The sequence below is a fragment of the Carcharhinus amblyrhynchos genome, chromosome 26 (assembly GCF_965287045.1).
Source record: "Carcharhinus amblyrhynchos chromosome 26, sCarAmb.v2.hapA, whole genome shotgun sequence".
NCBI lineage: Eukaryota > Metazoa > Chordata > Chondrichthyes > Carcharhiniformes > Carcharhinidae > Carcharhinus > Carcharhinus amblyrhynchos.
Window position 1 is genome coordinate 37080368 of NC_137349.1, and position 72089 is coordinate 37152456.

The following is a 72089-nucleotide window of genomic DNA, read 5'->3' on the forward strand; positions in this document are numbered from 1 at the left end:
AAAAAATCTGGAATTAAGAATCTACTGATGACCATGAAACCACTGTCAATTTCCAGACAACCCATCCATTTCACTAATGGGAAAGAAATCCACCATCCTTACCTGATCTGGTCAACATGTGACTCCAGATCCCAAGCAATGTGGTTGATTCTCAACTGCTCTCTGAAGTGGCCCAGCAAGGCACTCAGATCAAGGGCAGTTAAGGTTGGGCAAGAAATGCTGGCCAGCCAGCGATACCTACGTCCCACAAATGAATAAACTGCTGTCACCTATTTGCATTTTTCCTTTTTTTCATTAGTACCTTTTATTTCTTCTTTTCTAATCAAGAAAACCAATTCAAATTAAGTCCAATCATAGTCCCCACATTTGGGACAAACTAGATCCAGGTTGTCAAGACAAGGCATTGCATTCCATCTTGGGTTTGATCAAACAAGACCCAAGCTGACAAAATGAGGGATTGCAGCCTCTCTCGGGCTTGATCTCACATTTCACCTTAGCCAAACGCCGAGATAGCTTTGAAAAATTGTATCAGGTAAAAGCCTCAGTTTAAGCTCATTGGCTCCTGATCCTTTACTCTGCCCTAGCCTGGTAAACCATGATTGCAGGTGTCAGCAGCATCCCCAGTGCAATGGGCCAACCTGATCATGCACTCTCCCATTCAACAGATAAAATACTTCATGGTCATGGTGACTAGATTCCTGCTTTTTAATTAATGTTGTTCCATATTTAAGACGAATTATTAGAAACAGCAAAGAAAACATGTGAAGCTAATTTAAATTATACTGATCAGATAAATGATTCTCATTTTGTGACAGCATTCAGTGACTTCAGGAAGTGTAGTAGAGGACATGCCCCTGTCTACATTAATAGGAACAAAGTAGAAATAGCCGAGAGCTTCATGATTTTAGGTGTCCAGATCACCAACAACCTGCCCTGGTTCCTCCATGCTGATGCTGTAGCTAAGAAAACGCACCAACGCCTCTACATTCTCAGAATAATAAAGAAATTTGGCACGTCCACTTCGACTCTTACCAACTTTAACAGATGCACCATAGAAACCATTCTTTCTGGTTGTATCGCATCTTGGTATGGTTCCTACTGTGTCCAAGACTATAAAGTGTCATGAACAAAGCCCAGTCTATCACTCAAACCAACCTCCCACTCATTGACACTTCCTACACTTTCCACTGCCTTAGAAAAGCAACCAGCATAATTAAGAATCTCACACACCTCAGACATACTTTCAACTTTTTCCATCAGGACTCAAGAACAACTGTTTCCCTGCTGCCATCAGACTTTTGAATGGACCTACCTCCCATTAAATTGATGTTTCTCTACACCCTAGCCACGACTGTAACACAACATTCTGCACTCTCTCGTTTCCTTCTTTATGAATGGTGTGCTTTGTGTGTATCGTGCCCAAGAAACAATACTTTTGTTTTTATACTAATATTTGCGACAATAATAAATCAAATCAAATCAAAAAATTCCAGTCTCTGAGTCACTAACGTAATGGCTCAGGTAGTTCAGTGGATTAGGATTCATACTTTAAATACTTAAACTAACCATCCAGAAAATGTATGTCCAAATTCCAATATCTGCAGATAAAAGAAGCTGCTTTTAGTAAAATAATGGGCTGCAAATGTGATTGACAGGAGAATTAGCTGTTTATCTCCATTCTGGTCAATAACACTGGTGTCACTGTATGCAGCCATTAAAATGCCAAAAAGCCGTTGGATTGTCACAAAAAATCACATTGGTTCACTTGTTCCCCAAATGCTCTTTTCCCCGAAATGACCACCCTTGCTGAGTCTCGCCTCGGGACTCCAGTCCCACACACCCAATGGTTTATTCTTCATCACCCTCTGAACTGCCCCAGTCATGGAACACCAGCCTCTGATCAATGATATTTTATGGCAAATATATGACAATTAGACTACAATGATATAAATATATATAAACACACATACGTTGACCTGCACACGTTATGTAGAATGTAACTAATTACATACAAATATTTGGCACATTGCAGTGTTCCAATCAGTTTCTCCTGGATCTTCCCATCTTGCTTTTGCTAAACTCTCAATTCCCTGCACAATACACAGCTCCCTCCCCAGTCCCTTTGCCCTCATTGTCTGGTCAATGGGTAGAAAGCACTGTTTGCAACATTATTGTATAGATGGTTTTTATTATTTTTCATGGGATGTGGATATTTTGGCAAAGCCAGCATTTGTTGCCCATTTTAATTGCCTTTGAACTGTGCGGCTTGCAATCTTTTTGGCAAATCAAATAAACTAAATCAAACTGATTGACAAGCAAAGTAAAAAGGAGCAGTAATAAAGGGGTAGGGGGAAGGGTCACCAAAATAGAGGAAGGTTTTGCTGGGATATTACAGAGTGCAGTTAAGAGGCAACCAGATTGTTGTGTAGGCCAGAGCAGATAAGACAAATTTACTACCCTACTGGGCATCAGTGAATCAGATAATTGTCAGGGTCATTATTAATGAGAGTAGCTTTCTATTCCAGATTTAGGCCTCACTCAGGTGAGGCTCACAAAATCTCACCTGAGGTAAACGGAGAATTCTGCTCTGCGAGTCACACCATCAGTTTCAAGAGCAGGTGTGGCAGTAAAATTCCGGCCTTAGTATTTGAACTTCAATTCCACCAGGCATTACGGTGGCTTTTGAACCCATGCCCCCAGAACATTAGCCTGGGCCTGAGGATGACTAACCTCAGCATCACTGCACCACCATCTCTGTATTACGCATTTTCTCCACCCAATCCCTTCCTCTGCTGCTGTGTAATACTTGATGTCTTTGGGGGAGTTTGGAATTTACCTCGAGTTTATTTAACAATTCTGACTTGGAAATCAGAGATCCTTCAGGAAATAGCCATTTAAAAGGAGTACAGCAACAAACATCTGGGGGAATAAATATATAAACCTCTAAAAGTAGGAAAACAGGTTAACAACATCTTGAAAAAGCAAACAAAGCACTGGGCTCAGTTCTAGAAGGATAGGATTGAAAAATATAAACTTCTATTAAATTTTGATTGGAGCATACTTGGAGAATTGTGAATGGTTCTGGCCTCCATATCAGAAAAAGGATAGAGTGTTACTGGAGAAGGTGCAAAAGAACATTTTAGAATAATGCCAAAATTGAGAAGTTACTCTTATCAGGAAATAGCAAATAAGCTGGGGAATTTATACCCTGTTCCATCTGGATGTCCACACACACAGAATGTGAACTGAACCCATCCCATTCCACCCAATTAACCAATGAACACTAGAAGGAACAAGACAAACTCACCTTGTGACCATCTGAGCAGCTCCACTGAACGATGGATAGACTCCCACATTATATAGACACACAGTCTTCCAGGAGCCATCCCTTCAGATCTATGGCAACATCATTGATTGGGAAATGGAAGACAAACGGATTAAATGAGATGGTGTCATTTCTTTCAGAATCTTGCTTAAGAATCAAATTCCTCTTTCAAAATAGAGGATGGTAACAATACTTTGAAATTTAATATTTGCATGACCTCTTTTCAATTTCCTTTATTTTTGATTAATTTTCTATTTATCTCAACCACCAAGTGTCTTTCAATCTGCACGTCTCCATCTCTTCCTTCCTCTCCATCCCTTCCCCTCCATCCCTTCCCCCTCTCCCTATCTTTCCCCATTCACTCCCTCTCCCCTTCCCCTCCCATTCCCTTCTCTCTCCCCTCCCCTACTTTCTCCATCTCCCTCTTGCCTACCCCTCCCACTCTTTCCTTCTCTCTCTCTCCCCCTCCACTTCTCCATCATCAGCTCCCCTTTACTATTCCCCTCTCTTCATCCCACTACCCCTCTTCCCTCTCATTCCTCCCTCTCCCACTCTCCCTACAGGAGCTCATTTTGCAGGTACGGCTGGAGCTGGCTGTAACAGTGAGTTTGATCCTGCTGTGTTTGCAGCGAGCACAGAAGCAGCAATTGTGCCAGCAAGGAGGTGATCACAGAGGGGAGAGCGGAGGGATTGGCAGTGCAGTGAGGCCTGAGATTGGAAGGAGGGGCAAGAGTTTGGAGAGTGGAGGGAGAGAGACAGGAGGGACTGTGGAGACAGGATGGTGGGAGTATGAGAGTTTGGGGTTGGAGCGAAGGAGATGGAGTTAGAGTTTGGAGACTGCATTAAGGGTGGCCCAGACTTTTCAAGAACCTTGGATACCAAATAATGTGTCCATTGACCTTGCTGTGTTCCAAACACATTAACAGTGTGATTAACATGATAATATGTAAGTAAGTGAACTGACCCTGTGTTCCTGCTCTGCCCAGCTCACTGCACCACTGGTATGCAGTGTCCATCTTTACAGGAACATTGGCCTAAAGCGTAATTGTGACATTAGGTCCTCTCTCATTGGCCGGAATTTTACCAGCATGTCTGCCCCGATTCTGGGGGCTGGCGAGGCTCTATGAACAGCATTCTCTGTTGGCCTCAGGGTGGGATTGTACGAACCTCAGGCAGATGTGCTGGTTAAATTCCACCCTTTGTGGGTGTTTTTTGATGAATTTTAAATTATCAGTAGAAACAGTGCCAGCACTGGGAAGGGAAGGTATTGTGGACAGTTTTCACCCAAGTACCAGAATCGAACAGGTTAATTATGGCCAAGTGACGAGATATCTCCCTTTCTCAACCTCAGAGAAACACCACCACTAAGAAGATATCAACAGTATGGGACTATTCAGCCACTCGAGATTCCCTATCCAAACTGACAGATTTCATGTGACAACATCTGACTTCAGCAGTGTTCTTTTGCACTCAGTCGGCATCAGTTGTGTAAAACAACTATGTAGCAATCATTTGTCATCAGTTGCACTCAGAAGCAATCATGTAATTATCATTATTGTAAATAACATAACTGACAGCAATCTCATCAGTTGTCTCAAACTACAGTGTTCCAACATTTACCATTGACAATATCACTGAAGCATTTAGACATCAAAATCATGAAGTACCATATTTCTGAATTCCCATACAATCAAACATTCAAAAACTGAGCTAACTTTAGAAAAAGCAGTCTCTGTTTAAACATATGTTTAAATAAGCAAATTTTATGTTTTTCATCATAACCTGGAACTTGTGTATCATAACCCTGACTCGCACCTCCAAGCTCCCTCTGATTGCAACAGACTCACTCCATCTCCACCTATGGAGGAGTTTTCACAACAAACCCCCAAGCAATTTTCTTCTGTGACCCCCAAATCCCCAACACACACCCCATTCCAGTCTGCAGCCAGTCTCATCTCCATTTCTTCTCCCTCCCCCCACTTTCCCCATTCACCCCCTCTCCCATTTCTTTCTGTCTCCCCTCCCCCATTTTCTCCATCTCTCTCTTGCACATCCCTCCCCCTCTTTCCCCCGTTTCTCCCCCCTCCCCTTGTCACTTATCTTCTCTCCCTTACCATTCCTCTCTCTCCATCCCACCACCTCTCTTCCCTCTCATTCCTTCCTCCCCCACTCTCCCTACAGCAGCTTGTTTGCAGGTACAGCTGGAACTGGCTGTGACAGTGAGCTCGGTCCTGCTGTGGTTTGCAGCGAGCACGGAAGCAGCAATGGTGCCGGCAAGGAGGGGGGAGGGGTTTGCAGGGTTTGCAGTACAGTGGGGCCTGGGACTGGAGGGAGGGGGAGAGTGGAGGGAGAGAGAGAGACAGGAGGGACTGTGGAGACTGGATGGTGGGGATAGAGAGTTTGGATTTGGAGGGAAGATAGGGTTAGAGTTTGGAGACTGGAGGGAAACAGTGATGGGAAGAGTTTAGACCCTGATACTGGATGGGGAATATGAACTTAGACACTGAGACTGAGCAAGGGTTGAGGTTTTAGACCTTGAGGCTGGATAGCGGTAGATAGTTTAGACCCTGAGATAGGGTGCAGGGAGGTGGAGAGCCGTGAAGCCTAGATTCTCAGACTGAGGGTGGGTGGGTGAAAACTATAGATGCTGGAACTGAAATGAGTTTCCCTCCCTCTCCCATTCCCTTCTGTCTCCCCTCCCCCTTCCTCTCCATCTCTTCCTTCCTCTCCATCCCTTCCCCTCCATCCCTTCCCTCTCTCCCTATCTTTCCCCATTCACTCCCTCGCCCCTTCCCCCCCATTCCCTTCTCTCTCCCCTCCCCTACATTCTCCATCTCCCTCTTGCCCACCCCTCCCGCTCTTTCCTACTCTCTCTCTCTCCCCCTCCATTTCTCCATCATCAGCTCTCCTTTACTATTCCCCTCTCTTCATCCCACTACCCCTCTTCACTCTCATTCCTCCCTCTCCCACTCTCCCTACAGGAGCTCATTTTGCAGGTACGGCTGGAGCTGGCTGTAACAGTGAGTTTGATCCTGCTGTGGTTTGCAGCGAGCGCGGAAGCAGCAACTGTGCCGGCAAGGAGGTGATCACAGAGGTGAGAGCGGAGGGATTGGCAGTGCAGTGAGGCCTGAGATTGGAGGGAGGGGAAAGAGTTTGGAGAGTGGAGGGAGAGAGACAGGAGGGACTGTGGAGACGGGATGGTGGGAGTATGAGAGTTTGGGGTTGGAGCAAAGGAGATGGAGTTAGAGTTTGGAGACTGGAGGGAAATAGGGGTGGGAAGAGTTTAGATCCTGATACTGGATGGAGGATGTGAACTTAGACACTGAGATTGAGCAAGAGGAGAGGTTTTGGACCCTGAGATTGGATAGCTGTAGATAGCTTGGATTAGGTGGGGTGGTGGAGAACCTCGAAGCCTAGATTCTCAGACTGAGGGTGGGTGGGTGAAAACTATAGATACTGGATCTAAATTGAATTGAGAATTGATGGGATTTTGGAGGGTGCTTTCAAGCATGGATTGTATAATGGAAAGATGTTTTGTACAAAACTGAATCGATTCACATGTTATTTAAGTAATTATTTTTCTTGTATTTCTCAGTGATGTTTGCTGAGCACATTGGATAGCTTTGTTTATATTGGATAGCTTTATGTATATTGGATAACTTGAGCATTTTTGCCATTTGAGCACATTTGATGTCAAATATAACAAAGCACCGCTGATCTGCGATCAAACTCATTCCAAATTAGAACATTTGCTGTCAAATAATCATTGATGGTTATTGAGCAGATTGAAACCAAAAAATGGTGTCAATCATTTGGAGTAAGTTTGATCATGGGCCCTATTTTACCATTTTGATTCAAAGTGCTGGGCATTTCTGAATCTGGGAGTGTTTCAGATCCAACTTTTAGACCCATTCTCCAGTGCCCCCATATGCACTGTGCCTGAAAAAATACCCGCGCATCTGAATCGCGCTGCACAAGCCTGTGGATGGGGCTTAATGAGCACAAAACACCGCAGCTCCGATCAGCGCCTCCAACTGCTCATGCACAGAAAAAATAATAGAATGCTGCTTCCCCTGCCACGGGCCGGATAATGCCTCCCCCTGGCATCCACGTACATTATCCCACCCCCACAACATTACTGACACACTTATCCCCCCACCCGCCCACCACCCAGAAAGATGCCAGGCCCCTCTCCCCTTCCCCCCACCAATCTCAGGTGGAATGGCAGCAGATCTCCCTTCTCCCCATTGTTTTTAGGCAGAGTGGCAGCAGACCCCTCTTCCCCACACTGATCTCAGTCAGAGAGATACACCCTCCCCCTCCAGCCTCCGCCCTCCGCCCTCCACCCTATAGATATCAGGCAGGGTGATCTCCCTCAGCCCCACACTGGACATTCCTGCATAAAGCCCCCGTCTTCTCTGGATTCCAATGGCTGTGTGACACCTTCTCTCTCCCCTGTCCTCAATCATTGAGGCATTGATCCACCCCCCCTCCCCTCCCCATCAGCACACCTGCACGTGCTCACTTGCTTTCCCCTCAGTGCTAACAAGCAAACTGCATGGAACTTGTTGGAATGCTCTGACAAACTGCCTACAGCTGATCTGCCCTAACAAGGGGCAGCTCCATTAAAAACTCAAAAATGGACAGGCAGGCAGGCATTCCTACATAAAATGTGTGCATGACCAGCCCCTGATTTACTGAGGGCGACTTGGGGATGCTGCTGGATGCAGCAGAGACAAAGTGGGATACCCTCTTCTCCCCAGGAGGACACAGACCAAGGGGGGCTGATGGAAATGCGGCCTGAGAGGAAGTCGCTGCCTCAGTCAGTGCCAGGGCACTGGCCCCCCGAACCACAAAGGGGTGCTGGAGAAAAGTCAGTGACCTCATCCGTACAGCAGGGCTGAGTGCTGAACCCCATTTTGCATCTTCCCCCAGATCCTCTTTCTGTCTCTACATGAGAAGACCAAACGTTACACTCGTGAGAGGGCGAATTCAGGGGATGGTGAGCCAGACCCCTGGGGTCTCACCCCCTTTGAGGAGCGGGTGTTGGAGCTGTTAAGGGATGCGGAGATGCGAGCCGCCAGTGACAGCATGGTCAGGCTGCCATCCAGATGTGAGCACCTGTCACTCCTTCAATCACTTTGAGGCAACTTCTCGAGGGCACGAGTTTCAGGTGTGAGAGGCAAGATTTAAAGGAGATGGACGAGGCATGTTTATTTGCACAGAGAGGGTAGTGGGTGTCTGGAACTCACTGCCATGGGGATCTCTACAGCTATGTGAATGGGATGGGAATAGAGGCATATGGTCCCTGGGACAAATCAGATGGGCAGCCTGGTCACTGCAGGCTTGGAGGGCCGAAGGGCCTGTTCCTGTGATGTAATTTTTTTGGTACTCTGTTCTATGTTCAGTGGAGAAATGTGAATCATGCGCTTGGCATCCTGGATTCTTCTCCCTCCCTCGCACTTAACCTTGTGTCCTGTGTTGCAGGGACTGATCCGGCCTTTTGGTCTCCAGCCCGGACTGCAGCTCCAGCCCATCCTGGTCCAGGCAGGTTGGATGAGTCCTCGGAGGATGCGGATGAAGGGACCATCAGCACCATCCTGCCTGCCAAAATCTCACTAACACAGAGTACCCAGGCCCACCACTCTGCTGTGACAATATTGCAGGAGATAGAAGGAATTTTTGGGGGCGGAGGGGATGGAACCCACAGACACAGACCCCTAGCAAGTGAACTGCCTGGTGATCAGTGCCTCCCTTGCCACCCTTCCATGCCTCATTTGAGCTGCCAGCTCTCCAGTGTCTGGGTGATGTTCCTCGGTGTGCTCTTCCTCTTCTTCCTCCTCCTCCCCCTGCTAGTTATCTTCCCCTAAGACACCCAGTTGGTCATCATCCACATCCTCCTTCTCCACCAATAGGTCACCTCTCTGTACAGCCAGATTGTGCAAGGCACAGCACATGACCACCTTGCGAGAACAGATCACTGGGTTGTATTGGAGGGCCCCGCCAGATCGGTCCAGGCAGCGGAATCGCATTTTCAGGAGCCCAATGCACCTCTCCACTATCACGGGGGTGGCTAGATGGGGCTCATTATAGCTGGTCTCTGCCTCAGTCGCAGGCCTCCATACAGGCATCATCAGCCATGTCTGAAGCGGGTAACCCATATCACTCACGAGCCAGTCCTGCAGCCTGGGCTCCTCCTCAAATGCCTCTGGGATGTCTGAGCTCCTGACATTGAAGCCTTCGTGCACACTGCCTGGATGTCTTGAACAGACATGCATAATGTTCATGTTATGGTCACACACGACTTGAATATTCAGGGATTGGAACCTCTTTCCGTTGATGAATCTCCGCGGATTCTGTAAGGGGGACCTGAAGGCAACATGTGTGCGGTTGATGGCCCACTGTAAGTTAGGCATCCCCACAATGGCTGTGAGTCCTGCAGCCCAGGCTTCCTGATGGGCCGATTCCAGATTAAGTTTGATGTACTGCCCACCCTGGGCATACAGGACTTCTGTGCTCGACACAGGTGTGCACAGCTGACTGGGACATATACACTGCCACATACATCTCTGCGAGGAATCTGGATAAAAGAGCCCCCCCCCATTCTCTCAGCCACATGCTCCCCACAATCACAGCTCCTTGCAAATTTGAGAGGCTGCAGCAGTACAATTTGCAAAGGCTTTGTGCACATTCTTCAGCTGGAAGTGAACTGAGTGCATTAGGACCCAGCAGCACCGCTGAGACCTGAGATCAGTGCTGAGACCCGGGTCTGTGCTGCAAGTCAGACATTGGAGACCCTGCTGAGCAACAGCCCCTCACCCCCCACACACTCACAGAGCCGCCACCGACCTGAGAAAGAAAGTGGCCGCAACAACAGGACACCCGTGAGAGAGCCATCGGCCGCTATGCACTTACCTCTTCACTAACCCTCACTGATGGAACACCCACATCGGGCTTTTATGGATCGTGTCTATTTCGTGCTGATTTCAGACTGGCGAACGCAGTGGTAAAGGGGGACGTGCCAGTAAAGTTGGGTGAGCAGCCCATTAATTCAATTTAAATGCATTCAAATGGCCATCGTGCCTGTTTCGGTCCATTTCGGTCCTGATCGCGTCCATTTTCAGGCCTTGGTGAAGGGGGAACCGGCACAGAGACGGGTGCAGATCGTGCTACTCACCTCATGCCCAATTTTACCAAGTATTCACGCCTAAAAATGGGCTCACGTGATGGCAAAATAGGACCCTGTGTCTGATCTGCAGGTTAATGAGTCACTTGGTCTAAGTGGCTCACATCCCAGCTTACGAAGGGAAGTGGGAGTAAAGACAGTAGCTTACCATCATCTTCCAATCTGATCTAGTTACGGGGCAAATGCCAAAGGATGAAGTGGCAAATATGACACTTTCATTAAAAAAAGGGCATAAGAACATTTCTACTAAGTACAGGCCGGATAGTTTAACATGAGCAGTGGGTCAGGTCCTGGAATCCACAACAAAGGAAAAAAATCAACAGCCTCATTTCTGACCTTGTGATGGAGAGAAAGCCATTGATGAAGCAGCTGAAGATGGTTGGGCCTTGGACACTTCCTTGAAGGACTCCTGCAGAGATGTCTTGGAGCTGCCCTCCACAACCACCATCATCTTTCCATGTACCAGGTATGATTCTAAACAGCAGACAGTTTGCCCCCTAATAACCATTGATTCCAGTTTCGCTAGGGCTTCTTGGCACCACACTTGGTTGAATGCGGCTTTGATGTCAAGGGCTGTCACTCTCACCTCACCTCTGGAATTCAGCTATTTTGACCATGTTTGAACCAAGGCTGTAATGAATCAGGAGCTGAGTGACCCTGGTGTAACCCAAATTGGGCGTCACTGAGCAGGTTATTGCTGCTTGATAGCACTGTCGATGGCCCCTGCCATCAATTTACTGATGATCGAGAGTAGACTGATTGGGCAGCACTTGGCTAGGTTGGATTTGTCCTCCATTTTGTGTACTGGACATACCTGGGCAATTTTCCACATTGTTGGGTAGATGCCAGTGTTGTAACTGTACTGGAAGAGCTTGGCGAGAGGACTGGTAAGTTGTGGAGAACAAGTCTTCAGCCCTATTGCCAGAATGATATCAGGGCCCATTGCCTTTGTAGTATCCAGTGCCTCCAACTGTTTCTTGATAATAGAAAATCATAGAATCTCTACAGTGCAGAAGGAGGCCATTTGATCCATTGACTCTGCACTGACCACAATCCCATCCAGGCCCTATTCCCTCGCATTTATATTGCTTAACCCTCTGACACTAGGGTTAATTTAGCATGGTCAATCCACCTAACCCGCATTTCCTTGGACTGTGGAAGGAAACCAGAACACCCGGAGGAAACCCATGTAAACACGTGGAGGATGTGCAGACTCCACACAGACAGTGATCTGAGGCCGGAATTGAACCCAGGTCCCTGGCGCTGTGAGGCAGCAGTGCTAACCACTGTGCCATCCCCATGTCACATGGAGTGAATTCAAATGGCTGGAGACTGGCATCTGAGATGCTCGGGACAACTGGAAGAGGCTGAGATGAATCATCCACTCAGCACTTCTGGCTGAAGATTGCTGCAAATGCCTCAGCCTTAACTTTTTCACTGATGTGCTGGACTCCTCCATCATTGAGGATGAGGATATTTGTGGAGCCTCCTCCTCCTGTGAGTTGTTTACTTGTCCAGCATTCTTTTTTTTATTAACCAAAAATATACTTTATTCATAAAAAAAAACTCTATTAGTCTATTTCAAATATACAGGGCTTTGAGCAGCAAACACAACGTGGAATCAAAACACTTTTACAGATCCGTACAAACTACAATGACTACATTTCAAAACTTAAAAAACTATATCCATGCCTCAATATTTACAGATTTGTTCTGATTACAATGATTACATTTCAATACCTAAACCTTTCCACATGCCTCAATTAATTACTGTGTGCCGTTAGTGCTCAGATTGGCACACAGCTCCGCAGGTCGAGGGTGTTCTGCAGTTCCCGGGCCCTCGGTCTGCCTCCGTTAAAAGGCCTTACAGTGTGGCCTTTCCCCATTGTGCCTTTGCGGCGGCTGCCCCAAGCTTCAGCGTGTCCCTCAGCACGTAGTCCTGGACCTTGGAATGTGCCAGTGTGCAACACTCGGTCGAGGACAGTTCTTTCTGCTGGAAGGTCAGCAAGGTTCGGGCGGACCAAAGTGCGTCCTTCACCGAGTTGATGACCTTCCAGCAGCAGTTGATATTTGTCTCGGTGTGCGTCCCCGGAAACAGCCCGTAGAGCACAGAGTCCTGCGACACCGAGCTGTTGGGGACGAACCTCGACAAATACCACTGCATCTCACTCCAGACCTTCTTTGCAAAGGCACATTCCATAAGGAGGTGTGCGACCGTCTCATCAGCCCCGCAGCCGCTTCGAGGGCAGCGTGCGGTGATGTTGAGACCTCGAGCGTGCATAAAGGATCTGACGGGGAGTGCCCTTCTCACCACCAGCCAAGTCAGATCTTGGTGCTTGTTTGTCAGTTCTGGTGATGAGGCGTTCTGCCAGATGACACTGACAGTCCGCTCAGGGAACCTTCCGACAGGATCCGCCGTCTCCTTTTCTCTCAGGGCCCCAAGGACGTCACGCGCTGACCACTGCTTAATCGCCGTGTGATCAAGGGAGTGTTCCCAGAAAAATTCCTCCACAAAGGACAGGTGCTGCGGGACGGTCCAACTACTCGGAGCGCTCCGCGGCAGTGTGGCCAGACCCATCCTTCGCAACACTGGGGACAGGTAGAACCTCAAAACAAAATGGCACTTGCTGTTAGTGTGCCGAGGATCTACGCACAGCTTGATGCAGCCGCACACAAAGGTAGCCATCAGGATGAGGGCGGCGTTGGGAACGTTTTTCCCTCCGTTCTCTGGAGATTTGTGCATCGCCTCCCTCCAGACGCGATCCATCTTTGATCTCCAGATAAACTTGAAGATGGCCCGCGTCACTGCTGCAGCGCAGGATTTGAGGATAGGCCACACCTGCGCCACGTACAATAACCTGGACAGCATCTCGCACCGGATCACCAGGTTTTTTCCTGTCATGGAGAGGGAGCGTTGCTCCCACAAGCCCAGTTTCTGCCTGGCTTTGGCGATGTGCTCCTCCCAGTTTTTGACGCAAGCCCCTGCCGCTCCAAACCATATCCCCAGCACCTTCAGGTAATCTGCCCTGACAGTGAAGGGGACAAAGGATTTGTCGGTCCAGTTCCCAAAGAACATGGCCTCGCTCTTACCCTGGTTGACTTTGGCTCCCAAGGCCAGCTCGAACTGCTCACAGACCTGGAGGAGCCTGCGGACAGTCCGAGCAGAAGACATCCATGTACAGGGAGGCTTTGACCTGCGTGCCTCCGCTGCCTGGGATTGTCACCCCTTTGATGCCTGGGTCGCTTCTGAGGGCCTGGGCAAAGGGTTCAATGCAACACACAAAAAGGACGGAGGAGAGAGGGCAGCCCTGCCTGACTCCAGACCTGATTTGAAAGCTATCTGTTTCCTCCCCATTGACTGAAACTGTGCTGCTGATGTCTGTGTAGAGCAGCCGGATCCAATTGCGGATTCCCTCCCCAAAGCCCATTTTGGACAGCACATCCATCATGTAGCTGTGCGATATTCTGTCAAATGCCTTCTCCTGGTCGAGGCTGATGAGGCAGGTATCCACCTGCCTGTCCTGCACGTAGGCGATCGTATCCCTGAGTAGCGCCAGGCTGTCAGAGATCTTCCTGCCGGGTACAGCACAGGTTTGATCAGGATGGATCACTGACCCCAGAGCAGACTGGACCCGGTTGGCGATGACTTTGGACAGAATTTTGTAATCCACGTTCAATAGCGAAATGGGTCGCCAATTTCGAATTTCTTCCCTCTCCCCCTTCTGCTTGTAGATGAGGGTAATGATGCCTTTCCTCATGGATTCTGACATCCTGCCTTCCAGAAGCATACTCTCGTATATTTCCAGGAGGTCCGGGCCCGTCAAGTCCCACAACGCCGAGTAAAACTCAGCCGGTAAGCCGTTGCTTCCGGGAGTTTTACCCTTCTGCAAGGACTCGACGGCCTTGGTCAGCTCGTCCAGAGATACCGGTCTGTCCAGGCTGTCCCGCTCGCTGTCGTCTAAGACCTGCATGATAGACGACAGGAAAGACTGGGAGGCCGTGCTGTCTGTCGGCTTCAGGTCATACAGTTTGACATAGAAGGACTTGCAGATCCTCAGTATGTCAGACTGCGATGACCCTACTGAGCCGTCCTCTTCCTTCAGGCTGCTGATCACAGAGATTTCTCTGTGTACCTTCTGGAAGAAGAAGCGTGAGCACTTTTCGTCCTGCTCCACTGAGCGGACCCTGGACCGGAAGATGACCTTGGCGGCCTCCGAGGCAAAGAGCGAGGCTTGCTGGCTCTTCACCTCCTGGAGCTCCTCCCTGACATCAACCCCCATCGACTGCAGTTGGAGTAGTTCCTGCGTGCTTTTCTGGAGTCGGGACATGTCCCCCCGTCTCTCTCTGGCCTTCTGAACCCCTTTGCGAATGAAGAACCTTTTGATGTTGTCTTTGATGGTTTCCCACCAGAGCGATGGAGACTCAAAGAAGGGTTTGACGGTCCTCCAACCGTGGTAAACCCTCCTGAGTTCCTCGAGGTTCTCTGGGGTCAACAGTTCTACATTCAGCTTCCAGGACCCCCTGCCCACTCTCTGGTTTGCCTCCAGCTGACAGTCGGCCAGCAGGAGGCAGTGGTCAGAAAAGAACACCGGCCTGACGTCGGTGGGCTTGACCGTGAGCGTGCGTGACACAAACATAAAATCGATCCTGGAGCGAACTGACCCGTCGGGCCACGACCACGTGTACCTGCGCTGCCCTCCGTCTGCTGGGTTGCTGAAGATGTCGAGCAGCTTGGCATCTTTGACCGTCTCCAGCAGGGCTCTGGACGTAGCGTCCAGTTTGTTTTCAGCCCTGCTGGGCCTTGTCTATGATACAATTGAAATCCCCACCCAGAATGACCGGCCTGGAGGTGGTGAGCAGCAGTGGCAGCTGCTCAAAAACCGCCAGCCGCTCGGTTTTGACGGCAGGGGCATACACATTAATCAACTTGAGAGGGCAGTTTTTGTACGTGACGTCTGCTACGAGGAGGCGTCCCCCCACCACCTCCCTAACTTCGGAGATGGTAAAGCCACCTCCCCGCAGCAGGATGCCGAGGCCCGAGGAACGGCAGTCGTTCCCACCTGACCAGATGGACAGTCCGTGGGACCATACACTCGACCAACGCCTGTAGCTGGTGAGGTGGGGTATCCCACACTCCTGCAGGAACAGCAGGTCGGCCTTGACGTTGGCCAGGTAGGATAATGTGGACGCACATCTCAACCCGTCTTTGACACTGCGTACATTAACCGAGGCAAACTTTAAAGACATTTTTTTGAGTAGAAAGAGATTTGGCAGTTCTTACATGTCCGTCAGACAGCATGCACCAGGTTCCGCATTCCTGTGGCGCTGACGAAATTCTGCAGGGCGTCAGGGCTGATGTAACCGTCTGACCCTGCCTCAGGTCCCTGCCGGCGACCGGGTGGCATCGTCGGAGTCCTGTGGCCGTCGGTTGGCGTCGGGGTTGCTGGCCGGTCTTCGTACCGGACGGTGTCAGCGTCCTTGTTCCTGTTCTACGGAGTCAGGATCGCCTCGGCCGCAGTGTTGTCTCCATCGTCTGGATGGTCTGCTGGTGCTGCGATGGCGTTGGTTGTCTCCGTCACCTGTGGATCCAGTGCCGCTTTTAAAATGAGCCTCTTGCGGTTCAGTCGTCTGGCAGCTTTTCTCTCATCATCTGAGGAGACGTCACCGCTGAAGGGTTTCGCTGCCACGGATTTCCTTTTCCGGATATTTTTCCTCGATTTGACGCACTGCCAGGGGTTCTCAAGGTCTGCGTTCTCCTGTTCCATGGCCTCTGCGTCCTCTGTTGGTGGTGCTGACGATGCGTCCTCCTGCTGCACTGGGGGGTCCACTCGTCCTTCTTGTCCAGCATTCACTCTTATTAAATGGGAAACCAGGAGGAGGAAGGCAGCAGGGGCCCCTCTCAACAGCCTCATACCAAGTTAAATGCCCTTTGCACCCAGGCTTGCCTCAAAGGAGGGCATTAAATTCAGAGAGTAAGGAGAATGGAAACTACTCTAATTGATAGGATGAACCAATGATATACATGGATCTGTGTGCGGTCGCCAACTAATTACCATCTTACTAGCAACTTGGATATTGGGATAGACATTTACATAATCAAGTTTACTGATGACACAGAGATAGGTGGCAGAGTAGACGGAAGTGTTACAAAGTAATGTTGAGAGATTTTGTGGATCGGCAGAACTTTGGGAAATGGAGTCAGGCAGATGTGAGAGGAGGGTGGGGAGAGGAGGAAGGGGGGTGGGGACCGGAGGAAGGAGGGTGGGGACCAAATGCCTCAGCCTCTCAATCTGCATTACAGGTTTGAGGTTCTTGCTCCCAGTGTGGACAAGAACGAGGGCTGTGAGGTTGGTGAGCAAACTGCACACGGTACAGTGATGCAGACACCGGACATAGACAAAGAGAAGGTAAAAAAGAATGTAGTGGTAATTGGGGATAGTGTGATTAAGGGTATTGACACTGTCTTTTGTCACAATGATAAAAAGCACAGAAGGCTGTGTTGTCTGCCTGGTGCTCGGGTCCAGGATGTCACATCTGGGCTGCAGAGGAACCTGGAGTGGGAGGGTGAGAATCCGGTCGTTGTGGTACATGTGGGTGCCAATGACATAGGCAAAATGTGAACTGAGGATCTGGAGAGGGAGTATGAAAAGCTGGGAATGGAATTAAAAAGCAGAACCAACAAGGTGGTTATCTCTGGATTACTACCTGAACCGTGTGCAGATGGGCGTAGGGTAGATAGGATTAAAGAGGTGAATGGGTGGCTTAGGGATTGGTGTGGCAGGAATGGTTTTGAATTTATGGGGCATTGGCACCAGTATTGGGGCAGGTGGGACCTGTTCAGGTGGGATGGTGTTGGTCTGAACCGTGCTGGGATCAGAGTCCTGGCGAATCGAGTAAATAGGACTGTGGATAGGGCTTTAAACTAATTAGAGGGGGGGAGGGTGCGAGGGTAGGTGAGATTACAGGGTCTAAAGTAAAGGAGAGGGTACAGGTTCAGGAAGAGGCCAAGGATGTCCCAATAATAAAGGCAGTAGGGGGCATGAGTAAGTTGGTAGCATTCCTTCACATAGGGTCCAGGTGAAGGCTGGGATGAAGACACTTTATCTGAATGCACAAAGCATTCGGAACAAAGTGAATGAGCTGGTGGCGCGGATCAGCACAAATGGATATGATCTTGTGGCCATTACAGAGACGTGGTTGCAGGGTGACAGGGACTGGGAGCTGAATGTCCAGGGGTATCAAGTGTTTAGGAAGGATAGACGGGAGGAAAAAGGCCGGGGGGGGGTAGCTCTGCTGATTAAGGATAGTATCAGGGTGCTGGTAAGGGATGATATAGGAGCCAAAGAGCAGAATGTGGAATCGGTGTGGGTGGAGATTAGGAACAGCAAGGGGAGGAAGACGCTGGTGGGTGTCATCTATAGGCCCCCAAATAATGACCTGGAGGTGGGGCAGGCTATAAACGCGCAAATAAATGCTGCATGCAGGAATGGTACAGCAATAATTATGGGGGATTTCAATCTACATATTGATTGGTCAACCCATGTTGGACGTGGTGGGCTTGAGGAAGAGTTCTTGGAATGCTGCCGGGATAGTTTCCTTGAACAGGGTGTGTTGGAGCCGACGAGGGAGCGAGCTCTCTTAGATCTGGTGTTATGTAATGAGGCAGGTAGAATTAGGGACCTTGTGGTGAAGGATCCTCTTGGGAAGAGTGATCATTGTATGGTAGAGTTTCTGATGCAGATGGAGGAGGAGAAAGTAGGATCCCGGACCTGTGTCCTTTGTTTGAACAGAGGGGAGTATGGTAAGATGAGAGAGGAATTGGCGAATGTAGATTGGGGGCGCAGATTGGGAGGTAGGTCTGCTGAGGAACAGTGGAGGATCTTTAAGGAGATCTTTCTTGGTGCTCAGCAGAAATTTATTCCGATGGTAAAAAAGGATCGTAGGAGAGGAGATAATCAGCCGTGGATAACGAAGGAGATAAAGGAGAGTATTAAATTAAAAGCTGATGCGTTTAGAGTGGCTAAGAGTAGTGGGCGAGAAGAGGATTGGGAGAGGTTTAAATATCAACAAAGAATGACGAAGAAGTTGATAAAGAAAGGAAGGATAAACTATGAAGCTAGGCTAGCGCTAACTATAAAAAAGGATAGTAAGAGTTTTTATAAATATATAAAAAGGAGAAGGCTGGCTAGGGTGAATGTTGGACCCTTAGAGGATGAGAGGGGGGATTTAGTGGTGGGGGATGAGGAAATGGCTGAGGCCTTGAATAACTTTTTTGCTTCGGTCTTCACGGAGGAGGACGCAAATAGTTTGCCGGGTGTTAACGATGGAAAGATGGTAGGAGTGGACGGCCTGGATGAGATCATTGTTACTAGAGAGGCAGTGCTCGACAGACTAGAGGGACTGATGGTGGACAAGTCCCCAGGGCCGGATGGAGTGCATCCAAGGGTTCTGAAGGAAATGGCAGAGGTGATAATGGATGCCTTGGTGATTATTTTCCAAACCTCGCTGGATTCCGGGGAAGTGCCGGAAGATTGGAAAACGGCTAATGTTACGACGCTGTTTAAAAAGGGTAGCAGGCAAAAGGCAGGGAATTATAGGCCGGTTAGTTTAACATCTGTTGTAGGAAAAATACTTGAATCCGCAATCAAGGAGAAAATAGCAAGGCATCTTGAGAAGAATTGTTTGATAGAGCAGACGCAGCACGGATTCGTTAAGGGGAAGTCGTGTCTGACGAATTTATTGGAATGCTATGAGGATGTGTCTAGTGCGGTGGATAGAGGGGAACCGGTGGATGTGGTGTTTCTCGATTTTTCAGAAGGCGTTTGATAAGGTGCCGCAAAAAAGGTTGTTACAGAAGGTTAAGGGGCATGGAGTTGGGGGTAGTGTGTTAGCGTGGATAGGGGATTGGCTGTCAAATAGGAGGCAGAGAGTGGGTGTCAATGGGTGCTATTCGGATTGGCGGTTGGAGACTAGCGGAGTGCCCCAGGGATTGGTGCTGGGGCCTCAGCTATTTACCATTTATACCGATGATCTGGAGGAGGGAGCCAAGTGTAAGGTATCGAAATTTGCTGATGACACAAAGATAAGTGGAACAGCAAATTGTGCAGAGGGTGTGGAAAGTCTGCAGAGGGATCTAGATAGGCTGAGCGAGTGGGCGAGGACCTGGCAGATGGAATACAATGTTGGCAAGTATGAGGTTATCTACTTTGGTAGGAATAATGGTAGGAAGGTCTCCTACTTACAGGGCGAAAAGCTGCAGCATGCTACGGTGCAGAGGGACCTGGGGGTCCTTGTGCATGAGTCGCAAAAACCCAGCCTACAGGTGCAGCAGGTGGTCAGGAAGGCAAATGGGATGCTGGCCTTCATAGCGAGGGGGATTGAATATAAAAGTAGGGAGGTCTTGCTGCAACTGTACAGGGCACTGGTGAGGCCGCAGCTGGAGTACTGTGTGCAGTTTTGGTTGCCGCACTTACGCAAGGATATTTTGGCCTTGGAGGGAGTGCAGAGGAGGTTCACTAGGCTGATACCGGAGTTGAGGGGGTTGAGCTATGAGGAGAGGCTGAATAGACTGGGCTTGTACTCATTAGAGTTTAGAAGGATGAGGGGAGATCTCATTGAGACGTATAAGATGATGAAAGGGATGGATAGGGTAGAGGTGGAGAGGTTCTTCCCACTCAGAAAGGACAGCAGGACTAGAGGGCACAGCCTCAAGATTAGGGGGGAGGGGTAGTTTAGAACAGAGTTGAGGAGGAACTTCTTCACGCAAAGGGTGGTGAATCTCTGGAATTCTCTGCCCGTTGAAGTGGTGGAGGCTACCTCGCTAAATATATTTAAGACGCGGATGGATAGGTTTTTGGTAGGCAAGGGGATTAAGGGTTATGGGGAGAAAGCGGGAAAGTGGAACTGATCCACTTCAGATCAGCCATGAACTTGTTGAATGGTGGGCAGGCTCGAAGGGCTAGATGGCCTACTCCTGCTCCTATTTCTTATGTTCTTATGTAGAGTAATCATTTTGAACCTATAACGGGTTAGGCATTTAGAATATGCTGCTCATAAATGATGAAAAGCTAGACACAGTGACGACCCAAAGAGATTTGGGTTTTCATGTGCCAGGATTATTTAATTGTCTTGAACAGAGTGAGAAAAGTAATCAAAAGGCTGCTGGAATAGTGTCCTTTCTGTCTATGGGCAGAATCCATGGGTAGAAAGTTCCTTCAGCGATAAAAAGTCCTTATTAGTGCAGATCTGGAGCACTGAGAGCAGCTGTGAGTAACACACATTGGAAAGGATATATTGGCCTTGGAGAGAATAAAGCTGAGATTTACCACAATGATATCTGAATTCCAAGCGTTAAATTACAAGGAGAGATTACACAGTGTAGACTTGTATTCCCGAGAGTTAGAGGATTCAGGGATATTTTATCTGAGTTTTGAAGATCAAAAAACGGATAAACACGATTTCCACCTTTTGAGGAGTTCAGAATGATGGGAAACAGTCTAAAATATAGAGCCAGATATTTCAGGAGTGAAATCAAGAAACAATTCTACACACAAAGGGTGGTGGGAGTTTGTAACTTTCCTAAAAATAGTAATTGAAGCTAAAAAAAAAATTGTTTCCAAATTAGTGACTGATAGGTTTTCACTGACCAAACATCTGGATTAATGCGGGTCAAACATTGGTATTTGGAATTAGGTCTCAGATCAGTGATGATCTGATTAAATTGTGGAAGAGACTGGAGATGTTAAATCCCCTCCTCCTGTTCCTATATCATTGCACAAAGAATGAAGGGTTCATGAAATGAGCAGCTGGTTAGAGAGGAGGAAATCCACTGAAATCATTTAACAAACAATTACTGCAGGCTCCTTCTGGATTATTCATTAGGATTGGCCAAATGGTCTTCCACATAAGAACATAAGAAATAGGAGCAGGAGTAGGCCATCTAGCCCTTCGAGCCTGCCCCGCCATTCAATAAGATCATGGCTGATCTGTCGTGGCTCAGTTCCACATTCCCGCCCTCTCCCCATAACCCTTAATCCCCTCGCTTATCAAAAACCCATCAACCCGCGTCTTAAAAATATTTAGCGAGGCAGCCTCCACCACCTCAACGGGCAGAGAATTCCAGAGATTCACCACCCTTTGAGTGAAGAAGTTCCTCCTCAACTCCGTTCTAAACCGCCCCCCCCCCTTTATCTTGAGGCTGTGCCCCCTAGTCCTACTGTCCTTTCTGAGCGGGAAGAGTCTCTCCACCTCTATCCTATCCATCCCTTTCATCATCTTATATGTCTCAATGAGATCTCCCCTCATTCTTCTAAACTCTAACGAGTACAAGCCTAGTTTATTCAGCCTCTCCTCATAGCTCAACCCCCTCAACTCCGGCATCAGCCTAGTAAACCTCCTCTGCACTCCCTCCAAGGCCAAAATATCCTTGCGTAAGTACAGCGACCAAAACTGCACACAGTACTCCAGCTGCGGCCTCACCAATGCCCTATACAGCCGCAGCAAGACCTCCCTACTTTTATATTCAATCCCCCTTGCTATGAAGGCCAGCATCCCATTCGCCTTCCTGACCACCTGCTGCACCTGCAGGCTGGGTTTTTGCGACTCATGCACAAGGACCTCAAGGTCCCTCTGCACTGTCGCCTGCTGCAGTTTTTCGCCACTTAAGTAATAGTCTGGAACATCTGGAATTGTAATGTGAGCTTTCTTTCAATTTTACAAATACCTCCTTCATTCTTATTTAGAGGCTATTATCGATTCTGCTCACACCATTACATTCATTAAGATATTTCAGGTGTCCTGTATTTAAAAATTCTCTCCCATCATTCTTTTGGTAATGATTATGAATTTACACCTTCCAGTTGCCAATCAGTGGAACTTGTTTTTCTCAATTTGCTTCATCTATCAACGTATCACAGCAACTTTCTCCTCCCATCTACACGACTTACTCAGCCATCTAATTTAGTCCCAACAGGAAACTTGGATTTCTGACTCTCTATTCCTTCATCTCAGTCATTTATCAATGGAATGAAAAGCTGAGGCCCCAATACAGATCCCTGGGAGAAACCACAAGCTATATTCTGCCAATTGGAGCACAGACTGATTATTCCCATTGTCTGCCTCCTACTCCCTCACTCATTCCTCACTCATATCAATAGATTGTCTCCAATTCTATTAAACTTGTTTGTTTTGATGAAGGCTCCAAGTCTTTCCTCATAACTAAATCCTCACATTCCTGAACACAAGTGGGATTCATTTCCCCAGGCCGCCTCCCGCTCCAGCACCATAACATTCGTGATTCCACTGGGAGAAACTCCAGAGCATTTTACCCCAAATGGGGAAAAGGGCAGAAATTGTAACAGTTACAGAAAGATCAGAACAATAGAAATAGAGAACTGGCAGTAGCAATGGAGAATGTTTGGAAATTGTGGCTAGATGTTATAACGAACTCAATTAACGAACGTTCAGAATATTGGGAAGTTGCGGTGAATTGTAAAACTTCATTTCCCCACTTCTTGCAGCAGCCGTTTTATTGCAGAATCAGAAATCCTTAAGGCACTGCCATGATGATATTTGATTTTGACCCCGGAGGAGGTAAAAAATAATTAAACTAACTTCTAATTTGCTGAAAAAACTGACTTGTCTTTTAAACAGCAGTGGTATCCTTTCAGCAGTGGTAACTCATATTTCCAAATTGGGAAGCTCTCTGGGACCAGTAAGTTCAATGTGAAGAGCTGTGTGAAAAGCATAATGATATCTGATCCTGGAAACTCAGTTGTAATTGGTTGTGTGTTACTGTGCTGGATACATTCTGAAACAACTGCTTTCAAAGAAGGACAAACATCACAGCCTATTCTGACTTCCTCTCCATGTCTGTATGAATGAGACAGGCAAGAGACTACATTAATATCTTGTTTCTTGCCATGGTTACTGCAGAATTAGTCTTGTGGTGTCTGTTCATTATCAGCCACAGATGGGCAGATGTCCGCTCTTTCCATTCACTCCCTCAGAGCCTGGGAAATCCTCAGCTCTATTTTCAGTTAGTGTTGGTGTAACAGGGATGGTTAACTTTCAGAATCAATGGGGTCTGTTTTACCATTTTGATTCTAAGTGCTGGGCCGACTTTGATCTGTTTTCATGCGCTCCCATATACACCCTGTCTACAAGAATATCAGCGATTCCGAATCACGTTGCAGAAAGCTGTGGGCGGGACTTAACTCACCCAAAACCCTGCAGTTCCATTCAGCACCTCCAACTGCGTGTGCGCAGAGAAAAAATGATAGAATGCTGCTCGCTTACCACTCCCCACCTGGTCTTGATAATGCATTCACCTAGTCCCCACTGACATTGCCCCACCCTCAATACATTACTGATCCCCTTATTCCCTGCCTATCCCTCATCACCCAGACCGATCACATGCCTCCTTCCCCCTTTCCCCCCACCGAACTCTCAGGCAGAGTGATGCCCCCTCCCCCTTCCTCCTCGGCGATCTCAGACAGAGTGGCAGCAGACCCCCCCCCTCCTCCCCCACTGATCTCAGGTGGAGTTGCAGCAGACCCCCCCTCCTCCCCCTCTGATCTTAGGCATAGTCGCCGTCGAACTGCCCTTCCCACCCCACTGATCTCATGCAGATTGGCAATGGATTTCCCTTCAACCCTACTGATCTCAGGCAGAGTTCGGTGGACCCCCTTCCCTTCCACTGATCACAGGTCATTGTACATATTGGTACCAACGACATAGGTAGGAATAGGATGAGGTCCTGAAGTGTGAATATAGAGAGTTAGGCAGAAGGTTAAAGTGCACAACCTCAAAGGTAGTCATTTCTGGACTATTGCTGGTACCACATGCTAGTGAGAGTAGAAATAGGAAGATTAGATGGATGAATGCATGGCTTGAGAGGTTGTGCAAAGGACAGAGATTTATATCTGTGGATCATTGAGATGTCTTCTGGGAAAGGTATGACTTGTTCAAAAGGGACAAGTTACACCTGAACTGGAGGGGGACTAACATCCTGGCAGGGAGATTTGCTAGTTCCGCTTGGGAGCGTTTAAACTAGTTTGGCAGGGGGATGGAACCCAAAGCAGTAGGGAGACAGTTTTGGGTTCAACCCAAAGTTAAAAAGAGCACATTAAGTAGTAAAGGCAGTGTCAGTAATCCTAGCACCAGGAGAAAATTTGATTCTCTGAGAAATTTCATTTTTTAATCTTGCTTTTCCTCAATTTTTAACACGTTAGAATGAATAGATTTTGTGCTTGGTGAAAAACTTATCCGATATTATCAAGAGAATTATGTCAGCTGGAATATTACAGATGTATTAAACTCTACAGCCAGATAATTCCATTGTGCCTGAAAACAGGGGCAGGGTTTATGGTACACATGTCTGTTGGTTCAGTCAAACTGGTGCAGGAATCGCACTGTCAAGATATTTGTTCAGCACCATCCAAGCGATTCAATGGTTGTATGAGTCGGAACTGGGTGCAGAGACTTTGGCTCCATTGACATCACATAAAAGGAGCACTTAAAGTGAAGAAGCAAATTACAGCCAACGCTGGAAATCTGTAATTAATACTGAAAGTGATGAAAATACTAAGCAGATCAGGCAGCACCTTTGCAGAGAGAAAACAAGCCCATGGGCTGGAATTAATCCAGTCCATCATGGTACGAAAACATGGAATTTGAGCCTGCTTTACTTGTGAGAGTGGACGCATGTCAATCTCCAAACACAGGGTGGTGGAAAAGGAGAAGCAGCAGCTGTGTACAACTAAACACAGTAAGAAGTCTCAGAACAACAGGTTAAAGTCCAGCAAGTTTATTTGGTAGCACAAGCCACTAGCTTTTGGAGCGCTGCCCCTTCATCAGGTAAGTGGGAAATCTGTCCACAAACAGGGCATATAAAGGCACAAACTCAATTTACAAAATAATGGTTGGAATGCAAGTTTTTACAGGTAATCAAGCCTTAAAAGTACGAACAATGTGAGTGGAGAGAGGGTTAAGCACAGGTTGAAGAGATGTGTGTTGTCACCAGCCAGGACAGTTAGTGAGATTTTGCAAGCCCAGGCAAGTCATGGAGATTACATATAGTGTGACATGAAACCAAGATCCCGGTTGAGGCTGTCATCATACCAAATAAACATGTTGAACTTTAACCTGGTGTTGTGAGACTACTTACTATGTTTACCCCAGTCCAACACCGGCATCTCCACATCATGGCTACAACTAAACATGATGTGGAGATGCCAGCGTTGGACTGCGGTAAATACATTAAGAAGTCTCACAACACCAGGTTAAAGTCCAACAGGTTTATTTGATAGTAAACACCACAAGCTTTCAGAATGCTGTTCCTTCATCAGGTGAGTGGAGAGTTCAGAGAGTTGGACTGTAACCTTGTGTTGTGAGACTTCTTACTACAACTAAACAGAGAAAACCTGATCAAGTGTTAGATCAATGAAGGAGGGTCAATTATCAGGTCAAGGCCCTTTGTGGAATAGCTTTCATCAAACTACTTTTAAACAAAGGGATGAAACAGATAAACTCAGAGTGACTTTTAAAATGTTAGCAAACCAGAAGAAATGGGAAGATTGGGCAGAAATGCAGATATCATCATTGAACAGTCAGGGCAATTACTCTGCTCGAATGGTCAGTGTGAACGATTAAAACATCATTATTTTTATTTTGCTTTTGACCTTGAAGTTCAAACTTAACAGCAGCAATTTCAACATTACAGAAAGGTCAGAAAAATACAGAGAGAGAACTGGCAATAGAAATGGAGAATGTCTGGAAATTGTGGTTAGCGGTTATAACAAACTCAATTAACGAATGTTCAGAATATTGGGAAGTTGCCTGAATTGTAAAACTTCATTTCCCCACTTCCTGCAACAGTTGTTCTACTGTAGATTCAGAAATCCCAAGGACTCTACCATGTTGATTTTTTTTGTGAACCTAGAGTCAATAAACAAGTAATTAAATCTTCTCAGCAATATTTGTCTGGAACAAACCTGCTCTTTAAATGACAATTGCCACACTTTAAACAGTGACAACTACAAAGCACCACAGCAACATCGGAACATAGGAGCCAGAGGAGACCATTCAGCCACTCAAGCCTGTACTGCCATTCAGTCAGATTATGACTGGTTTACAGCCTAACTCTTCATTCCTTCTTCTGCCTCTTGTCCCTTAAAATCTTTCATAACATTAGAGATCAGTGGGGTGGGGGGAGTGGGGGGTCCACGGTGACTGTGCCTGAGTTCAGTGGGGGAGGAGAGGGATCTGCTGCGACTCCACCTGAGATCAGTGGAGAAGGAGGGGGGTGGTCTGCTGCCACTCTGTCTGAGATCACTGCGCATGCGCAGAGAAAAAATGATAGAATGCTGCTCCCCTGCCACACCTCACCTGCCTGGATAACACCTCTTCCTGGTCCAACTAACATTGCCCCACCCCCACAATATTACTGATCCTCTTATCTCCCCCATCCCCCACCACCCAGACTGATCACATGCCTCTTCCCCCTTTTCCCCCACCGATCTCAGGCAGAGTGATGCCCCCTCCCCCTTCCTCCTCAGTGATCTCAGACAGAGTGGCAGCAGCCCACCCCCCTCCTTCCCCACTGATCTCAGGTGGAGTCGCAGCAGATCCCTCTCCTCCCCCACTGATCTCAGGCACAGTCACCGTAGACCCCCCTTTCCCACCCCACTGATCTCATGCAGAGTGTCAGTGGACCCCCTTCCCTTCCACTGATCACAGTTGGAGGTGTAAAATGGAGCTGCGGGGTTTTGGGCACGTTAAGCACCTAGCACTGCTTTCTGCACAGCGATTCAGAATCACTGATATTTTTGCAGGCAGGGTGCATATGGGAGCGCATGAAAACGGATCTAACAGTCTGCCCAGCACTTAGAATCCAAACAGCGAAACAGGGCCCATTGATTCTGAAAGTTAACCATCCCTGTTACACCAACACTAACTGAAAAGGGAGCTGAGGATTTTCCCAGGCACTGGGGGAGTGAATGGAAAGAGCGGACATCTGATAATGAACAGACACCACAAGACTAATTCTGCAGTAACCATGACAAGAGACAAGATATTAATGTAGTCTCTTGCCTGTCTCATTTATGCAGACGTGGAGAGGAAGTCAGAATAGGCTGTGATGTTTGTCCATCGTGTTTGAAAGTAGTTGTTTCAGAATGTATCCAGCACAGTAACACACAGCCAATTACAACAGAGTTTCCAAGCTCAGACATCATTATGCTTTTCACACGGCTCTTGACATTAAACTTACTGGTTACAGAGAGCTTACCAATTTGGAAATATGAGTTACTGCTGCTGAAAGGATTGTAACTGCTGTTTAAAAGACAGCAAATTAGAAGTTAGTTTAATTTTTTTTAATCCCCTCTTGGGTCACGATCAAATATCATAAGAACATAAGAAATAGGAGCAGGAGTAGGCCATCTAGCCCTTCGAGCCTGCCCCACCATTCAATAAGATCATGGCTGATCTGTCGTGGCTCAGTTCCACATTCCCGCCCTCTCCCCATAACCCTTAATCCCCTCGCTTATCAAATACCATCAACCCGCGTCTTAAAAATATTCAGCGAGGCAGCCTCCACCACTTCAATGGGCAGAGAATTCCAGAGATTCACCACCCTTTGAGTGAAGAAGTTCCTCCTCAACTCCGTTCTAAACCGCCCCCCCCTTTATCTTGAGGCTGTGCCCCCTAGTCCTATTGTCCTTTCTGAGTGGGAAGAGTCTCTCCACCTCTATCCTATCCATCCCATTCATCATCTTATACGTCTCAATGAGATCTCCCCTCATTCTTGTAAACTCTAACGAGTACAAGCCTAGTTTATTCAGCCTCTCCTCATAGCTCAACCCCTTCAACTCCGGTATCAGCCTAGTAAACCTCCTCTGCACTCCCTCCAAGGCCAAAATATCCTTGCGTAAGTGCAGCGACCAAAACTGCACACAGTACTCCAGCTGCGGCCTCACCAATGCCCTATACAGCCGCAGCAAGACCTCCCTACTTTTATATTCAATCCCCCTCGCTATTGCCTTAAGGATTTCTGATTTTGCAATAAATGGCTGTTGCAAGAAGTGGGGAAATTAAGTTTTACAATTCACAACAACTCCCCAATATTCTGAACATTCGTTAATTGAGTTCATTATAACCGCTAACCACAATTTCATTGTACACATTGGTACCAATGACATAGCCAGGAAAAAGATGAGATCCTGAAGTGTGAATATAGAGAGTTAGACAGAAGGTTAATGCACAGAGCCTCAAAGGTAGTAATTTCTGGACTACTGCCGGTGCCACTTGCTAGTGAAAGTAGAAATTGGAAGATTAGGTGGATGAATGCGTGTCTCGAAGATAGTGCTGGGAACAGGGATTTAGATTGGTGGATCATTGAGATGTCTCCTGGGAAAGGGATGACCTGTTCAAAAGGGACAGGTTACACCGGAACTGGAGGGGGACTAACATCCTGGCAGGGAGATTTGTTAGACCCACTTGGGAGGGTGTAAACTAGTTTGATAGGGGGGTGGAACCCAAAGCAGTAGGGAGACAGCTTTGGGTTCCACCCAAAGTTAAAGAGAGCACATTAAGTAGTGTCAGTAATCCTAGCACCAGACAGATTAGGCAAAAACAGAGCAGAGAGCAAGAGAAGTCCAGATTAAACTGCTTTTATTTCAATCCAAGAGGCCTGATGGGCAAGGCAGATGAACTCAGGGCATAGACACGTAGGTGGGACTGGGATATTATAGGAATTACTGAAACATGGCTAAGGGTGGGACAGGATTGGCAGCTCAATGTTTCAGGATACAGATACCATAGGAAAGATAGGACAGGAGGTAAGAGAGGAGGGAGAGTTCCATTTTTGATTAGGGAAAACATCACGGCAGTACTGAGAGGATCTACATCCAAGGGTTTGGCCACTGAGTCTATATGAGTAGAACTGAGAAATAAGAAGGGGGAAATCACTTTGATAGGGTTGTACTTTCAGCCCCCAAATAGTCAGCAGGAAATTAAGGAGCAAATATGTCAGGAGATTACAGATAGCTCCAAGTAAAATAGGGTGGTAATAGTAAGGGATTTTAACTTTCCCAACATTGACTAGGACAGCCATTGTATTAGAGGCTTGGATGGAGAGAAATTTGTTGAGTGTATTCAGAAGGAATTTCTCATTCAGTGTGTGTATGGCTCAACTCGAGAGGGGGCAAAACTTGACCTCTGCTTGGGAAATAAGGAAGAGTAGGTGACAGAAGTGTTAGTGAGGGATCACTTTGGGACCAATGACCATAATTCTATTAGTTTTAAGATAGCTATGGAGAATGATAGGTGTAGCACAAAAGTTAAAATTCTAAATTGGGGCATGGCCAATTTTGATGGTATTAGGCAAGAGCTTTTACAAGTTAATTGGGAGAGTCTGTGGGAAGGCAAAAGAAGGTCTGGTAAGTGAGACACTTTCAAAAGTGTGTTAACACGGGTTCAGGGTGAACACGTTCCTCTTAGGGTGTAGGGCAAGCCTGGTAGAAGTAGGGAACCCTGGATGAGGTCCTAGTCAAGAAGAAGAAGGAGGCAAATGACATGCATAGGCAGCTGGGATCAAGTGAATCCCTTGAAGAATATAGTGTGTGTCCAAATAGCGTTAACAGAAAAATCAGGAGGGCAAAAAGGAGACACGAGATTGTTTTGGCAGGTAAGGCAAAAGAAAATCCAAAGAGTTTCTATTAATACATAAAAGGCCAAAAGAGTAACGAGGGAGAGAGTAGGGCCTCTTAAGGATCAACAAGGTCATCTATGTGTGGATCTACAAGAGATGGGTGAGATCCTAAATGAATATTTCTCATCAGTATTTACTGCTGAAAAAAGCATGGATGTTAGGGAACTTAGGGAAATAAATAGTGATGTCTTGAGGAGTGTACATATTACAGAGAAAGAGGCTGTTGAACTGGGTCCCTGCTGCTGTGAGGCAGTGTGCCACTGGGCTGCTGCCATGAACTATGTTCCCTCTAATTTTTTTTGGAGTGGTGGGTATATTTATTTAATAGTGTGGTACTTTTAAATCCTTTTATCATGGCTGTGTGCATGAGTACTTTAAAGAAGCCAAATTAAGTCCAGCCTATATGGGGGTGTAAGGGTTTGTGCCGCGTAGCTCACAGGAAGCGGTGATATGATTCAATCGCACAAATTTGTCAATTGTTTGCTGAGTAAGAAACTGGCTCAAATTGTGGCATCATCGTCGTAACATGAATGAAATGTAGAATTGTGGATGGTTGGGCTCTGTACATAGAACACTACAGTGCAGAAAGAGGCCGTTCAGCCCATCAAGTCTGCACCGAACACAATCCCACCCAGGCCCTACCCCCATATCCCTACATATTACATCCACTAATCCCTCTAACCTACGCATCCCTAGATACTAAAGGGCAATTTCTTCGCATGGCCAATCAACCTAACCTGCACATCCTTGGACTGTGGGAGGAAACCAGAGCACCTGGAGGAAACCCACATAGACACAAGGAGAATATGCAAACTCCACAGAGTGAGTGACTCAAGACAGGAATCGAACCCAGGACCCTGGAGCTGTGAAGCAGCAGTGCTAACCACTGTGCTACCGTGCCGCCCAGAAAGAAATTCTGTTATCAGTTGAGTGTCAGTAACATAACTGTAGACGGTGAGTGAACACTATTCAGATCAGGGGTTTGTGAAGAATTCTGCTGAGGTTAAATGCAAGGGTCCCCCAGACCCCAGAAAGGTAACGTGGAACACTAGTTCTTAGTGGTGTATAATTTCAATTTGGCAAAATGTAAGAAAAGACAGCAAACACGAGAGGAATAGCATAATCCAATTGTGACCAATTAATGAAGAATATTTATTCCCTTCAAAGAAAACACATGACAAGAAAGACCATGGCTGGAATTTTCCAGCTGTTCATGTTGGTGTATCTTCTGGTTTGTAAGATGGGGTAAATCCATTTTTTAATGATACAATATGTGGAATATGGACAAAACAGGCTGAAATACAGACAAACTTCAAATTCTGTTTTCCAAAACACATGGACTTAAAATGGCTGCAGACAACACACCAGGACATTGACAAAGAGATACACAATCTTAGCAAATCCATCTAGGAGTTGCTTGAAAAGACAAAAGGACAATGAGTTATGGGTAGTTATGTAAAAACTGGCCCTGCTAGACTTGGCTAACAATGCCACCCATTACAACATCCATGGACAACACAAATTATAGACTCTAAGTTGTCTGTGAAATCTAACAGGTTTGACCCCAGGCTGTTTCTTGCAAAACCATCTCGATGGGAAAGCGATCAACACCTCCTGAGGACAATCAAAACCATTTCACATTTCATCACCTCCAAGCACTCATCAGCAGGTAACCCGATCGTTGGGAGAAGCCTGCCCTAACTTCAAAGACTGCATCTTTTTAAAATTGGATAAAGACAAAGGACAAGAGACTCTTTTAGCCAGAGCACATGGGTGGTTCACTTCTCCATAACTACAACCAGGGACTCTTCTCCAAACAAAACAAGCCAACTTTGCCTGAGCTGCAGCCTTGTTTCTTATCGGTCCCAACAGCTGAAAAGACCACAATGTCTTCAACTTCAACAACCAGTTCTTCATCCAGACAAACGGAACAGCCACAGGGACCAAATTTGCACCTCAGTATGCCAAAATCTTCATGCACAGGTTCAAACAAGACCTCTTCACCGCACAGGACGTTCAACCGATGCCATATGCTAGATACATCGATGGCATTTTCTTCCTTTGGACTCATATTGAACAATCACTGAAACAACTATATGATGACATCAACAAGTTCCATCCCATCATCAGACTCACCATGGACTACTCTCTGGAATCAATTGCATTCTTGGACACATTTATCTCCACCATGGATGGTCACCTCAGCACTTGACTGTACCGCAAACCCACAGAAAACCTCACGATGGTCCACTTCTCCAGCTTCCACACTAAATACATTAAAGAAGCCATCCCCTACGGACAAGCCTGCCGTATGCAGAGAATCTGCTCAGATGAGGAGGATCGCAACAGACACCTCCAGACGCTGAAAGATGCCCTCATAAGAACAAGATATGGCGCTTGCCTTCCCCTCAATGCTAACAAACAAACTGCATGTAACTTGCTGGAATGCTGTGCCAAACTGCCTGCAGCTGATTTGCCTGAACAAGGGGCAGCTCCATTAAAAACTGGACAGCTCCATTAAAATGGACAGGCAGACAGGCATTTCTACACAAAATGTGCGCAAAGCCTGAGGAGGCTGCTGGATGCAGCAGAGTCGAGGCTGGACACCCTCTTCCCCCCAGGAGGATGCAGACCAAGGGGGTCTGATGGAAATGCACCCTGGGAGGAAGTCACTACCTCGCTCAGTGCCAGGGCCCCGGTTCCATGAGCCAGGAAGCAGTGATGGAAGAAAGTCAATGATTTCACTCGTGTAGCAAAGGTGAGTGCTGAACCCCATTTTGCATCTTCCCCCATGTCTCCCCCAGATCGTCCCATCCCCAGAACCCTGCATACTTACAGCTCCTGACCCCCGAGCAGCTCCTTCCTTTCCCCACAATGAGCCCCACCATGCTTGCCCTCGAAGGGCCACCACCTGATACTCTGCAGGAGTCAATTTCTTTTATTGCTCCTTCTGTCTTGATGTGGAGATGCCGGTGTTGGACTGGGGTAAACACAGTAAGATGTCTCACAATACCAGGTTAAAATCCAACAGGTTCATTTGGTAATGAAATCCACTGGCTTTCAGAGCACTGCTCCTTCATCAGGTAAGCAGGAGTTCTGTTCATAAACAAGGCTTATAAAGACACAAACTCAATTTACAAAATAATGGTTGGAATGTGAATCTTTATAGGTAGTCAAGAAATTCTGCCTAATAGCTGAAAGCAAGGCTTCTTGCCTTCCTGGAGTAGAACATCTGCTGTTGGTGACTTGATCAGAGTCTCTCCCTGGTGTTCCGGGAAGCTGTTCTAACTTCAAACTATTCTGAATGTATGCCGAGGGCTGCTAGAAGTTATAAGGCTGAGAGGTCAGGACTTTCAATTCTCCAACCAAAGGACTCAGTTCCAGTATCACATAAGCATTAGTCTTTGCTGTGTTAAACCTGTGGAAAGAGTTTTTTGTCGATGGGAAGTTTTTGCTGGATTGGAACATCTTAAGTATATTTGTTAGGGGTTATACATTATTTGTTCTTATTTGTAATTGACCAAAGTTATTGCTAATTTTCTTACTATACATGTTAACTATATTCTTAAATGAGCTTTATTTGATAGAAGCTCCCATGTGGGTGATTTGAATCATACCTGAAGTGAAACATATCATGCTTATCCTAGCCAAATTTAAACAAATGATCCAGGCAGGTTTCATAAAACATTTGATATTTCTGACCTGAATTATAACAATTCAGGGTTCTCTTGCGGGATTAAAATCTATATTTCATGACTGATTTGGGATTATTGAACTCAAAGACAGTGAGTGATGAGATATTTGTGTTTTGTTTTCGGGTGTTGTATTCAGGCTTAAATAGGGAGTGCCTTGGGACATAATGTCTCTTTCAGAGGCTAGAACGTTCCTGGGGGTGGAGGAAGTCATGCAAGGTGGTTTACAAAAGGTGACTAAAACGAAGCTTTTGGAATTTTCAAAAATATTGCAGTTGACATTACCTGACGCCGTAAGGAAGGGGGAGATAATTGTGGCGATAGCTCAGCGTTTAAAATCACCAGAAACACAATCAGAATCATTGGAAGTGGCTTGAATTCAATTATAAATGAAACAGTTTGAACATGAAGAAGAATTAAAACTGCTTGAATTCAAAATAAAGAAAAGAGACTAATGAAAGCCAAAAAAAGAATGCAATTGCAGCTGTAAAAGCAAAAGAAAGGGAAGCCATTGCAGCAGAGAAAGCCAAAGAAGGGGAGGAACAAAAAACACAAGAAATGAAACTGCCTGAATTGCAGGCAAGGGAAAAAGAAAGGGAAAGGATAGCCTGAGCAGAAGAAAAAGAAAAAGAGAGAGAATTTGAACTTCGGAAACTGGCAATAAAAAGTGAACGTCAGTTAAAATTGGCGGAGGGAAAGGGAAAGTACAGTTTGAATATAGTGATGAGGAGGATGAAGAGGAGCAAGAGCTTCATAGTCAAAGCCTTGGTGGGGATCTATTTAAGTATGTCCAAACATTGCCAAGATTTGTTGAGAAGGATGTAGAAGCCTTTTTCATTTCATTTGAGGAAGTGGTTACAGACACCGTGGGTATTCCTGATTCAAAGAAATTTGGTCAATAGAGCTCGTGTGGTGTTTGCATCACTGTCAAAAGTAATGTGAAGTGAAAAAATCCATCGTAGGTGCATATGAACTAGTGCCAGAAGCTTAAAGACAACGCTTTAGAAATCTAAGGAAAAAACCTGGTCAAATGTGCATAGAATTTGAAAGGATCAAACAGAGTAATTTTGATAGGAGGAAGAGGGCTTTGAAAATAGACCAGACAGATGAAGCTCTGAGAGGAATGATTATTTTGGAAGTGTTTAAAAATTCACTTCCTGATATAGTGAGAACTCATGTGGAAGAGTAGAGGGTTCAGACTGTGAGGTTAGCAGCAGAAATGGTTGATTATTATGACTGAGTTCATAAATCAAGGTTTCGTTTCCAACATCAGTTTCAGCCTATGAAGGATAGAAACTGGGGAAACGAGGAATACTCAGGTGACATGGAACCTCAGCTTAAAAAAGAAACACATGAGGGTGGAAGAGAAATGAAAAGGCTCAGATATTTTCACTGTAATAAATTAGGCCATTGCAAAGTCACAGCGATGGCGATTTAAGAAAACCACTGGGAAGACTGACATGGTAAAACAGGATAAGCCTGTGTGGTTTTTTAAGTGGTAAAGGAAAGCCCAGTTGAAGCAAAAGAAGTGAAAAAGAATGTAGAGCCTGGTCAGGAATTGATTGGTAAGAAGGTGCCAGATCTCTTTAAAGAATTTACTTGTGTGGCTAAAGTTTATTCATGTATACCCAGAGAAGTAGGTAAAGAAGTTAAAATTTTAAGAGATATGGGAGCAGGTCGATCTTTGATGGTAAAAGATGGTAAGATAAGAAAGTTGTTGTTCAATTATCAGAAACAATTTTTGATCAGAGGGTTGGAAAAGAAGAAGAACAGGTGGGAGATGAGGTGGATATTTTTAGTTTGGGAAAGTTGGCAGTGTTACAACAGAGAGATATAGAAGTAAAAAGATATATCAGAAAGCATACACGGAAGAGGAATCTGAGTGTGCACTAGAATGTTATTATGTTAAAAATAACATCTTAATGAGGAAATGGAGACCTTTACATATTCAGGTGAAGAAACAGTGGGCAGAAGCTCATCAAGTGATATTGCCGGTCGAGTTTAGAAAGGAGGTGTTGCGGGCAGCACATGAGGTATCAATAGGAGGTCATTTAGGAGTAAGGAAAACTCAAGCTAAAATATAAAAACATTTTTCTTGGCCTGGTCTGCTTAAAGATGGAGTTAAATTTTGCCAGTCATGTCACACTTGTCAAGTAATCGGGAACACTCAAGCGGTGATAAAATCAGCACCCTTGATACTCATTCCAACATTTGAGGAACCATTTACAAGAGTCTTAGTTGATTGTGTAGACTCCTCCTCCCTAAAACAAAAAGTGGGAATCAATATCATTTGACTATAATGGGTGTGTCTACTAGGTTTCCACAGGCCACTCCATTGCGTAATATTCCAGCTAAAAGGATTGAAGAAAAGTTACTTCTATTTTTTACTAGATATGGACTATGTATAAAAATACAATCAGATCAAGGATCAAATTTTACATCAAAGTTATTCAAGGAGTTTATAGATAGCTTGGAATAAAATGATTTAAATCAACTGCGCACCATCCAGAATTGCAGAGAGCGTTCAAACTGTGGCATCAAGCTTTGAAGACAATGTTGAGGGCTTATTGTCAAGATTATCCAGAGGATTGGGATAAAGGACTTCCCTTGTACCCTTGAACATAAGAACATAAGAACAGAAGAAATAGGAGCAGGAGTAGGCCATTTAGCCCCTCGAGCCTGCCCCGCCATTCAGTAAGATCATGGCTGATCTGAAGTGGCTCAGTTCCACTTTCCCGCTTTCCCCCCATAACCCTTAATCCCCTTGCTTACCAAAAACCCATCTGCCCGCGTCTTAAATATATTTAGCGAGGTAGCCTCCACCACTTCAACGGGCAGAGAATTCCAGAGATTCACCACCCTTTGAGTGAAGAAGTTCCTCCTCAACTCTGTTCTAAACTGCCCCCCACTTATCTTGAGGCTGTGCCCTCTAGTCCTACTGTCCTTTCTGAGTGGGAAGAACCTCTCAACCTCTACCCTATCCATCCCCTTCATCATCTTATACATCTCAATAAGATGCCCCCTCATCCTTCTAAACTCCAACGAGTACAAGCCCAGTCTATTCAGCCTCTCTTCATAGTTCAACCCCCTCAACTCCGGTATCAGCCTAGTGAACCTCCTCTGCACTCCCTCCAAGGCCAAAATATCCTTGAGCAAGTGCGACGACCAAAACTGCACACATTACTCCAGCTGCGGCCTCACAAATGCCCTATACAGTTGCAGCAAGACCTCCCTGCTTTTATATTCAATCCTCCTCGCTATGAAGGCCAGCATCCCATTTGCCTCCCTGATCACCTGCTGCACCTGTAGGCTGGGTTTTTGCGACTCATGCACAAGGACTCCCAGGTCCCTCTGCACCGTAGCATGCTGCAGCTTTTCACCCTTTAAATAGTAGTCCCTCCTACTGTTATTTCTGCCAAAGTGGATAACCTCACACTTGCCAACATTGTATGCCATCTGCCAGGTCCTCGCCCACTCGCTTAGCCTATCTAGATCCCTCTGCAGACTTTCTACACCCTCCGCACAATTTGCTTTTCCACTTATCTTTGTATCATCAGCAAATTTCGACACTCTACACTCAGTTCCCTCCTCCAGATCATCTATATAAATGGTAAATAGGTGAGGCCCCAGCACTGATCCCTGGGGCACTCCACTAGTCACCAACCGCCAATCCGAGTAGCACCCATTGACACCCACTCTCTGCCTCCTATTTGATAGCCAATCCTCTATCCACGCTAACACCTTACCCCCAACTCCATGCCCCCCAACCTTCTGTAACAACCTTTTCTGCGGCACCTTATCAAACGCCTTCTGAAAATTGAGAAACACCACATCCACCGGTTCCCCTCCGTCCACCGCACTAGACACATCCTCATAGAATTCCAATAAATTCGTCAGACACGACTTACCTTAACGAATCCGTGCTGCGTCTGGTCTATCAAACAATTTTTCTCAAGATGCCTCGCTATTTCTTCTTTGATGACGGATTCAAGCATTTATCCTACAACAGGCGTTAGACTAACCTGCCTATAATTTCCTGCCTTTTGCCTGCGACCCTTTTTAAACAGCGGCGTAACATTAGCCGTTTTCCAATCTTCCGGCACTTCCCCGGAATCCAGCGGGGAATGCAATTCCCCACTGGATTCCGGGGAAGTGCCGGAAGATTGCAATTCGGGATGCACCTAATGAGTCAACCAAATTCAGTCCATTTGAATTGATTTTTGGTCGTGAAGTAATGGGACCACTTAAATTGATGAAGGAGCAATTAGTGAGTGAGTGTTCTGAGATGACATTATTGGACTGTGTATCAAATTTGAGGGAAAGGTTGAATTGAGCAGGTGAGTTGGTGAGACAACATTTAAAAGTAGCACAACATGTGATGAAATAGGAAGCAGATAAGGAATCAAAAATCTGTAGTTTTCCGAGTGGGAATAAAGTCTTATTATTGCCACCAGTGATAGTGAACCTTTAAAAGCAAGATTTATTGGGCCCTATCAAATTGAAAGGAAATTGAGTGAGGTGAATTATTTGATAAGAATGCCAGATATAAGGAAAACTCACAGAATGTGTCGTGCAAATATACTTAAGTCCTGTTGGATTGGTGTTGTGAGACTCCTTACTGCACTCGTTGGAGAGCCTGCAGCACCTTCCTAGCCTTCCAATGGCATCTGCTGGGGGGTGGGGGATCAGATGGATCTGTGGTTGAGGGGTGGGGGATCAGATGGATCTGTGGTTGGGGGGGGTGGTGGAGGATGGGGGAAGGATGGACTTGGGAGAATCTCCATCCCCCCAACCAGAGATCCATCTGAGCCCAGCCCCTCATCCGGCAGATGCCAGTAGAAGGCCAGGAAGGTGCTGCAGGCTCTCCAACGAGTGCAGTAAAAAGTCTCACAACACCAGTCCAACAGGACTTTAACCTGGTGTTGAGACTTCTTACTGTGTTGACCCCAGTTCAACGCCAGCATCTCCACATCAATGAGTGCAATTCAGAAGGATGGTGGAGGGACAGCAGCAATCCAGGTAGGTTGGGGGTGTGCTCTGCCAAGGGGGTGCCTGCCTCCTGCGGGGGGGGGATCTGATCATGGCGGGGTGGGGGGGGGCCTGTCTCCCGGGGGGCTCTGATTGCGGGGCGGGTGGGCCTGCCTCCCGGGGGGGTCTGACCCATGTGGGGCTGCCTCCTGGGGGGGGGGGGCCTGATCGCAGGGGGGTGGGGTGGGGTGCCTGACTGAGGTGGGAGGGGTCTGAATGCAGGTGGGGGACCTGTCTCCGGGGGGGGTCTGACCATGGGTGGGTGAGGGCTGCCTCCCAGGGGGGTGGATCACAGGGGGCGTGCTCTGCCGAAGGGGGCCTGCCTCCCAGGGGATTCAGATCACGGGGGGGCAGGTCTGCCGGGGTGGTTAGCGGGGGCTCTGCGAAGGGTGTTCGAGGAGAATGGGCTTTGGAGGTTCCCCTGCAGAACAGGAATCGGCTTCAGATTTTTATTCTGCAGGTTGGTAACAGCGCAGATCCGAATCAGATCCGAAGACGGTAAAGTAGGGTTAGGGGCTAGAGTTGGGCACGTGGTTCACTAACTCAATTGAAATGCATGCTAATGCATTTAAATTGTTGGGGTGCCCGATTGGGGTACAGACCGGATCCGCGCCCAAATCGGTGTCAGTAAAGGTGCGATCTGCTTGGTTTCAGATGCAAATCGCATTGCAGGCCTGACGCCCGAATTTACCGCGATTTCATGCCCAAAAACGGGCGCAAATTTTTGGTAAAATCAGGCCCTTTGTTTGATAAAACCTCCCCACTGGGTCACTTGAATCATACGAGGATGGAGGGTTATGGTAGGGGTTATTGAATAAGGGTTAGAACCTCGGGAGACACCAGAAAGGCAGGCTTGTGATTAACGTTTTTGTCTTTTCACTCCGCAGGTGGAGGTCCACCTCGTTGTCAAACGAGGGGCATGCACACGGTGGGTCGTGCGTGGGCTGCTCCTGGAGGTTCTGGGAGTGGCCTAGTACTTCGTGTCGGTGTGTGTGCTTGATCCTGGACCGGTAGATGGGCGCCGCAACAGCTTGGTGACTATCACTGCTAGCTGTGCAGATACATGGATTTGGGCCTGTGTCTGTGGGGGTTTGTGCATTCTCCCTGTGGTGGCGTGGGTTTCCTCCGGGCGCTCCGGTTTCCTCCCACACCCCAAAGATGTGCTCTTAGGCTGATTGGTTTTACCAAATTGACACTATTCTCCCCTGAATCTGGCTAAGTCAGGGGTTCTATTTGTAGATATTCAGGGTAGAATAGGTGTAGGGTGATGCGGCGGTGCAGGCTTGTTGGGCCGAAGGGCCTGTTTCCCGTGCTGGGTTGTTCTTTGTTCTTTTTGTTCTTTGTATACCTGAAGTGAAACACCTCATGCTTATTCCAGCCAAATTCAAGATGCAAAACTATGATCCAGGTGGGCTCCATAGAACACTTTGGAGTTTCTGAGCTGAACCATAACATTAGATTAACAATAATCGTGATGAAGAAATTGAAACCAATGTAATGTGAAATATTCACAAGTGAAATTTAATGTTGTGCTTGCCAATTTTCCATTACTGGCACTGTAGCTGGGCAGGAAAGATGTGGCCCTGATGCACACTTTCCCTTTTTGACCGGGGGCTATTTTAGAGCTTGCCTGTGTCTCCTGCATTGTCAGCTGATGGCAGGTTTGACCAATGACAAGCAGTCCTCCTGCCCCCGCCCCATCCCAATGCTGAATTTCTCATGTTTTTCATGCATTGAAAATTAACACCAATGCATTTACTGCCTCATTGGCCACCTTGTTTAAGACCCTAAACACTTGTTCGTTAATTGTACTGATGCCAGGAATTGTTGATTTAGAACAGAAAGATGCTCAAAGTGATTGCCGACAGCGTTTATTATATTCCTCAACATCACCAGTACATGCAGCCCATTGTCCCTACACAAGTTGGATGATGAGGTTCATACGTTAAATACACAATGGGATTGCTCTTTACGTGAAGCTATAAAAATGTGTAGAAGCTGTTATTATTCCATGTTTTAAAATTGCAGCAAGAATTTAAAGCAATGGTGTAGAATGAGTAAGCAGCAGCAGCAATGTTCTATCATTCTTTCAGGGGGAGTTTGATGAATCTCTGGTTTAACGCATGGCTCCTTATACGATTGGATAAACTGCATGTCTTGTAATGCCACAGTTCCTCCGCACTCTCATTGCCATTTTGATGTAACCTCTATCACCCCAGTCTGTTCCCCAACTGGAAAATAAGAAAAAAGTGATATTAACATCACAGTTCTGTTCAAATCACAGGATTGGAAAACTGAGGTGTGTGACACTGGAAACTCATCAATTTTGACGTTGGTTGTCAAGTCCTGTCATTGGTCGACATTGGCTGAGATTTTCCAATCTCTGCATGGCATGTTTTACAGCAATAGGTGTGGCCTGCCATTGGCCGGTGGTGGGATCTTCTGGTTCTACCGCTGTCAGTGTGGTTTCCTGTGATTCGCACCCTCTGCTGCCCTTTAACACGCAGCGAGGGGAGTCACCAATGGCGGGACCGGATGATGCTGCCGGGGCAAATGACCAGAAAATCCCACTCATTATTCAATGTTGGTAATATAGATAAACTGACTGAAGCACAGAAACGGGAAGTTGGATCCTTCTGGTCTGTGCCAGTATTTCTGCTCCACATGAGCCTCCTCCCATCCCTCTTCACCTAACCCTATCAAAACATCTTTCTATTCCTTTCACCCTCATGTGTTTATCTAGCCTCCCCTTCAATGTCTCTGTGTTATTCAGCTCAACCACTCCTCGTGGTAACACTGTCCCCAGTTCCAGCACACTCTGAGTAAAGAGCTTTCTCCTGAATTTCTGATTGGGTATATTAATGACAATCTTACATTGATCACCCCTAGTTTCAAACGCCCCAACAAGTGGAAACATTTTCTCCATACCTACCGCAGCAAATCTTTTCAGAATCTTAAAGACCTCGATCGGGCCACCTCCCTACCTTCTCCTTTCTAAGGAAAAGAGCTCCAGCCTGTTCAGCTTTCTCTGATGAATCTATCCTCTGAGTTCCAATATCATCCTTGTGAATTGTTTCTGCACCTTCTCCAGTGCCTTTGGATAGTAATCAGCAGTAGGACTTCTGTTGGATGCTTCCCTCCCTATCCCAGGAAAACTGAGCGTAAATCCAGTGCTCCTGTCACTGCCCCAACTGTGATCAGATATTTGTTATTAGAAAGTACATACCTGTTTTTAACCAGCCAATACCACCTTCTGCGCCACCATCTACCTTGTCTTCCATATCCAACCACCAGTACTGCATGGGTTACGTGATGATTCTTGCACCTTCGATTCCTGTAAATTCCTGTAGGGAGACATTTATTTATGACTTGATGTAATCATAAAACACACAATTATTTCTTCCTTCCTACAAATATTTAATTTTTATCATCTTTTCCTCTCCAACTATCTTCTAATCTTTACAAAACCTTGCTCCCATTGTCACATTTCACCCAGTGAAAGCACAGGTAAAGGTAGCCTACTTAAGGCATCTGCATTTACCACTCGACTTCCCGTGGATGCTCCAGCTGAAAGCTGTAAGCAGCCAATGGTAATGCCCATCACTGGATCCGAGCCAATGCTATTGGTGGCACCGCTTTGTCCTCTTTTAATAGTCCTCACAACAGCTTGTGATTGGTGACAATCACAAATTTCCACCTGTTTAGATATTGATGAAATTTCTTCACTCCAAGTATTACCGTCAAATCTTCTTTTTCAATATGGGCGTACTTTCTTTCTGCTGCAGCCAAGGTCCTGGAGGGCTCAGCTATTGGCTGTTCCTCTCCATTCTTCCATCTGTGTGCTAAAACTGCCCCACTGCCTTATGGAGACATGTCACAAATGAGCACTAACTCTTTTCTGGGGTCGTAAAGTGCTAAGACATTCGCTGATGTTTTATTTTCCTAAAAACGAGGTTTTGACGAGTAGACCCTTTTTTAGCATTGACGTGGATTTCCCATTGTACGTCACCAGTCCTAAAAATGACCGTAATTCCTGGATTGAGGCAGGAGCCGGGGCATCTTTAATCACCCACAGCTGGTCCTCAATATAGACCTGCTTTGTCCACATTGTAACCCAGATATATGCCACAGTTAATACACTAAAGGGACTCTATTAATACACAAGGTTACCTTTTGGGATATATTCAGCCTGCGCGATTCTCCAGAGAACATTGGAGAACATACCTCAAGTGTTCTATCTGGTTCCTTCATCAGGTGAGTGGGTAATATTCTTACTGCCCTACAGAATAGATATGTGAGAGATCCTCCTGAAAAAGCACCTCGATCAGACATCCCAGAGCTGTCTCAGCCAAGCGGGCCGGGATCTGAGGAGTATCCATTCAGACCAACCATCCCTGCCTTTCTATCGCCTGTAGTTAAAACTTTGGATTCCAAAATGGACAGTGCAGATGAAGCTGTGGCTACTCCTTTGCCACCCGAGGAAGGGGCAAACTAGAACTCTCCTATCAGATAGACTCCTCCAATGTTGGATGCCAAGGTGGAAGATCTGGACCCTGGGTTGAAACGTGGAAATAGACCCATGAGGCTCTTGAATTGCCGAAGTTCCTCGGACTTGGGGGAGAGGGGTATAGAAACTTCAGTGAGTCTGTTGAGGTTGGCCTCTTGGAATATGAAATCCCTGATTGAGCTCATTGTTGCCTGCCCAATCAGGGAGTCTTTTCGGTCGATATAACTGGGAGTGTCAGGCCTCTTGGCATTCTGAATGCTGACACAGTACCTATCGCACACTATGAACTATAATAGAGCTTGTCAATAAAAGGGAATCTGGTGAAGGGACACCGGCCTCTGCTGACTTATTTCTCTCACATCTGCCCTTCTCGCCTACTCTGGACACAGCTTTAGTTTCCTTCCTTTTTTCATTACCACTCCCTTTGGCCTTCCACCAATAGATCCTTTAATCTTCTGTCTTCTAGCCTATCACAGACTTTTCACTTTTTTATCCACCCTCCTGACTTCCTCTTCTTAAAACCCATCATATTGTAAACTTCTCCCAGTTCTGATAGAAACTCATCAACCAGAAACACCAACACTGCCTCTCACTCCACAGATGCTGACTGACCTGATGAGTATTTGCAGCATTTTGTGTTTCTATTCTGTCCAATTTTAACCCCAATTTCAACCAAATTCAGTATTTGCATGGACTGATATGTAATTAAAAATCATGTCTGGGTTACACATTTCCAACTGTGATCATGTTTGTAGATGTTTTTGTGTCAATGTTTACCATTGCCCACATTTCCCATTCAGTTTTGCTGTCATACAGCACAATGTAGCAGCAGGCTTCCCTTGTCACCGAGCAGCCATTCTCTGGTTTGACATGTGACTCAAATACTGAGGGGCTGGTGGGTGGGTGCAGAATGAAAGCACCATGATTGCTGCCAGGGTCGCAGGCATCTTTTTAGCACACCAAATAAAATAAATTAAATAAATTGAAGGAGAAAGTGAAAGGGATAAACCCTTAAAAATTGGGGGGACCACCCAAAGCAAAAAAACAAAGTGTAAAGGAAACTAAAAGCATCAAATCAAAATGTGAATAAGAGGGTCAGTAATACACCCCAGCCCCTGCGGGACCCAATGGGAACGGAAGCTTCGATGGTGGCAGTGGACGCCCCATGCTCCCTCTCCAGGGATACTCGGCCGTGAATGTATCCACGGTAGAGGGGCAGACAGTTGGGTCAGATGACCCCCTTGATCACCCACAGCCTGGGCCTGTTTATAGCAAGTCTGGCTAGGCCCAGATGCAGGTTCATGAGGAGCTCCTCCACCTTCCTTGTCCCCTGAACAACGGGTGCCTGGAAATCAGGAGCATGGAACTGAAGTGCAAACAAAATATCAAGAAAACATTTTTTAGGTAACAAACAAGGGAGTGCAGACTCAGACAATTAACGTAAACGTGGACCATGGACTCCACAAGACTGCACAAAGGGCAGGCTTTTTGCGAGTTCATAAACCAGTACAATTTACGGCTGCAGGGTACTGCTACATGCACTCGCCTCTACCCCAGGTCCCCAGTGTATTGTGGGAGGATCCTTCCGGGCCAGGATAGCAGGCATTCACCAGCTAGGATCAGTCTGAATATTGTTCAAATTGGGGTGACAGGTGCTGACCCCTATGGAAAAGTTATGGGATATGCGAAATCTGAGATACAGTTGTCAATCTCAAAGTTGGCCTCCAAAGTGCCGGTACTTTCAGAGTTATCGGGGGTGTTCGACATGCCGAACACATCACGCTGGTGAATGCCCGCTATCCTAGCAGAGAACCTAGGAGCTGTTGTCTGGCCTTTTGCACCATTTCCACTTCTTTTTCTGCTCAGAGTCTCTGCCCAAGTTGCAGCTCCTGCTCCTTTAAGAGGCACAGTTTAGATTTAAGTTCCTGTAATAATTCTTGTTTACCAGTTTAGGGAGAAACAATAGCTTTATTTCCAGGTAAAGGCATACAGAGCCTCTGGCTGCGGTTGGCTTCTTGGAAAGCTCTGGAACAGAAACCCCTGGTTACCATGGAGCTCCCCACCCTGTTCCCTGAACAACCGCACAACCTCAAACAGATTGTTGTTCAAAGCAAACTACCAGTCTTCAGAAGAACAGGGACACAACACCACACAACCCTGCCACAGCAAACTCTGCAAGACATGCCGGATCATCGACATGGATGCCATCATCTCACGTGAGAACACCATCCACCAGGTACACGGCCCATACTCTTGCAACTCGACCAACGTTGTCTACCTAACACGCTGCAGGAAAGGATGTCCCGAAGCATGGTACATTGGGGAGACCATGCAGACACTACGACAACGGATGAATGAACATCGCTCAACAATCACCAGGCAAGACTGTTCCCTTCCTGTTGGCGAACACTTCAGCAGTCACAGGCATTTGGCCTCTGATCTTCAGGTAAGTGTTCTCCAAGGTGGCCTTCATGACACACAGCAGCGCAGAGTTGCTGAGCAGAGACTGATAGCCAAGTTCCACACACATGAGGGCGGCCTCAACCGGCATCTTGGGTTCATGTCACACTATTTGTAACCCCTATGACTTGCCTGGGCTTGCAACATCTCACTTACTGTCCTGCCTGGAGACAATACATGTCTCTTTAGCCTACGCTTAATACTATCTCCACTCACATTGTCTGCACTTTTAAGACTTGAATAGCAGGTTAGCTGTAAAGACTCTGCAAACTGTATGGGTATTTATATGTCCTTCTCTGATCAGAACTTTCCACTCACCTGATGAAGGAACAGCGTTGTAAAAGCTTGTGGGTTTACTATCAAATAAACTTGTTGGACTTTAACCTGGTGTTGTGAGACTTCTTACTGTGTTTACCCCAGTCCAACACTGGCATCTCCACACCCTGATCAATTCCCCAGGTCTTGTGACCCTTACTCTACAGACTGATCATTAAAGGGACAATCACCACAGTTAGACAGGCTCACTTTAAATGTTGCTAACTTCACACCAACCTGTGTCCCTGCTGACGTGTGCAGTCACTCAACAACACGTCAGCACTGAGCTGCACATCATTAGCAGTTAAATTAGCAGACAGCACAGAGTTTGTGAGCTGCCTGTATCACTATGAATAGATGCGGCTAAATGGTCCATTACAATTCCCACACGCAACTACCAGCCTGATCCAATTTTAATCCCATCTGCAGACAGCACTGAAGAGTATGTAGCACTGGGGCGGGGGTAAAACATGAATGATGTGAAGGGGGATGGTTGTGTTGTAGCCTGTGACTGCTTGAGTAAAATAGAATCATTGAAAGGAAACCAACTGCTGACAAACATCAAGCCAGAAATGCAAGCACAGCAAAATGACACAAAAACTGATATGGAAATTGGCCTGAAAGCAAGATATGCTGGAATTACCTCAGTCCAATACAGTCTGCTTGGAGACAGGCCCTTTGCAAGATTCAAGCTCAGACAATTGAAAAACAAAGATGCACCAGGGCACATTAGCATGTGTAAAAGGACAGTTATATATTTCCTGAGAAACAAATCATTACTGTATACATAGGACAGGCACACACAGCAGTGAAACAAAAGATTCAATGAATATTAGAAGCTGAAAATTATGAATTACTGATCAATTAGCTGGAGAGAGAGAATTGTTAAAGTTGTAAAACAGTAAAGTCTTTTACTGTTTGCAATAAAGTTGTGGCTTGGTTATTTACTCTTGGTTCAGTACACAGTCCTTTTGCCTGATATATGCAGAGGTGTTTGATAAAAACCATTATACGCAGAGCTGATTGAGCGAGTCCGCAGGATATTAGAAATACCCTGGACAACAGTTGTTTCCATTAGAAATATTGAAAAAGAATTAATAATAAAAAGTAGTTGACAGGAAGTGTGTGTGGGGGTGTAATTTTTTAATGTTTTATAGAGAATTGGATAATAAGCTGATTGATACAGATCATCCACAGCTTCTGTCTCTTACCTCGTTTATACCAGCGGAAAGGTCCACCAGCATCAATACTAACAGCTATTGGTCCGATCCTTCTCACTGCTCGAGCCAAATGCTTTCTGCTTCTTCTGACACGTCTGTATCCTCTGATTCTGGCAGCAACCTTTGTTCTCTGAAATTTGCATATTCCCTCCTAAATGTTAAAGAAAATGTGAAAAGTTAAGGTTGATTAATACAATGTGATGTTTTACAAAGTTCCAGTGATACCTTTACAGGATCTTTAACAGCTCCTTGGATATTAAAAATGATTCCGTGTTTCAGACATTGTAAACACGACCATCGTTCCCATGTTTAAATGAAAATGGGACAATTATAAATGTAGTAACTGTTGAAGAATCTCCTTCTTGTCTACTGGTGGGAAGATTTTGGTCAGTGTGTCCCTCAGTTACCTTCTCATCAATGCTGCAGTTAGAGTAGCTGCAGAAATACAGGAACCGGAGAATCCCAGCCAAGGGCAAGGCCAGTGAATTCCAGCCAACAACAGCACAAAAGGCAATTTGCACAAATATTCACCAGAAAACGTTTTCAAATCAACTCGCTTCTTAAACACAGCCCAATATTCAAAACTTCAAACTATCAAATTGCTGTTTTAACTGTATCCCTAAATAGTAAACATCTCTCTGACCAAATGAGCTGATTTACACAAAGGATGGTCTTTCAAATAGTTTACAAACTAACTTTGAACTTTCCCACCAATGTTAATAACTGTATATCAGTCATACCCCAAACTGAAACTTCCTTATTTTGAAATGCAGCTTATATTTGAGTCACTGAACAGCCGATGGAGCATTTGGGGGAACCAAACAGACTAAAATAATCTCTGCTGGTCTAATTTTCTTCAGTTCTGTACAGCATTATGTTATGATGTGGGTATGCCGGTGTTGGACTGGCGTAAACACAGTAAAAAGTCTGACAACACCAGGTTTTAGTCCAACCGATTTATTTGATAATAGACTCACTTGTGAGTCTATTATCAAATAAATCGGTTGGACTAAAACCTGGTGTTGTCAGACTTTTTACAGCATTATGTTGCCATGGTAACTGTCATACTGGGTGCTGCTGTATGTTCCACAGATGAAGCAAAGTCTGTTCAATGATCTGTTGATTCAGTTGCCTGTCACATCAACCTTCTGCCTCACAGAATGGGGAGCAGGAATACATGTGAACTGAAAAACTCTTAACTCCTCATTCAATCTGCATGATAGCAGGAGGTGTTAAGTGGAGATTTGAGAGATCATAAAAGGGGAGAAATGAGAGGGAGAGCTTGCCCCTCCCTGAAAGGTGATATTCGCTTACCCTCCCTAGTGCTGGTTAAGACAGTGACATTAGTGGAAACCTGGGAGCAGATTCTCGGAGAAGAGTTGACCCAAAGTAGGATGTCAGCTTCCATTCGATTTGGACTGGGCTCCACACTCTAACATCATGAATGCTGTAAACATTGTACCTGGTGAATTAGAAACTGCATTAAAATGAGATTTACCTTAGCAGTATATGGATAATCTCGAGCAGAGTTGATTCCTCCAGCTCTGATAACATAGCTGAAGGCACGTGACTTCCATCCTCCTTGACATCCACGATTACCAAATGATCCGCTACAATCAACCAGGTTCTGTTCACTCAGAGAAATCAGTTTTTTAGTTTTCCGATACCACTGTCCTTCGATGGCACCAGTCGCACTGAAAGCCCAACAAGAACCACAGCTTCCCTGGTAATAATAGAAATAAAATCACATTAAAAACATCCTGATATAAAAAAACAAATCCTTCCATTACTTATCAGGTGGTGTACAGATTTACACTGAGAATGTGAGCTCAGATTTCCAGGAAAGACATGGGATCAGTGAGTGTCTGGGGTTTTTTTTCGCTCTTGCTGAGCCTTGGTTAACAGCAGAATAATTTCATAAGAAAAATTGAGGATGGAATCATAGGAAAAGTGAGTAAGTCCCATTGCTCGTGAACCGGGTGTAAATCCACATGTGGAGGAAGTGTTTCCAGGTGTTTCAGCTCAGGATTGTAGAGCTGGAGAGGCAGCTCAACATCAGGGAGGGTGAGAGTTCACTGGATTCTACATTCCAGGAGGCGGTCACTCCCCAGGAATGTTCAGGATGGGAGATGGGTGATTATCAGGAGGAGGAGAGAGAAACAGGAATTTATATCTTTGGGGCGTCACTCTCAAACAGATACACAACACTGGAGATAGCTGGGAGTGACAACACTTTGAAAGAATGCAGTCCAGAGAATGGCATCAATGGGCAAGTGACCCATCAAGTGGTCATCAAGTGGGGCAGCACGGTAGCAGTGGTTAGCACTGCTGCTTCACAGCTCCAGGGACCTGGGTTCAATTCCCGGCTTGGGTCACTGTCTGTGTGGAGTTTGCACATTCTCCTCATATCTGCATGATCATGAGTGATTTCTGGTCTTGGGTCAGGAACAAATCGGCCATTTCTACCATCATTCCAATTGGAAAATCGGTTCCAACATACAATATGTTAACTTATAATGTGGTTTTCAGGAATCAATTGTGTTGTAAGTCCGAGCATTGCCTGTACACCACTTTGACATCCCAAAAGAGGAGAATATCAAGAACTGTTCAGGAGATAGAAGGTTTGAATGGGGACGTGGATTCTGAATTTAGAACTGAGCACCAGCAGGATGGAATGTCCTTTTTAATTCATTGGCCAGAATTCTCTGACTCTGCCCATAGTTGGGACTCTCCAATTTTGCTCCTATGAATGGAGTCTTGACTGAGCGCCAAATTCTCTGTTCTTGCTGGTGGGGCATACAAGACCAGAGAATCCTGGCTGTTATCTCTTTCCCTTTTTCAAGTCAGAATGTGTGTTTTGCTGTGAGACTAATTGTTTTTCATTTATATTTAGTTTTTTACAGTCATTCGGAAAGGTGTTTAAAAAAAGATCAAAAATAAAGATGGTGTCCTTCACTGGGTTTTTGTAAGTATGGATGGTTTTGATAAATTTATCTGTTCAAAATATTATGGAATGGAATTGGGGTTATTGAGGTAAACCAAATTATTGAATTATGGCAACCAGACTTTGATAGTGACTATCGTGAAATTCTTGCTGATGTAAATTTGGTGAAAATCTCGATTTCTGATATGAGATGATAAAAAGATGAATGCTGAGACTAATTGGTGTTTGTGGAATATTATTGAATAATTAGTTAATATCATTTATTGCTACTGGCAACTTATGATTGATAGTAGTTAAAAGGGCCCTGTGCCCAATAAAGTTCTGGAGGGTCTTCTGTTTCTTTATAGCAATAAAGAAGAAAGAACAAAGAAAAGTACAGCACAGGAACAGGCCCTTCGGCCCTCCAAGCCTGTGCCGATCATGATGCCTGCCTGAACTAAAACCGGATGTACTTACCGAATCCCTATCCTTCCATTCCCATCCTATTCATGTATTGTCTATTTGCCCCTTAAATGCTACTACTGTACCTGCTGTCACCACCCCCTCAAGGCAGCACGTTCCAGACATTCACCACCCTCTGTGTAAAAAACATTTCTCCACGCATCCTAAGCATATGTTCTCCAGTACTTGACTTTTCTACGCTAGGAAAGAGCATCTGACCATCCACTCTGTCCATGCTACTCATAATCTTGTAAACCCCGGTCAGATCACCCCTCAACCTTCGCCACCCCAGTGAGAATGAACTGAGTTTATCCAACCTCTCCTCATAGCCAATACCCTCCAGACCAGGCAACATCCTGGTAAACCTCTTCTGTACCGTCCCCAAAGCGTCCACATCCTTCTTGGCGACCAGAATTGTACACAATATTCTAAATGAGGCCTAACTAATGTTCTGTACAGCTGCAGCATGACCTGCCGATTTTTATACTCAGTGAAGGCAAACATCCGTACGCCTTCTTGACTACCTGCGTTGCTACTTTCAATGATCAGTGGACATGTACGCCCAGATCTATCTGCCTGTTAATACTCCTAAGATTCTACCATTTACTATATAATTCCTACTTGCACTGAACCTTCCAAAATGCATTATCTCACACTTGTCCAGATTAAAGTCCATCTGCCATTTTTAATGTCTGTCTGGACTACTCACTATCTAAGTGTAAGTGAACCTTGGACAGTGCTTAAATAAGAGAGAACTGATTGATGGTTTCATCTGAATTGTAAATACAAGACTAGGTAAAAAAAAGTTTAAAAATGGGATAAAAAAACTAAAATCCTGTCTTCCCTGAGAACACTGAATTAATTCAGATTGTAATTGTCATGAATGTTGTGCAATTTCTAAATGCAACAATGACTGAATCTGGGTAACTCCTGATCCATGTTGTGTATTGAAGAACAAATATCCATCAGGAAAACATAAGTAAAGGTCAACCAGTCCTGGCATTCCAGCAGACTGCTCTCTGGATTAAGAATAATTTTGAAAGAATAATGTGGAACAAGTATAACATGGATTGCTGTTTTGGAACGTAAAAGACCTCAAAAGAGGTTAAGACTTGTGAATGTTCAGAGCATATTTTAATGTTTAATGATAATGTAAATTCCTCAGGGATTGGAATTGAGATGAAATGATATTTAATGGGATGTGTAGAATGAAATGACAGGAAGTGATTTAGGATATGACACAGAAACAGCAAAATTACATTATCATATGGGCTCTATGTTAATCATCTGAAGCAATTATGTATGACTTTCAGGCCTGGACAAAATGAGTTGAGAAAGGTGTGCGATTGCATCCAATAGTTGAGGTCGAAGGCCAGCCATAATCATATTGAGTGATGAAGCAGGCTTGAAGGGCTGAATAGGCTACTCCTGCTTCTTTTTCTTATGTTTTAATAACATGTATATCAAGCAATATAATAGTGAATTTAAAATGGGCACAGCTACTCTTAATAGTCTCACATGATGGGAGACAATTTCGTGATAGGTTCAACTACTACGAGCTAAAGTATTATCAGTGGGTTTTGTCATTACCGGATAATTATCTTGCTAATTCCAATTGCTACAATGTGTTGGTTTAAATAATTAAGTAAGACACTGCCATAGAAAAACCAGAACATGGAATTAACTGCTCTGGTTGAAAACTGAAGGGACAGGAACTCATTCCTCCAACTCTGCAATTTACATTCAGATTGTGTGGTGTTTACCATGTAAAATATATACACCATTAACTTTTCCTTTGGCATCTGAATAATTAAACAGTGCATAATTAAAGTACAGAATGGAATGCTCATGAAGCTTGACTGGACATAAACAAGGAGCTTGGAGAGAGCATTTTGGAAACTTTTCCGGTTTGAGTTTTTCCTGGTTAGATCTGAAAGTCTAATTTAGTATGTTATAATGGTACTTGTACACATCAATTTTAAAATCTATTTGAACATCTTAAAAAAACTTTCATACTTTGGAATACAACATTTAATAGTCTCTTTCAGTTAATAAAATTAATTCAAAATCGAGAACTTGCAGCATGATTTCTGCCCAACCATAACCAATGCACAGCAGAGCTGCAGTGAGGAAGCAGGAGAGGCATTTGCAGGCAAAACTTTCCTGCAAGCCAATCAGAACCTCACACTTGGGGTGGGATTTTTTGGGAGGTATTGTCATGATCAGGACGGGAATATTTTAGAGCTGGTGTCTTTTAATATTCCACCCAATAATGTTTAAAATGATTCTGTCTGATTTTTACCTGATTCTTCACTGGAGTAACGTAGCCTTTGGTGCGCCAGTCGACATACACACGTCTCAGATCATCATTCCTTTCTTCATCTTCATCAAGTTCATCATCAACTTCATCACTTTCTTCATCTTCATCAAGTTCATCTTCACCTCCATCACTTTCTACATCTTCACCAAGTTCATCATCACCTCCATCACTTTCTACATCTTCATCAAGTTCATCGTCACCTCCATCACTTTCTACATCTTCACCAAGTTCATCTCCATCAACTTCTTCAGTCGAGTTGTCAGCTTCGATTGTGAGAAATCCATTCATGCGTTCATTGAACTCTTCATCAGTCTAGAAAGTCAAATACAGGGTATTCATCAATAAAATGATTGGGTTTTAATGGAGAATGTACAAGAAGAAAGTAAATAACATTACACAGCCACATTCTTATCACTGAGTTTAGCAAAAAGAGAGATCAACGTAACAAGCATTGCTGACACATCTAATGTTTGATTAAAATAAAGAACTGCAGGAAAATGGGTTGTCCATTTCTGCACATTCCAGGATAAAGGTGAGTGGAAAGTCTGAAGGTGATAAAGTATCTCTCTGGTCTAGGATATCACAAACAAAATGGCATCAGTAATTATACATGTACCTCATTTTGTGTGAGATGAGTTGGGAATCATTTGGTGATTAAAACCTTCCAGTGCACTTTCTCAGTGAAGAGAGTGGGTAAAGTTCCCCCATGATGATTGAGTTTATTGATGTTTAACTGAACCATCTACATCAGAAGGCTGTCACATCTCATCACCAACCTGGTCTTAATTCCTGTTCAAAACTCAGGCTGCAGTACGTACAGAATTGGCTTCAGGACCCTTGGACTTAGAGGAGAAAGTTGGGCAGCATTCCTGATCATAGTCTGAAGGAGGCTTTTCTAAGTTTCAGGGTACAGATCTGCCTCTTTACAGCTGTGTGCTTTTCAGTGACTATAATTGGAAAGCTTAGTGCAAAAAAATTAAGATATCAAATGTGATGAATTTTCAAAGTCTGGGAACTGGACTGAGTCAGGTGTGATTATTCCATGGCACCCCAATATACAGGTCCTGAGGTCTTGCATGGGTATTGAGCTTGCAGGCAGGTTTTGGTCTTGCTTGAATGTCATCATATGCAATTTGCCTGTGTTTAAAATCAGAGGTATTAACACGTGATATTGATTCAACTTGGATGTTCCTCCTTTATCGAGATACCAAATCGTTCTGTGGGAAGGCTCAAATGTTATATTTGGGTTTTTCAGGATATATATTCAAGTAACATTCACATCATACAAGCGCCAGGCAATGGCCATTCCCAATGAGAGAGAATCCAGCCATCTCTCTATGATATTCAATGGCATTACCATTGCTGATTCCCCTACTATCATTATCCACCATTGGGGTGGTACAGTGACACAGTTGTTAGCACAGCTGCCTCACAGGGCCAGGAACTCAAGTTCAATTCCAGCCTCAGGTGGTTGGCTGTGTGGAGTTTGCTCATTCTCCCCGTGTCTGCATGGGTTTCCTACAGGTGCCCCAGTTTCCTCCACAGTCAAAATATGTGTGGGTTCGGTGGATGCTAAATTGCTCCTCAGTGTGGGGGATTAACTGGTCTAAATATGTGGAGTTACAGGGATAGGGCCTGGTTGGGATTGTTGTCGATGCAGACTCAATGGACCAAATGGCTTCCTTCTGTAGTGTAGGGATTCTATGATCACACTGGAAAGTAGCTGTCAACCAAAGATCAGGTTTGGTTTTGATGCTCCCATGGTTGAATATCCTGTCCACATGTATTGTTAAGTTTCACATCAAACCTGAGAACACAGAGAGTTTCCATGAACCGATCTCCAGTCAGTTATTGTCTTTTTTGGGAGCGGGGAAGGGTGCCATTTTGAACCGGAGCCAACATTTCACATTCAGGCTTTATTATTTGACATTCACAATCCAATTTGTCTCATCAATTTCCCAGTGATTTCAATGACAAGATCTGACATTAGAGTTGAAATTGCCATTGGTCCCAGTGTTGGGTTTTAGTCCATCCCTGCGGGAAGGTTAGGGCCAAGGGGACATCAATGCAGCTGGTGTGTCGAACACTCAACACTATCCCATCATGTTTAAATTGTCACTTGGTTTGGTGCAGGTGAACCCATCCCTTGCTTTTTATTCAGAAAGTATAGCAGACACATGAGTGATGTCCCAGCCCATGGCGCTGGCTGTCTGACTACAGGAAAAATAATGAACTTAGATATTAAAATGGAAAGGAGAATCGATTTTAATAAAACATACCTTGGTGAGGGAGGTTAGATTGTTTATTATAATGAGGCATTGTGATATCACTAACCAATCACACTTCATTCAGTAATAGCACCACAATAACTGGTATCGAATAGACCAAACTAAACATCTTATACACACCAGGTCTCCAAACTCATTCATTCCCACAGTAAATGTGTGTTTCCCCATTGAGTATTCCAGGTTGTGCAGTTCGATGTATCTCACATTGTCCTCCCATATTGATCTCCTGTGAGTCTCTTCTTCCTAAATAAAGACATTTATTCAGTCAGATTCTAGCATCTTCCATTCCAGAAATTATTAAAAATCCACTTGCAAAAATGAAACAACGGGCCGATTCTATGATCACACTAGAAAGTACCACAGTGGTTAGCGTTGCTGCCTCACAGCGCCAGGGACATGGGTTCAATTCCTGGCTTGGGTCACTGTCTGTGTAGAGATTGCACATTCTACCCGTGTCTGCGTGAGTTTCCTCTGGGATGCTCTGGTTTCCTCCCACAATCCAAAGATGTGTGGATTGGCCATGATAAGTTTCCCCTTAGTGTCAGAAGGACTAGCTTGGGTGAGTGCATGGAGTTATGTGGATAGGGCCTGGGTGGGATTGTGGTTAGTACAAACTCGAAGGACTGAATGACCTCCTTCTGCACTGTATCTCTATCTCTATTCCCTAATCTCGCCTGTAGCTGGGATTCTTCAGCCCTGCTGCAATCAACAGAGATTTGGCTGACTGCCAAATTCTCTATTCTCGCTGGCAGTGCCAGCATGTTGGGAATGGCCAGAGAATTGTGGCCATTTCACGGTTCGGTTTCTATCCTCTTATCCATTTGGGAGAAGTTCCACTCATTCCCCTTCTCAGAGACAGAGAGGGCAGGATTTTCCAGCCGTGTTTGTCCCAATACTGAAAAATCCCACCTGAAGTCCTGATGCCAGAGCCGGAAGTGGGCAACATTTGCGCTGATGTGTCGAGAGCAGGTTTTGCGATCGCACAATCGGGGAAGCTTTTCAATGGTGAAACTCACTGTCAGCTGACAATGCAACAAGCATGGGCTGGCTTTAAAAAAGCCTGCTGGACAAACAGGTTCTGTTTCATGGCCACAACATTCCTGCCCAACTCCGCTACCTCAGTAATTCTGTTAATATGTCTGTTCAACAGTTCCTAGCCCTCAGCCTCTCTCAAACATGTCACCCCATCAATCTCTATATGACTATTTACTATCATTCCTCACCCTCCAATCCCCTCTCCCCGCACCCCATCCCACCATATCCATTATGTCTGAAATTAGACAGAGACCAGCCGCACCCTCTGTCCTCCACTGGGTGACAGGTTGGAACCCCTCAACCTTCATGCCACTTGTCCAATTTAGTTCAGGGTTTGGAGGCTCATGGATGGCCTTCCCACCAGCGGCAATTGAGGTCCTAATGTGGACAACTGGTGCCCAAAAAAGGTCTCATCTCACCATTGCTGGTAATTACGCTGGCAGGACATTCATCATGTGCCAGACCTGAAAAGCAAACTCTGTTGGAGCTGCTTACAGTCTTCCAGAATGGAGGCCCCCCAGTTGAGGGAATCGGTGTTGTAAACTGCAGGGATCCAGTGAGAGCCACTGCTTTGTCCTCGTTGCCAGGTCACCACCATCTCTGACCATCCCAGCCCGCCATCACTCACCAATGGGCATGGTCTCAGGTGGGCATTTTACAGGAAGCAACACCACCCCCTGGTGGCACTGCCAAGCAATGCATACTGTCAGCCTTTGATTGACTGGCAACTCTTGGGTGATGGGATTTCAGCCCTCGGGGTTCTTGATCCTGTGGAAGTCCTGTCGCTGCCCATTGAAGTTTTGTTTGGCAGTTAATTCAGCGGGTCTTCCCAAAAGCAGGTGATGTGGGGCTCTCACCAACTCTCCAGCCAATGGGCAAGAACCCTGTCACCTACATTTAATTCTGCCCCAAGTCTCTGCTGTTTCACCGTAAGTTCAGTCAGTTCTCTACTGGAGTTAGAGACTGGGAGAAATCCCCAAGAACCTTAGGATCAGTGTGTTTCCAATGTCACTTCACATATCCATTCCCTTCATCAGGAAACTCTCCTCTCCCACCTTAATTCCAAGTTAAAATTTTCAATAATTCACTAAGTGTGTGGAATCCCTTTCCCCATGAGAGTGAGCTGAATGTTTGGAATAGGTTCCAGACGGGAATAAATTCCCCTTTTACCTCAGTGTACTGCTTCTCATGTTTTGATTTCCAGATCTTCCAGTCTTCATCCAGTCTTGAATCAAATGTGTGGCCTGAGGCTGCAACCAGAATAGACAGCAGCACACAGCCCAGAAACAGAGAGAGCTTCATGCTGGACAATCTAATGGAGCAAAACCAATGGCATTAGACATGGTGTGGACAATATTCACACACTGATGGGAAATAGCTGTTTGGGAAAATTATTCTGCAAATGTACAAATATTACCCTCCACAATCAATGAGGAGGCGATGGCCTCGTGGTATTTTCACTAGGCTATCAATCCAGAAACTCAGCTCATGTTCTGGGGACCCAGGTTTGAATCCCACCATGGTAGATGGCAAAATTTGAATTCAATAAAAAAATCTGGAATTAAGAATCTACTGATGACCATGAAACCACTGTCAATTTCCAGACAACCCATCCATTTCACTAATGGGAAAGAAATCCACCATCCTTACCTGATCTGGTCAACATGTGACTCCAGATCCCGAGCAATGTGGTTGGTTCTCAACTGCTCTCTGAAGTGGCCCAGCAAGGCACTCAGATCAAGGGCAGTTAAGGTTGGGCAAGAAATGCTGGCCAGCCAGCGATACCTACGTCCCACAAATGAATAAACTGCTGTCACCTATTTGCATTTTTCCTTTTTTTCATTAGTACCTTTTATTTCTTCTTTTCTAATCAAGAAAACCAATTCAAATTAAGTCCAATCATAGTCCCCACATTTGGGACAAACTAGATCCAGGTTGTCAAGACAAGGCATTGCATTCCATCTTGGGTTTGATCAAACAAGACCCAAGCTGACAAAATGAGGGATTGCAGCCTCTCTCGGGCTTGATCTCACATTTCACCTTAGCCAAACGCCGAGATAGCTTTGAAAAATTGTATCAGGTAAAAGCCTCAGTTTAAACTCATTGGCTCCTGATCCTTTACTCTGCCCTAGCCTGGTAAACCATGATTGCAGGTGTCAGCAGCATCCCCAGCGCAATGGGCCAGCCTGATCGTGCACTCTCCCATTCAACAGATAAAATACTTCATGGTCATGGTGACTAGATTCCTGCTTTTTAATTAATGTTGTTCCATATTTAAGACAAATTATTAGAAACAGCAAAGAAAACATGTGAAGCTAATTTAAATTATACTGATCAGATAAATGATTCTCATTTTGTGACAGCATTCAGTGACTTCAGGAAGTGTAGTAGAGGACATGCCCCTGTCTACATTAATAGGGACAAAGTAGAAATGGCTGAGAGCTTCATGATTTTAGGTGTCCAGATCACCAACAACCTGCCCTGGTTCCTCCATGCTGATGCTGTAGCTAAGAAAACGCACCAACGCCTCTACATTCTCAGAATAATAAAGAAATTTGGCACGTCCACTTCGACTCTCACCAACTTTAACAGATGCACCATAGAAACCATTCTTTCTGGTTGTATCGCATCTTGGTATGGTTCCTACTGTGTCCAAGACTATAAAGTGTCATGAACAAAGCCCAGTCTATCACTCAAACCAACCTCCCACTCATTGACACTTCCTACACTTTCCACTGCCTTAGAAAAGCAACCAGCATAATTAAGAATCTCACACATCTCAGACATACTTTCAATTTTTTCCATCAGGACTCAAGAACAACTGTTTCCCTGCTGCCATCAGACTTTTGAATGGACCTACCTCCCATTAAATTGATGTTTCTCTACACCCTAGCCACGACTGTAACACAACATTCTGCACTCTCTCGTTTCCTTCTTTATGAATGGTGTGCTTTGTCTGTATTGTGCCCAAGAAACAATACTTTTGTTTTTATACTAATATTTGTGGCAATAATAAATCAAATCAAAAAATTCCAGTCTCTGAGTCACTAACGTAATGGCTCCGGTAGTTCAGTGGATTAGGATTCATACTTTAAATACTTAAACTAACCATCCAGAAAATATATGTCCAAATTCCAATATCTGCAGATAAAAGAAGCTGCTTTTAGTAAAATAATGGGCTGCAAATGTGATTGACAGAATTAGCTGTTTATCTCCATTCTGGTCAATAACACTGGTGTCACTGTATGCAGCCATTAAAATGCCAAAAAGCTGTTGGATTGTCATAAAAAATCACATTGGATCACTTGTTCCCCAAATGCTCTTTTCCCCGAAAGGACCACCCTTACTGAGTCTCGCCTTGGGACTCCAGTCCCACACACCCAATGGCTTATTCTTCATCACCCTCTGAACTGCCCCAGTCATGGAACACCAGCCTCTGATCAATGATATTTTATGGCAAATATATGACAATTAGACTACAATGATATAAATATATATAAACACACATACGTTGACCTGCACACATTATATAGAATGTAACTAATTACATACAAATATTTGGCACATTGCTGTGTTCCAATCAGTTTCTCCTGGATCTTCCCATCTTGCTTTTGCTAAACTCTCAATTCCCAGCACAATACACAGCTCCCTCCCCAGTCCCTTTGCCCTCATTGTCTGGTCAATGGGTAGAAAGCACTGTTTGCAACATTATTGTATAGATGGTTTTTATTATTTTTCATGGGATGTGGATATTTTGGCAAAGCCAGCATTTGTTGCCCATTTTAATTGCCGTTGAACTGTGCGGCTTGCAATCTTTTTGACAAATCAAATAAACTAAATCAAACTGATTGACAAGCAAAGTAAAAAGGAGCAGCCTCTTATAAAGGGGTAGGGGGAAGGGTCACCAAAATAGAGGAAGGTTTTGCTGGGATATTACAGAGGGCAGTTAAGAGGCAGCCAGATTGTTGTGTAGGCCAGAGCAGATAAGACAAATTTACTACCCTACTGGGCATCAGTGAACTAGATAATTGTCAGGGTCATTATTAATGAGAGTAGCTTTCTACTCCAGATTTAGGCCTCACTCAGGTGAGGTTCACAAAATCTCACCTGAGGTAAACAGAGAATTCTGTTCTGCGAGTCACGCCATCAGTTTCAAGAGCAGGTGTGGCAGTAAAATTCTGGCCTTAGTATTTGAACTTCAATTCCACCAGGCTTTATGGTAGCTTTTGAACCCATGCCCTCAGAGCATTAGCCTGGGCCTGAGGATGACTAACCCAATGAGAGCATCACTACACCACCATCTCTGTATTACGCATTTTCTCCACCCAATCCCTTCCTCTGCTGCTGTGTAATACTTGATGTCTTTGGGGGAGTTTGGAATTTACCTCGAGTTTATTTAACAATTCTGACTTGGAAATCAGAGATCCTTCAGGAAATAGCCATTTAAAAGGAGTACAGCAACAAACATCTGGGGGAATAAATATATAAACCTCTAAAAGTAGGAAAACAGGTTAACAACATCTTGAAAAAGCAAACAAAGCACTTGGGCTCAGTTCTAGAAGGATAGGATTGAAAAATATAAACTTCTATTAAATTTTGATTGGAGCATACTTGGAGAATTGTGAATGGTTCTGGCCTCCATATCAGAAAAAGGATAGAGTGTTACTGGAGAAGGTGCAAAAGAACGTTTTAGAATAATGCCAAAATTGAGAAGTTACTCTTATCAGGAAATAGCAAACAAGCTGGGGAATTTATACCCTGTTCCATCTGGATGTCCACACACACAGAATGTGAACTGAACCCATCCCATTCCACCCAATTAACCAATGAACACTAGAAGGAACAAGACAAACTCACCTTGTGACCATCTGAGCAGCTCCACTGAACGATGGATAGACTCCCACATTATATAGACACACAGTTTTCCAGGAGCCATCCCTTCAGATCTATGGCAACATCATTGATTGGGAAATGGAAGATAAACGGATTAAATGAGATGGTGTCATTTCTTTCAGAATCTTGCTTAAGAATCAAATTCCTCTTTCAAAATAGAGGATGGTAACAGTACTTTGAAATTTAATATTTGCATGACCTCTTTTCAATTTCCTTTATTTTTGATTAATTTTCTATTTATCTCAACCACTAAGTGTCTTTCAATCTGCACGTCTCCATCTCTTCCTTCCTCTCCATCCCTTCCCCTCCATCCCTTCCCCCTCTCCCTATCTTTCCCCATTCACTCCCTCTCCCCTTCCCCTCCCATTCCCTTCTCTCTCCCCTCCCCTACATTCTCCATCTCCCTCTTGCCCACCCCTCCCCCTCTTTCCTTCTCTCTCTCTCCCCCTCCACTTCTCCATCATCAGCTCTCCTTTACTATTCCCCTCTCTTCATCCCACTACCCCTCTTCACTCTCATTCCTCCCTCTCCCACTCCCTACAGGAGCTCATTTTGCAGGTACGGCTGGAGCTGGCTGTACAGTGAGTTTGATCCTGCTGTGGTTTGCAGCGAGCACGGAAGCAGCAACTGTGCCGGCAAGGAGGTGATCACAGAGGGGAGAGCGGAGGGATTGGCAGTGCAGTGAGGCCTGAGATTGGAGGGAGGGGAAAGAGTTTGGAGAGTGGAGGGAGAGAGACAGGAGGGACTGTGGAGACGGGATGGTGGGAGTATGAGAGTTTGGGGTTGGAGCAAAGGAGATGGAGTTAGAGTTTGGAGACTGGAGGGAAATAGGGGTGGGAAGAGTTTAGATCCTGATACTGGTTGGAGGATGTGAACTTAGACACTGAGATTGAGCAAGAGGAGAGGTTTTGGACCCTGAGATTGGATAGCAGTAGATAGTTTGGATTAGGTGGGGTGGTGGAGAACCTCAAAGCCTAGATTCTCAGACTGAGGGTGGGTGGGTGAAAACTATAGATGCTGGATCTAAATTGAATTAAGAATTGATGGGATTTTGGAGGGTGCTTTCAAGCATGGATTGTATAATGGAAAGATGTTTTGGACAAAACTGAATCGATTCACATGTTATTTAAGTAATTATTTTTCTTGTATTTCTCAGTGGAGGTTTCTGAGCACATTGGATAGCTTTGTTTATATTGGATAGCTTTATGTATATTGGATAACTTGAGCATTTTTGCCATTTGAGCACGTTTGATGTCAAATATAACAAAGCACCGCTGATCTGCGATCAAACTCATTCCAAATTAGAACATTTGCTGTCAAATAATCATTGATGGTTTTTGAGCAGATTGAAACCAAAAAATGGTGTCAATCATTTGGAGTAAGTTTGATCATGGGCCCTATTTTACCATTTTGATTCAAAGTGCTGGGCATTTCTGAATCTGGGAGTGTTTCAGATCCAACTTTTAGACCCATTCTCCAGTGCCCCCATATGCACTGTGCCTGAAAAAATACCCACGCATCTGAATCGCGCTGCACAAGCCTGTGGATGGGGCTTAATGAGCACAAAACACCACAGCTCCGATCAGCGCCTCCAACTGCTCATGCACAGAAAAAATAATAGAATGCTGTTTCCCCTGCCACGGGCCGGATAATGCCTCCCCCTGGCATCCACATACATTATCCCACCCCCACAACATTACTGACACACTTATCCCCCCACCCGCCCACCACCCAGAAAGATGCCAGGCCCCTCTCCCCTTCCCCCCACCAATCTCAGGTGGAATGGCAGCAGATCTCCCTTCTCCCCATTGTTTTTAGGCAGAGTGGCAGCAGACCCCTCTTCCCCACACTGATCTCAGTCAGAGAGATACACCCTCCCCCTCCAGCCTCCGCCCTCCCCCCTCCACCCTATAGATATCAGGCAGGGTGATCTCCCTCAGCCCCACACTGGACATTCCTGCATAAAGCCCCCGTCTTCTCTGGATTCCAATGGCTGTGTGACACCTTCTCTCTCCCCTGTCCTCAATCATTGAGGCATTGATCCACCCCCCCTCCCCTCCCCATCAGCACACCTGCACGTGCTCACTTGCCTTCCCCTCAGTGCTAACAAGCAAACTGCATGGAACTTGTTGGAATGCTCTGACAAACTGCCTACAGCTGATCTGCCCTAACAAGGGGCAGCTCCATTAAAAACTCAAAAATGGACAGGCAGGCAGGCATTCCTACATAAAATGTGTGCATGACCAGCCCCTGATTTACTGAGGGCGACTTGGGGATGCTGCTGGATGCAGCAGAGACGAAGTGGGATACCCTCTTCTCCCCAGGAGGACACAGACCAAGGGGGGCTGATGGAAATGCGGCCTGAGAGGAAGTCGCTGCCTCAGTCAGTGCCAGGGCACTGGCCCCCCGAACCACAAAGGGGTGCTGGAGAAAAGTCAGTGACCTCATCCGTACAGCAGGGCTGAGTGCTGAACCCCATTTTGCATCTTCCCCCAGATCCTCTTTCTGTCTCTACATGAGAAGACCAAACGTTACACTCGTGAGAGGGCGAATTCAGGGGATGGTGAGCCAGACCCCTGGGGTCTCACCCCCTTTGAGGAGCGGGTGTTGGAGCTGTTAAGGGATGCGGAGATGCGAGCCGCCAGTGACAGCATGGTCAGGCTACCATCCAGATGTGAGCACCTGTCACTCCTTCAATCACTTTGAGGCAACTTCTCGAGGGCACGAGTTTCAGGTGTGAGAGGCAAGATTTAAAGGAGATGGACGAGGCATGTTTATTTGCACAGAGAGGGTAGTGGGTGTCTGGAACTCACTGCCATGGGGATCTCTACAGCTATGTGAATGGGATGGGAATAGAGGCATATGGTCCCTGGGACAAATCAGATGGGCAGCCTGGTCACTGCAGGCTTGGAGGGCCGAAGGGCCTGTTCCTGTGATGTAATTTTTTTGGTGCCCTGTTCTATGTTCAGTGGAGAAATGTGAATCATGCGCTTGGCATCCTGGATTCTTCTCCCTCCCTCGCACTTAACCTTGTGTCCTGTGTTGCAGGGACTGATCCGGCCTTTTGGTCTCCAGCCCGGACTGCAGCTCCAGCCCATCCTGGTCCAGACAGCTTGGATGAGCCCTTGGAGGATGCGGGTGAAGGGACCATCAGCACCATCCTGCCTGCCAAAATCTCACTAACACAGAGTACCCAGGCCCACCACTCTGCTGTGACAATATTGCAGGAGATAGAAGGAAATTTTGGGGGTAGAGGGGATGGAACCCACAGACTCAGACCCCTAGCAAGTGAACTGCCTGGTGATCAGTGCCTCCCTTGCCACCCTCACATGCCTCATTTGAGCTGCCAGCTCTCCAGTGTTTGGGTGATGTTCCTCGGTGTGCTCTTCCTCTTCTTCCTCCTCCTCCCCCTGCTAGTTATCTTCCCCTAAGACACCCAGTTGGTCATCAGCCACATCCTCCTCCTCCTCCAATAGGTCACCTCTCTGTAGAGCCAGATTGTGCAAGGCACAGCACATGACCACCTTGCGAGAACAGATCACTGGGTTGTATTGGAGGGCCCCGCCAGATCGGTCCAGGCAGCGGAATCGCATTTTCAGGAGCCCAATGCACCTCTCCACTATCACGGGGGTGGCTAGATGGGGCTTATTATAGCTGGTCTCTGCCTCAGTCGCAGGCCTCCATACAGGCATCATCAGCCATGTCTGAAGCGGGTAACCCATATCACTCACGAGCCAGTCCTGCAGCCTGGGCTCCTCCTCAAATGCCTCTGGGATGTCTGAGCTCCTGACATTGAAGCCTTCGTGCACACTGCCTGGATGTCTTGAACAGACATGCATAATGTTCATGTTATGGTCACACACGACTTGAACATTCAGGGATTGGAACCTCTTTCCGTTGATGAATCTCCGCGGATTCTGTAAGGGGGACCTGAAGGCAACATGTGTGCGGTTGATGGCCCACTGTAAGTTAGGCATCCCCACAATGGCTGTGAGTCCTGCAGCCCAGGCTTCCTGATGGGCCGATTCCAGATTAAGTTTGATGTACTGCCCACCCTGGGCATACAGGACTTCTGTGCTCGACACAGGTGTGCACAGCTGACTGGGACATATACACTGCCACATACATCTCTGCGAGGAATCTGGATAAAAGTTCAGAGCAGCTGCCCATTTGACAGCCACCGAGAGTAGGTGCCCCCACCCCCCACCTCTAGGTGCCAGATCCTGCAGCAGGTTGGACAGGTGTTGCGCTGCCTCTTTTCAGAGGTGGAGACGTCAACAACACATAGTGTCCGACATCTGTTCAAATGACACTCGTGCACAAAACTGCCAGGGTCTCTGCTCCCTCCTTCTCCTGCAACCCTACTCTGGGTGAATGGTGGCCACCTGCTTTGGTGGTCGTCGCCCGTTTTCCTGCAAGTGGAAGGGCCCAGGCCTCCTGCGCTCACAATTCTTCCTCTGGCTCCTCCTCTTCAGCTCCAGCAGCAACCAAAAGAAGAGCAACGTTCCAACACAAAAGCCATCTCGTCACTCTGAAGTCAGGGGAAGGAGATTGGGGATGGAGAGGAACACATGTAGAGATTAAAGACTGCTGCTTGCCCCTAACACATCAACAGGCGCGGTCCATACCCCCAATTCCCCCAGCAATATGGTCCCCGCAATCATAGACCCCCCCCCATTCTCTCAGCCACATGCTCCCCACAATCACAGCTCCTTGCAAACTTGAGAGGCTGCAGCAGTACAATTTGCAAAGGCTTTGTGCACATTCTTCAGCTGGAAGTGAACTGAGTGCATTAGGACCCAGCAGCACCGCTGAGACCTGAGATCAGTGCTGAGACCCGGGTCTGTGCTGCAAGTCAGACATTGGAGACCCTGCTGAGCAACAGCCCCTCACCCCCCACACACTCACAGAGCCGCCACCGACCTGAGAAAGAAAGTGGCCGCAACAACAGGACACCCGTGAGAGAGCCATCGGCCGCTATGCACTTACCTCTTCACTAACCCTCACTGATGGAACACCCACATCGGGCTTTTATGGATCATGTCTGTTTCATGCCGATTTCAGATTGGCGAACGCAGTGGTAAAGGGGGACGTGCCGGTAAAGTTGGGTGAGCAGCCCATTAATTCAATTTAAATGCATTCAAATGGCCATCGTGCCTGTTTCGGTCCATTTCGGTCCTGATCGCGTCCATTTTCAGGCTTTGGTGAAGGGGGAACCGGCACAGAGACGGGTGCGGATCGCGCTACTCACCTCATGCCCAATTTTACCAAGTATTCACGCCTAAAAATGGGCTCACGTGATGGCAAAATAGGACCCTGTGTCTGATCTGCAGGTTAATGAGTCATTTGGCCTAAATGGCTCACATCCCAGCTTACGAAGGGAAGTGGGAGTAAAGACAGTAGCTTACCATCATCTTCCAATCTGATCTAGATACAGGGCAAATGCCATAGGACGAAGTGGCAAATATGACACTTTCATTAAAAAAAGGGCATAAGAACATTTCTAATAAGAACAGGCCGGATAGTTTAACATGAGCAGTGAATCAGGTCCTGGAATCCACAACAAAGGAAAAAAATCAACAGGGATTTGGAGAAGTCTGAGCTAATTAAGGAGAATCGGCAAGAATTGGCCAAAGGCAGGTGTCACTTGATGAACATTATTGAATTCTTGGATGAACAGAGAAGGTTGATGAAGGGATGCAATGAATATTATCTTTTGGGATATTCGGGATGATTTACCCAGGTACAAAATGACTGATCAGCAAAATTGAGGCTCATGGAACGTAAGGGTCAGTTTAATAAAAAGCTTGGCTTAAGGACAGAAAACAGTGAGTCACTGGTTATTTTTGATACAGGAGGGTGGTGGAACAGTGATGTTCTCCAAAGGTATCTGCTGGGACCAATGTTTATTTTTAGATATAACTAAACAACTTATGTATTGGAATAAAGAGTCAACATTCCGTATTTTCCAATGTTATCAAGTTTGCATTAAGGATGAGGCAAATCAACAATGAAACATTATATAGGCTTGTAAAATAGATAGACAAGTGGGAGATGGATTCTACCCAGAAGTGTGAGATGATGCATGTTGGAGAAAGGTATAGGGAGAGGCAAAATGGCATCATTCAAAAGAGTACACAGGGACAGAGGATCCTGGGGATTTTGTTTTCTTCATTCATGGGGCAAGGATGTCACTGGATGGCCAGCATTTATTGCCCATCCCTAGTTGCCCTTGAGAAGGTGATGGTGAGGGAATTCCAGGATTTTGACCCAGTGACTGCAAAGGAACGGCGATATGTTTCAAGTCAGGATGATGAGTGACTTGGAGGGAAACTTGCAGGTTTAATGTGAAGGGGCAGTGGTGCGAGTGTCTCTTATTGGTGAGGGTTATTGCCTGACATTTGTGTGGCATGAATGTTACTTGCCACTTGTCAACCCAAACTAGATATTGTCCAAATCTTGTTGCATTTGAACAATGACTGCTTCAGTATCTGAGGAGTTGCGAATGGTGCTGAACATTGTGCAGTTATCGGCAAACATCCCCACTTCTGACCTTATGATGGAGGGAACGCCATTGATGAAGCAGTTGGTCCTGGGGCTGTTCTCCACAACCGCTACCATCTTTCTATGTACCAGATATGACTCCAACCAGCAGACAGTTTGCCCCCGATACCTATTGATTCCAATTTTGCCAGGACTCCTTGTCGCCACACTTGGTTGAATGCGGCTTTGATGTCAAGGGCTGTCACTCTCACCTCACCTCTGGAATTCAGCTCTTTCATCCATGTTTGAACCAAGGCTGTAATGAATCAGGAGCTGAGTGACCCTGGTGAAACCCAAATTGGGCATCACTGAGCAGGTTATTGCTGCTTGATAGCACTGTCGATGGCCCCTGCCATCAATTTACTGATGATCGAGAGTAGACTGATTGGGCAGTAATTGGCCGTGTTGGATTTGTCCTCCATTTTGTGTACTGGACATACCTGGGCAATTTTCCACATTGTTGGGTAGATGCCAGTGTTATAACTGTACTGGAAGAGCTTGGCGAGAGGAGCAGAAAGTTGTGGAGCACAAGTCTTCAGTCCTATTGCCGGAATGATATCAGGGCCCATTGCCTTTGTAGTATCCAGTGCCTCCAACTGAGATGCTCAGGACAACTTGAAGAGGCTGAGATGAATCATCCACTCAGCACTTCTGGCTGAAGATTGCTGCAAATGCCTCACCCTTAACTTTTTCACTGATGTGCTGGACTCCTCCATCATTGAGGATGGGTATATTTGTGGAGCCTCCTCCTCCTGTGAGTTGTTTTCCACCACCATTCACTCTAATTAAGTGGGAAGCCAGGAGGAGGAAGGCAGCAGGGGCCCCTCTCAACAGCCTCATACCAAGTTAAATGCCCTCTGCACCCAGGCTTGCCTCAAAGGAGGGCATTAAATTCAGAGAGTAAGGAGAATGGAAACTACTGTAATTGATAGGATGAACCAGTGATATTCATGGATCTGCGTGCAGGCGTCAACTCATTACCATTTTATTAGTGACTTGGATATTGGGATAGACATATACATAATCAAATGTACTGCTGACACATAGATAGGTGGCAGTGTAGACAGAAAAGTGTTACAAAGTAATGTTGAGAGATTTTGTGGATGGGCAAAACTTTGGGAAATGGAGTCAGGCAGATGTGAGAGTAATCACTTTGAACCTATAATGGGTTAGGCACGTAGAATATGCTGCTTATAAATGTTGAAAAGCTAGACACAGTGACGACCCAAAGAGATTTGGGTTTTCGTGTGTCAGGACTATTTAACTGTCTTGAACAGAGAGAGAAAAGTAATCAAAAAGCTGCTGGAATAGTGTCCTTTCTGTCTAGAGAACTGGAATCCATGGGGAGAAAGTTCCTCCAGCAAAAAAAAGTCCTGATTAGTGCAGATCTGGAGCACTGAGAGCAGCTGTGAGTAACATACATTGGAAAGGATATATTGGCCTTGGAGAGAATGCAGCTGAGATTTCCCATAATGATATCTGAATTCCAAGCATTAAATTACAAGGCGAGATTACACAGTGTAGATTTGTATTAGCTAGAGGTATAAGTTAGAGGATTCAGGGATATTTTATCTGAATTTTGAAGATCAAAAAACGGATAAACACGATTTCCACCTGTTGGGAAGTTTAGGATGATGGGAAACAGTCCAAAATGTAGAGCCAGATATTTCAGGAGTGAAACCAGGAAACGATTCTACACACAAAGGGTGGTGGGAGTTTGTAACTTTCCTACAAATAGTAACTGAAGCTAAAAAAAATTGTTTCCAAATTAGTGACTGATAGGTTTTCACTGACCAAACATCTGGATTAATGCAGGTCAAACGTTGGTATTTGGAATTAGGTCTGGGATTAGTGACAATCTGATTAAATGATGGAAGAGACTGGAGATGTTAAATCCCCTCCTCCTGTTTCTATATCATTGCACAAAGATTGAAGGGTTCATGAAATGAGCCGCTGGTTAGAGAGGAGGAAATCCACTGAAATCATTTAGCAAACAATGACTGCAGGCTCCTTCTGGATTATTCATTAGGATTGGCCAAATGGTCTTCCACATCTGGAATTGTAATGTGAGCTTAATTTCAATCTTACAAATACCTCCTTCATTCTTATTTAGGGCTATTATCAGTTCTGCTCACACCTTTACATTTAGTAAGATGTTCCACGTATTCTGTATTTAAAAATTCTCTCCCATCATTCTTTTGGTAATGATTATGAATTTACACCTTCCAGTTGCCAATCAGTGGAACTTGTTTTTCTCAATTTGCTTCATCTATCAAAGTATCACAGCAACTTTCTACTCCCATCTACATGACTTACTCAGCCACCTAATTTAGTCCCAACAGGAAACTTGGATTTCTGACTCTCTATTTCTTCATCTCAGTCATTTATCAATGGAATGAAAAGCTGAGGCCCCAGCACAGATCCCTGGGAGAAACCACAAGCTATATTCTGCCAATTGGAGCACAGACTGATTATTCCCATTGTCTGCCTCCTACTCCCTCACTCATTCCTCACTCATATCAATAGATTGTCTCCAATTCTATTAACCTTGTTTGTTTTGATGAAGGCTCCAAATCTTTCCTCATAACTAAATCCTCACATTCCTTAACACAAGTGGGATTCATTTCCCCAGGCCCCCTCCTGCTCCAGCACCATAACATTCGTGATTCCATTGGGAGAAACTCCAGGGAATTTTACCCCAAATGGGGAAAAGGCAGAAATTGTAACAGTTACAGAAGGATCAGAACAATAGAAATAGAGAACTGGCAGTAGAAATGGAGAATGTTTGGAAATTGTGGCTAGATGTTATAATGAACTCAATTAATGAATGTTCAGAATATTGGGAAGTTGCAGTGAATTGTAAACCTTCATTTCCCCACTTCTTGCAGCAGCCGTTTTAAAGCAGCATCAGAAATCCTTAAGGCACTGCCATGATGATATTTGATTTTGACCCTGGAGGAGGTAAAAAATAATTAAACTAACTTCTAATTTGCTGAAAAAACTGACTTGTCTTTTAAACAGCAGTGGTATCCTTTCAGCAGTGGTAACTCATATTTCCAAATTGGGAAGCTCTCTGGGACCAGTAAGTTCAATGTGAAGAGCTGTGTGAAAAGCATAATGATGTCTGATCCTGGAAACTCAGTTGTAATTGGCTGTGTGTTACTGTGCTGGATACATTCTGAAACAACTACTTTCAAAGATGGACAAACATCACAGCCTATTCTGACTTCCTCTCCATGTCTGTATGAATGAGACAGGCAAAAGACTACATTAATATCTTGTTTCTTGTCATGGTTACTGCAGAATTAGTCTCGTGGTGTCTGTTCATTATCAGCCACAGATGGGCAGATGTCCGTTCTTTCCATTCACTCCCCCAGAGCCTGGGAAATCGTCAGCTCTATTTTCAGTTAGTGTTGGTGTAACAGGGGTGGTTAAGTTTCAGAATCAATGGGGTCTGTTTTACCATTTTGATTCTAAGTGCTGGGCAGACTTTTAGGTCCATTTTCATGTGCTCCCATATACGCCCTGCCTGCAAGAATATCAGTGATTCCGAATCACTTTGCAGAAAGCTGTGGGTGGGGTTTAACGCACCCAAAACTCTGCAGCTGCATTTGGCACCTCCAACTGCGCATGCGCAGAGAAAAAAATGATAGAATGCTGCTCCCCTGCCACACCTCACCTGCCTGGATAACACCTCCCCATGGCTCCCACTGACATTGCCCCACCCCCACAACATTACTGATCACCTTATTACCCCCATATCCCCCCACCACTCTGTAACCAGTAAATTCAATGTCAAGAGCTGTGTGAAAAGCATAATGATGTCTGATCCTAGAAACTCTTGCAATTGGCCGTGTGTTACTGTGATCACATGCCTCCTTTCCCCTTTCCCCCCACCGATCTCAGGAAGAGTGACGCCCCTCCCCCTTCCTCCTCAGTGATCTCAGACAGAGTGGCAGCAGACACCCCTCCTTCCCCACTGATCTCAGGTGGAGTGGCAGCAGATCCCCCTCCTCCCCCACTGATCTCAGGCATAGTCACCATCAAACCCCCTTCCCACCCCACTGATCTCATGCAGAGTGGCAATGGATTTCCCTTCAGCCCTACTGATTTCAGGCTGAGTTCAGTGGACCCCCTTCCCTTCCACTGATCACAGGTCATTGTACATATTGGTACCAATGACA

The 72089-nt window shown here is 45.7% G+C and overlaps 1 protein-coding gene across 1 annotated transcript; it reads right to left on the reverse strand.

The window, feature by feature from the left end:
* Positions 1-40812: 40812 nt before the first annotated feature.
* LOC145358655 (procathepsin L-like) lies at positions 40813-57780 on the reverse strand. The gene is made up of 8 exons (XM_080212871.1): positions 57640-57780; positions 55555-55677; positions 53293-53458; positions 53129-53208; positions 48940-49164; positions 47433-47592; positions 42166-42283; positions 40813-41170 (listed from the first exon to the last, which is right to left on the reverse strand). Exons 1-8 carry the CDS (start codon positions 57769-57771, stop codon positions 41071-41073), a joined length of 1104 nt encoding a protein of 367 aa, XP_080068997.1. The 5' UTR covers positions 57772-57780; the 3' UTR covers positions 40813-41070.
* Between the last annotated feature and the right edge of the window lie 14309 nt (positions 57781-72089).

What these genes read in the sequence shown, in the direction of transcription:
- LOC145358655 (XM_080212871.1), bottom strand. Translation starts at nt 57,771, where the DNA reads ATGAAGCTCTCTCTGTTTCTGGGCTGTGTGCTGCTGTCTATTCTGGTT. An exon ending in TGGAGGTGATGATGAACTTG is followed by an intron (nt 53,209 to 53,292) that starts GTGAAGATGTAG and finishes AACTTGATGAAG; the next exon opens with ATGAAGAAAGGAATGATGAT. An exon ending in TATTGGCTGGTTAAAAACAG is followed by an intron (nt 41,171 to 42,165) that starts GTATGTACTTTC and finishes CTTATTTTCCAG; the next exon opens with TTGGGGAACAGACTGGGGTG.